Source organism: Hemitrygon akajei, chromosome 2 (genome assembly GCF_048418815.1).
Source record: "Hemitrygon akajei chromosome 2, sHemAka1.3, whole genome shotgun sequence".
Taxonomy (NCBI): domain Eukaryota; kingdom Metazoa; phylum Chordata; class Chondrichthyes; order Myliobatiformes; family Dasyatidae; genus Hemitrygon; species Hemitrygon akajei.
Genome location: NC_133125.1, coordinates 87,056,350 through 87,128,438, shown reverse-complemented (window position 1 = coordinate 87,128,438; position 72,089 = coordinate 87,056,350).

Genomic DNA, 72,089 nt, shown 5'->3' with positions numbered 1-72,089 from the left:
CTTAGAACTGCAATAAACTTTGTTTTTTGGTGCTAATGATGTTCTTTCTTGTACAATTTCTGTATATTTTATGCATAATTCATGATTAATTTAAATTTTTCACGTAAATGCTGCTTACATGAACCGATGGGCTGTAAGTCAGTTTCTCATTGAACTACTATATATGACAGCTAGCTTAATCTGATTTGTCTTGACTTGCCCCTGGATGTCCAATGTGTTTGCAAATATACAGGTAGAAAAGTAGAAAATATGTTACTGAATGCAAGAACTTTCAAAATCATGCTATGTATTGCAGTCAGTTTTTAAAGGTACATAGAATTGATCCTCAGTGTGGAGTGATAGTTGGAGGTGTTAAAGAGTCAGTCATTACAGATTAGCAGAGATCTGAGAGATTTGTTGTTTCAGGGGGATTGCCGTGGGTTCAAGATCAACCAGAATATCATTTTATCTATTTAATATGCTTTGCAGAAAGACTAACATTGAAAATGAGTTGCTAGTGGCTCCATTATGGTGATCTGACCCGCTGTCTGATATCAGAGGACACTGCAGGCCCTTTGGCCTATGATGTGCCGACCTTACAATCTACGACTGGATCAAGTTGACCTTTCCCTCCCACATAACTCTTCATTTTTCTATCATTCATTTGTCAATCTAAGAGTTTCTTAAATGCCCCTAAAGCATCTGCCTCTACCACCACCCCTGACAGTGTTCATTGAATGGTGTAATTGAATTGCCACAGAGTTAATATCATCAAACACAGGTAAACTACTGGACTAGTATGTGAAAGCCAAGTTCATTGATCCAGATACTTAAGACTTGAATCCCACCATACCAGCAAGAATACTTCCATTCAAGTAATTAAATGAAATCGCAAATTAAAATGCTAAAATTCTAAAATGGTTAAGTGTTAAGATTTAATTCCTGGTAAGATAGCGACGCACTCAAATGCAGCGGCTTCTGGTGGGCAACCAAAGGTGCACTTCTCTTATTAAAATGTGCATTTTTATGATCGTAAGACTATACTGTACAACAAGAATAATGGGTACGGCAGGTCTACTGCATCAGTGATCTGTTCGTGGTTTGGAGCTGCTGGCTGAGGTGCCAAAGGAGCTGACAGGTGAGTCAGTAAAGGAGAAAGTAGGGCTCGACCAGGAGAAGGAGAAGTCAGCTGCCGGTTGAAAGGAGAAACCGGCAGGTCGCTGGGAGAAGGAGAAGCCAGTGCTGAGCCAGGAGAAGAAGCCGGTGGATGGGCATGAGAAGAAGAAGCTAGATGTCAGATCGGAGAAGGAAAAGCTGCCGCTCAGGTCAGAGAAGGTGAAGTGGAGCCAGCAGTTCGCCAGGAGATGGAGAAGCTGGCCCTTGGCCGGAAGATGAAGCTGGAGGTTGGGTCGGGAGAAGGTGAAGCCTGTGAACAGGCCGGAGAAAGAGAATCTGGTGAACAGGCTGGAGAATGAGAATCTGGTGAACAGGCCGGAGAAAGAGAATCTGGTGAACAGGCCAGAGAATGAGAATCTGGTGAACAGGACGGAGAAGCAGAATCTGGTGAACAGGCCGGAGAATGAGAATCTGGTGAACAGGCCGGAGAAAGAGAATCTGGTGAACAGGCCGGAGAAAGAGAATCTGGTGAACAGGCCTAGAATGAGAATCTGGTGAACAGGCCAGAGAATGAGAATCTGGTGAACAGGATGGAGAAGGAGAATCTGGTGAACAGGCCAGAGAATGAGAATCTGGTGAACAGGCCGGAGAAGGAGAATCTGGTGAACAGGCCAGAGAATGAGAATCTGGTGAACAGGACGGAGAAGCAGAATCTGGTGAACAGGCCGGAGAATGAGAATCTGGTGAACAGGCCGGAGAAAGAGAATCTGGTGAACAGGCTGGAGAATGAGAATCCGGTGAACAGGACGGAGAAGGAGAATCTGGTGAACAGGCCAGAGAATGAGAATCTGGTGAAGAGGACGGAAAATGAGAATCTGGTGAACAGGACGGAGAAGGAGAATCTGATAAACAGGCCGGAGAATGAGAATCTGGTGAACAGGCCGGAGAAGGAGAATCTGGTGAACAGGCCAGAGAATGAGAATCTGGTGAACAGGTCGGAGAAGGAGGAGAATCTGGTGAACAGGCAGGAGAAAGAGAATCTGGTGAACAGGACGGAGAAGGAGAATCTGGTGAACAGGCTGGAGAATGAGAATCTGGTGAACAGGCCGGAGAAAGAGAATCTGGTGAACAGGACGGAGAAGGAGAATCTGGTGAACAGGCCGGAGAATGAGAATCTGGTGGACAGGCCGGAAAATGAGAATCTGGTGAACAGGCCGGAGAAGGAGAATCTGGTAAACAGGCCGGAGAAGGAGAATCTGGTGAACAGGCCAGAGAATGAGAATCTGGAGAACAGGACGGAGAAGGAGGAGAATCTGGTGAACAGGCCGGAGAATGAGAATCTGGTGGACAGGCTGGAGAATGAGAATCTGGTGAACAGGCCAGAGAAGGAGAATCTGGTGGACAGGCCGGAGAAAGAGAATCTGGTGAACAGGCAGCAGAAGGAGAATCTGGTGAACAGGCTGGAGAAGGAAGAGAATCTGGTGAACAGGCTGGAGAAGGAGAATCTGGTGAACAGGCCGAAGAAGGAGGGGAATCTGGTGAACAGGCCAGAGAAGGAGAATCTGGTGGACAGGCTGGAGAAGGAGAATCTGGTGGACAGGCTGGAGAAGGAGAATCTGGTGAACAGGCCGGAGAAGGAGGAGAATCTGGTGGACAGGCTGGAGAAGGAGAATCTAGTGGACAGGCCGGAGAAGGAGGAGAATCTGGTGGACAGGCTGGAGAAGGAGAATCTGGTGGACAGGCCGGAGAATTTGAATCTGGTGAACAGGCCGGAGAAGGAGAATCTGTTGGACAGGCTGGAGAAGGAGAATCTGGTGAACAGGCCGGAGAAGGAGAATCTGGTGGACAGGCTGGAGAAGGAGAATCTGGTGAACAGGCCGGAGAAGGAGAATCTGGTGAACAGGTGAGAGAAAGAGAATCTGGTGGACAGGCCGGAGAAGGAGAATCTGGTGAACAGGCCGGAGAATGAGAATCTGGTGGACAGGATGGAGAATGAGAATCTGGTGGACAGGCTGGAGAAGGAGAATCTGGTGAACAGGCCGGAGAATGAGAATCTGGTGAACAGGCCGGAGAATGAGAATCTGGTGGACAGGCTGGAGAATGAGAATCTGGTGAACAGGCCGGAGAAGGAGAATCTGGTGAACAGGCCGGAGAATGAGAATCTGGTGGACAGGCTGGAGAATGAGAATCTGGTGAACAGGCTGGAGAAGGAGAATCTGGTGGACAGGCCGGAGAAAGAGAATCTGGTGAACAGGACGGAGAAGGAGAATCTGGTGAACAGGCCGGAGAATGAGAATCTGGCGAACAGGCTGGAGAAGGAGAATCTGGTGAACAGGCTGGAGAAGAAGAATCTGGTGAACAGGCCGGAGAATGAGAATCTGGTGAACAGGACGGAGAAGGAGGAGAATCTGGTGAACAGGCCAGAGAATGAGAATCTGGTGGACAGACTGGAGAATGAGAATCTGGTGGACAGGCTTGAGAAGGAGAATCTGGTGAACAGGCTGGAGAATGAGAATCTGGTGAACAGGCTGGAGAAGGAGAATCTGGTGAACAGGCCGGAGAATGAGAATCTGGTGAACCGGCCGGAGAATGAGAATCTGGTGGACAGGCTGGAGAATGAGAATCTGGTGGACAGGCCGGAAAATGAGAATATGGTGAACAGGCCGGAGAAGGAGAATCTGGTAAACAGGCCGGAGAAGGAGAATCTGGTGAACAGGCCAGAGAATGAGAATCTGGAGAACAGGACGGAGAAGGAGGAGAATCTGGTGAACAGGCCGGAGAATGAGAATCTGGTGGACAGGCTGGAGAATGAGAATCTGGTGAACAGGCCAGAGAAGGAGAATCTGGTGGACAGGCCGGAGAAAGAGAATCTGGTGAACAGGCCGCAGAAGGAGAATCTGGTGAACAGGCTGGAGAAGGAAGAGAATCTGGTGAACAGGCTGGAGAAGGAGAATCTGGTGAACAGGCCGAAGAAGGAGGGGAATCTGGTGAACAGGCCAGAGAATGAGAATCTGGTGAACAGGCCAGAGAATGAGAATCTGGTGAACAGGACGGAGAAGGAGAATCTGGTGAACAGGCCGGAGAATGAGATTCTGGTGAACAGGCCGGAGAAGGAGAATCTGGTGAACAGGCCAGAGAATGAGAATCTGGTGAACAGGACGGAGAAGGAGAATCTGGTGAACAGGCCGGAGAATGAGAATCTGGTGAACAGGCCGGAGAAAGAGAATCTGGTGAACAGGCTGGAGAATGAAAATCCGGTGAACAGGACGGAGAAGGAGAATCTGGTGAACAGGCCAGAGAATGAGAATCTGGTGAAGAGGACGGAGAATGAGAATCTGGTGAACAGGACGGAGAAGGAGAATCTTGTAAACAGGCCGGAGAATGAGAATCTGGTGAACAGGCCGGAGAAGGAGAATCTGGTGAACAGGCCAGAGAATGAGAATCTGGTGAACAGGTCGGAGAAGGAGGAGAATCTGGTGAACAGGCTGGAGAAGGAGAATTTGGTGAACAGGCCGGAGAAGGAGAATCTGGTGAACAGGCCAGAGAGTGAGAATCTGGTGGACAGGCTGGAGAATGAGAATTTGGTGGACAGGCTGGAGAAGGAGAATCTGTTGAACAGGCCGGAGAATGAGAATCTGGTGAACAGGCTGGAGAAGGAGAATCTGGTGAACAGGCCGGAGAATGAGAATCTGGTGGACAGGCTGGAGAATGAGAATCTGTTGAACAGGCGGGAGAAGGAGAATCTGGTGAACAGACCGGAGAATGAGAATCTGGTGGACAGGCTGGAGAATGAGAATCTGGTGAACAGGCCGGAGAAGGAGAATCTGGTGGACAGGCCGGAGAAAGAGAATCTGGTGAACAGGCCGCAGAAGGAGAATCTGGTGAACAGGCTGGAGAAGGAGGAGAATCTGGTGAACAGGCTGGAGAAGGAGAATCTGGTGAACAGGCCGAAGAAGGAGGGGAATCTGGTGAACAGGCCGGAGAAGGAGAATCTATTGTGCAGGCCGGAGAAGGAGAATCTGGTGAACAGGCCGGAGAAGGAGAATCTGGTGGACAGGCCGGAGAAGGAGAATCTGGTGAACAGGCCGGAGAAGGAGAATCTGGTGAACAGTTGAGAGAAGGAGAATCTGGTGAACAGGCCGGAGAAGGAGAATCTGGTGGACAAGCCGGAGAAGGTGAATCTGGTGAACAGGCCGGAGAATGAGAATCTAGTGAACAGGCCGGAGAAGGAGAAGCTGGTGAAAATTCCGGAGAAGGAGAATCTGGTGGACAGGCTGGAGAAGGAGAATCTGGTGGACAGGCTGGAAAAGGAGAATCTGGTGAACAGGCCGGAGAAGGAGGAGAATCTGGTGGACAGGCTGGAGAAGGAGAATCTGGTGGACAGGCCGGAGAATGAGAATCTGGTGAACAGGCCGGAGAAGGAGAATCTGGTGGACAGGCTGGAGAAGGAGAATCTAGTGGACAGGCCGGAGAAGGAGAATCTGGTGGACAGGCTGGAGAAGGAGAATCTGGTGGACAGGCTGGAGAAGGAGAATCTGGTGGACAGGCTGGAGAAGGAGAATCTGGTGAACAGGCCGGAGAAGGAGAATCTGGTGGACAGGCCGGAGAAAGAGAATCTGGTGAACAGGCCGCAGAAGGAGAATCTGGTGAACAGGCTGAAGAAGGAGAATCTGGTGAACAGGCCGAAGAAGGAGGGGAATCTGGTGAACAGGCCGGAGAAGGAGAATCTAGTGGACAGGCCGGAGAAGGAGAATCTGGTGAACAGGTGAGAGAAGGAGAATCTGGTGAACAGGCCGGAGAAGGAGAATCTGGCGGACAGGCCGGAGAAGGAGAATCTGGGGAACAGGTCGGAGAAGGAGGAGAATCTGGTGAACAGGCTGGAGAAGGAGAATTTGGTGAACAGGCCGGAGAAGGAGAATCTGGTGAACAGGCCGGAGAGTGAGAATCTGGTGGACAGGCTGGAGAATGAGAATTTGGTGGACAGGCTGGAGAAGGAGAATCTGGTGAACAGGCCGGAGAATGAGAATCTGGTGAACAGGCCGGAGAATGAGAATCTGGTGGACAGGCTGGAGAATGAGAATCTGGTGAACAGGCCGGAGAAGGAGAATCTGGTGAACAGGCTGGAGAATGAGAATCTGGTGGACAGGCTGGAGAATGAGAATCTGGTGAACAGGCCGGAGAAGGAGAATCTGGTGGACAGGCCGGAGAAAGAAAATCCGGTGAACAGGACGGAGAAGGAGAATCTGGTGAACAGGCCGGAGAATGAGAATCTGGTAAACAGGCCGGAGAAGGAGAATCTGGTGAACAGGCCAGAGAATGAGAATCTGGTGAACAGGACGGAGAAGGAGGAGAATCTGGTGAACAGGCCGGAGAATGAGAATCTGGTGAACAGGCTGGAGAAGGAGAATCTGGTGAACAGGCCGGAGAAGGAGAATCTGGTGGACAGGCTGGAGAATGAGAATCTGGTGGACAGGCTTGAGAAGGAGAATCTGTTGAACAGGCCGGAGAATGAGAATCTGGTGAACAGGCTGGAGAAGGAGAATCTGGTGAACAGGCCGGAGAATGAGAATCTGGTGGACAGGCTGGAGAATGAGAATCTGTTGAACAGGCCGGAGAAGGAGAATCTGGTGAACAGACCGGAGAATGAGAATCTGGTGGACAGGCTGGAGAATGAGAATCTGGTGAACAGGCCGGAGAAGGAGAATCTGGTGGACAGGCCGGAGAAAGAGAATCTGGTGAACAGGCCGCAGAAGGAGAATCTGGTGAACAGGCTGGAGAAGGAGGAGAATCTGGTGAACAGGCTGGAGAAGGAGAATCTGGTGAACAGGCCGAAGAAGGAGGGGAATCTGGTGAACAGGCCGGAGAAGGAGAATCTATTGTGCAGGCCGGAGAAGGAGAATCTGGTGAACAGGCCGGAGAAGGAGAATCTGGTGGACAGGCCGGAGAAGGAGAATCTGGTGAACAGGCCGGAGAAGGAGAATCTGGTGAACAGTTGAGAGAAGGAGAATCTGGTGAACAGGCCGGAGAAGGAGAATCTGGTGGACAGGCCGGAGAAGGTGAATCTGGTGAACAGGCCGGAGAATGAGAATCTAGTGAACAGGCCGGAGAAGGAGAAGCTGGTGAACATTCCGGAGAAGGAGAATCTGGTGGACAGGCTGGAGAAGGAGAATCTGGTGGACAGGCTGGAAAAGGAGAATCTGGTGAACAGGCCGGAGAAGGAGGAGAATCTGGTGGACAGGCTGGAGAAGGAGAATCTGGTGGACAGGCCGGAGAATGAGAATCTGGTGAACAGGCCGGAGAAGGAGAATCTGGTGGACAGGCTGGAGAAGGAGAATCTGGTGGACAGGCCGGAGAAGGAGAATCTGGTGGACAGGCTGGAGAAGGAGAATCTGGTGGACAGGCTGGAGAAGGAGAATCTGGTGAACAGGCCGGAGAAGGAGAATCTGGTGGACAGGCCGGAGAAAGAGAATCTGGTGAACAGGCCGCAGAAGGAGAATCTGGTGAACAGGCTGGAGAAGGAGAATCTGGTGAACAGGCCGAAGAAGGAGGGGAATCTGGTGAACAGGCCGGAGAAGGAGAATCTAGTGGACAGGCCGGAGAAGGAGAATCTGGTGAACAGGTGAGAGAAGGAGAATCTGGTGAACAGGCCGGAGAAGGAGAATCTGGCGGACAGGCCGGAGAAGGAGAATCTGGTGAACAGGCCGGAGAATGAGAATCTAGTGAACAGGCCGGAGAAGGAGAAGTTGGTGTACAGGCCGGAGAAGGAGAATCTGGTGGACAGGCTGGAGAAGGAGAATCTGGAGGACAGGCTGGAGAAGGAGAATCTGGTGAACAGGCCGGAGAAGGAGGAGAATCTGGTGGACAGGCTGGAGAAGGAGAATCTAGTGGACAGGCCGGAGAAGGAGGAGAATCTGGTGGACAGGCTGGAGAAGGAGAATCTGGTGGACAGGCCGGAGAATTTGAATCTGGTGAACAGGCCGGAGAAGGAGAATCTGTTGGACAGGCCGGAGAAGGAGAATCTGGTGAACAGGCCGGAGAAGGAGAATCTGGTGGACAGGCTGGAGAAGGAGAATCTGGTGAACAGGCCGGAGAAGGAGAATCTGGTGAACAGGCTGGAGAATGAGAATCTGGTGAACAGGCCGGAGAAGGAGAATCTGGTGAACAGGCCGGAGAATGAGAATCTGGTGGACAGGCTGGAGAATGAGAATCTGGTGAACAGGCTGGAGAAGGAGAATCTGGTGGACAGGCCGGAGAAAGAGAATCTGGTGAACAGGACGGAGAAGGAGAATCTGGTGAACAGGCCGGAGAATGAGAATCTGGCGAACAGGCTGGAGAAGGAGAATCTGGTGAACAGGCTGGAGAAGAAGAATCTGGAGAACAGGCCGGAGAATGAGAATCTGGTGAACAGGACGGAGAAGGAGGAGAATCTGGTGAACAGGCCAGAGAATGAGAATCTGGTGGACAGGCTGGAGAATGAGAATCTGGTGGACAGGCTTGAGAAGGAGAATCTGGTGAACAGGCCGGAGAATGAGAATCTGGTGAACAGGCTGGAGAAGGAGAATCTGGTGAACAGGCTGGAGAAGGAGAATCTGGTGAACAGGCCGGAGAATGAGAATCTGGTGAACAGGCCGGAGAATGAGAATCTGGTGGACAGGCTGGAGAATGAGAATCTGGTGAACAGGCCGGAGAAAGTGAATCTGGTGAACAGGCCGGAGAAGGAGAATCTGGTGAACAGGCCAGAGAATGAGAATCTGGAGAACAGGACGGAGAAGGAGGAGAATCTGGTGAACAGGCCGGAGAATGAGAATCTGGTGGACAGGCTGGAGAATGAGAATCTGGGGAACAGGCCAGAGAAGGAGAATCTGGTGGACAGGCCGGAGAAAGAGAATCTGGTGAACAGGCCGCAGAAGGAGAATCTGGAGAACAGGCTGGAGAAGGAAGAGAATCTGGTGAACAGGCTGGAGAAGGAGAATCTGGTTAACAGGCCGAAGAAGGAGGGGAATCTGGTGAACAGGCCAGAGAAAGAGAATCTGGTGAACAGGCCAGAGAATGAGAATCTGGTGAACAGGACGGAGAAGGAGAATCTGGTGAACAGGCCGGAGAATGAGATTCTGGTGAACAGGCCGGAGAAGGAGATTCTGGTGAACAGGCCAGAGAATGAGAATCTGGTGGACAGGCCGGAGAAAGAGAATCTGGTGAACAGGCTGCAGAAGGAGAATCTGGAGAACAGGCTGGAGAAGGAAGAGAATCTGGTGAACAGGCTGGAGAAGGAGAATCTGGTTAACAGGCCGAAGAAGGAGGGGAATCTGGTGAACAGGCCAGAGAATGAGAATCTGGTGAACAGGACGGAGAAGGAGAATCTGGTGAACAGGCCGGAGAATGAGATTCTGGTGAACAGGCCGGAGAAGGAGAATCTGGTGAACAGGCCAGAGAATGAGAATCTGGTGAACAGGACGGAGAAGGAGAATCTGGTGAACAGGCCGGAGAATGAGAATCTGGTGAACAGGCCGGAGAAAGAGAATCTGGTGAACAGTCTGGAGAATGAAAATCCGGTGAACAGGACGGAGAAGGAGAATCTGGTGAACAGGCTAGAGAATGAGAATCTGGTGAAGAGGACGGAGAATGAGAATCTGGTGAACAGGACGGAGAAGGAGAATCTTGTAAACAGGCCGGAGAATGAGAATCTTGTGAACAGGCCGGAGAAGGAGAATCTGGTGAACAGGCCAGAGAATGAGAATCTGGTGAACAGGTCGGAGAAGGAGGAGAATCTGGTGAACAGGCTGGAGAAGGAGAATTTGGTGAACAGGCCGGAGAAGGAGAATCTGGTGAACAGGCCGGAGAGTGAGAATCTGGTGGACAGGCTGGAGAATGAGAATTTGGTGGACAGGCAGGAGAAGGAGAATCTGGTGAACAGGCCGGAGAATGAGAATCTGGTGAACAGGCCGGAGAATGAGAATCTGGTGGACAGGCTGGAGAATGAGAATCTGGTTAACAGGACGGAGAAGGAGAATCTGGTGAACAGGCTGGAGAATGAGAATCTGGTGGACAGGCTGGAGAATGAGAATCTGGTGAACAGGCCGGAGAAGGAGAATCTGGTGGACAGGCCGGAGAAAGAGAATCCGGTGAACAGGACGGAGAAGGAGAATCTGGTGAACAGGCCGGAGAATGAGAATCTGGTAAACAGGCCGGAGAAGGAGAATCTGGTGAACAGGCCAGAGAATGAGAATCTGGTGAACAGGACGGAGAAGGAGGAGAATCTGGTGAACAGGCCGGAGAATGAGAATCTGGTGAACAGGCTGGAGAAGGAGAATCTGGTGAACAGGCCGGAGAAGGAGAATCTGGTGGACAGGCTGGAGAATGAGAATCTGGTGGACAGGCATGAGAAGAAGAATCTGTTGAACAGGCCGGAGAATGAGAATCTGGTGAACAGGCTGGAGAAGGAGAATCTGGTGAACAGGCCGGAGAATGAGAATCTGGTGGACAGGCTGGAGAATGAGAATCTGGTGAAGAGGACGGAGAATGAGAATCTGGTGAACAGGACGGAGAAGGAGAATCTTGTAAACAGGCCGGAGAATGAGAATCTGGTGAACAGGCCGGAGAATGAGAATCTGGTGAACAGGCTGGAGAAGGAGAATCTGGTGAACAGGCCGGAGAAGGAGAATCTGGTGGACAGGCTGGAGAATGAGAATCTGGTGGACAGGCTTGAGAAGGAGAATCTGTTGAACAGGCCGGAGAATGAGAATCTGGTGAACAGGCTGGAGAAGGAGAATCTGGTGAACAGGCCGGAGAATGAGAATCTGGTGGACAGGCTGGAGAATGAGAATCTGTTGAACAGGCCGGAGAAGGAGAATCTGGTGAACAGACCGGAGAATGAGAATCTGGTGGACAGGCTGGAGAATGAGAATCTGGTGAACAGGCCGGAGAAGGAGAATCTGGTGGACAGGCCGGAGAAAGAGAATCTGGTGAACAGGCCGCAGAAGGAGGGGAATCTGGTGAACAGGCCGGAGGAGGAGAATCTATTGTGCAGGCCGGAGAAGGAGAATCTGGTGAACAGGCCGGAGAAGGAGAATCTGGTGGACAGGCCGGAGAATGAGAATCTGGTGAACAGGCCGGAGAAGGAGAATCTGGTGAACAGTTGAGAGAAGGAGAATCTGGTGAACAGGCCGGAGAAGGAGAATCTGGTGGACAAGCCGGAGAAGGTGAATCTGGTGAACAGGCCGGAGAATGAGAATCTAGTGAACAGGCCGGAGAAGGAGAAGCTGGTGAACATTCCGGAGAAGGAGAATCTGGTGGACAGGCTGGAGAAGGAGAATCTGGTGGACAGGCTGGAAAAGGAGAATCTGGTGAACAGGCCGGAGAAGGAGGAGAATCTGGTGGACAGGCTGGAGAAGGAGAATCTGGTGGACAGGCCGGAGAATGAGAATCTGGTGAACAGGCCGGAGAAGGAGAATCTGGTGGACAGGCTGGAGAAGGAGAATCTGGTGGACAGGCCGGAGAAGGAGAATCTGGTGGACAGGCTGGAGAAGGAGAATCTGGTGGACAGGCTGGAGAAGGAGAATCTGGTGGACAGGCTGGAGAAGGAGAATCTGGTGAACAGGCCGGAGAAGGAGAATCTGGTGGACAGGCCGGAGAAAGAGAATCTGGTGAACAGGCCGCAGAAGGAGAATCTGGTGAACAGGCTGGAGAAGGAGAATCTGGTGAACAGGCCGAAGAAGGAGGGGAATCTGGTGAACAGGCCGGAGAAGGAGAATCTAGTGGACAGGCCGGAGAAGGAGAATCTGGTGAACAGGTGAGAGAAGGAGAATCTGGTGAACAGGCCGGAGAAGGAGAATCTGGCGGACAGGCCGGAGAAGGAGAATCTGGTGAACAGGTCGGAGAAGGAGGAGAATCTGGTGAACAGGCTGGAGAAGGAGAATTTGGTGAACAGGCCGGAGAAGGAGAATCTGGTGAACAGGCCGGAGAGTGAGAATCTGGTGGACAGGCTGGAGAATGAGAATTTGGTGGACAGGCTGGAGAAGGAGAATCTGGTGAACAGGCCGGAGAATGAGAATCTGGTGAACAGGCCGGAGAATGAGAATCTGGTGGACAGGCTGGAGAATGAGAATCTGGTGAACAGGCCGGAGAAGGAGAATCTGGTGAACAGGCTGGAGAATGAGAATCTGGTGGACAGGCTGGAGAATGAGAATCTGGTGAACAGGCCGGAGAAGGAGAATCTGGTGGACAGGCCGGAGAAAGAGAATCCGGTGAACAGGACGGAGAAGGAGAATCTGGTGAACAGGCCGGAGAATGAGAATCTGGTAAACAGGCCGGAGAAGGAGAATCTGGTGAACAGGCCAGAGAATGAGAATCTGGTGAACAGGACGGAGAAGGAGGAGAATCTGGTGAACAGGCCGGAGAATGAGAATCTGGTGAACAGGCTGGAGAAGGAGAATCTGGTGAACAGGCCGGAGAAGGAGAATCTGGTGGACAGGCTGGAGAATGAGAATCTGGTGGACAGGCTTGAGAAGGATAATCTGTTGAACAGGCCGGAGAATGAGAATCTGGTGAACAGGCTGGAGAAGGAGAATCTGGTGAACAGGCCGGAGAATGAGAATCTGGTGGACAGGCTGGAGAATGAGAATCTGTTGAACAGGCCGGAGAAGGAGAATCTGGTGAACAGACCGGAGAATGAGAATCTGGTGGACAGGCTGGAGAATGAGAATCTGGTGAACAGGCCGGAGAAGGAGAATCTGGTGGACAGGCCGGAGAAAGAGAATCTGGTGAACAGGCCGCAGAAGGAGAATCTGGTGAACAGGCTGGAGAAGGAGGAGAATCTTGTGAACAGGCTGGAGAAGGAGAATCTGGTGAACAGGCCGAAGAAGGAGGGGAATCTGGTGAACAGGCCGGAGAAGGAGAATCTATTGTGCAGGCCGGAGAAGGAGAATCTGGTGAACAGGCCGGAGAAGGAGAATCTGGTGGACAGGCCGGAGAAGGAGAATCTGGTGAACAGGCCGGAGAAGGAGAATCTGGTGAACAGTTGAGAGAAGGAGAATCTGGTGAACAGGCCGGAGAAGGAGAATCTGGTGGACAGGCCGGAGAAGGTGAATCTGGTGAACAGGCCGGAGAATGAGAATCTAGTGAACAGGCCGGAGAAGGAGAAGCTGGTGAACATTCCGGAGAAGGAGAATCTGGTGGACAGGCTGGAGAAGGAGAATCTGGTGGACAGGCTGGAAAAGGAGAATCTGGTGAACAGGCCGGAGAAGGAGGAGAATCTGGTGGACAGGCTGGAGAAGGAGAATCTGGTGGACAGGCCGGAGAATGAGAATCTGGTGAACAGGCCGGAGAAGGAGAATCTGGTGGACAGGCTGGAGAAGGAGAATCTGGTGGACAGGCCGGAGAAGGAGAATCTGGTGAACAGGCCGGAGAATGAGAATCTGGTGGACAGGCTGGAGAATGAGAATCTGGTTAACAGGACGGAGAAGGAGAATCTGGTGAACAGGCCGGAGAATGAGAATCTGGTGGACAGGCTGGAGAATGAGAATCTGGTTAACAGGACGGAGAAGGAGAATCTGGTGAACAGGCTGGAGAAGGAGAATCTGGTGAACAGGCCGGAGAAGGAGAATCTGGTGGACAGGCTGGAGAATGAGAATCTGGTGGACAGGCATGAGAAGAAGAATCTGTTGAACAGGCCGGAGAATGAGAATCTGGTGAACAGGCTGGAGAAGGAGAATCTGGTGAACAGGCCGGAGAATGAGAATCTGGTGGACAGGCTGGAGAATGAGAATCTGGTGAAGAGGACGGAGAATGAGAATCTGGTGAACAGGACGGAGAAGGAGAATCTTGTAAACAGGCCGGAGAATGAGAATCTGGTGAACAGGCCGGAGAAGGAGAATCTGGTGAACAGGCCAGAGAATGAGAATCTGGTGAACAGGTCGGAGAAGGAGGAGAATCTGGTGAACAGGCTGGAGAAGGAGAATTTGGTGAACAGGCCGGAGAAGGAGAATCTGGTGAACAGGCCGGAGAGTGAGAATCTGGTGGACAGGCTGGAGAATGAGAATTTGGTGGACAGGCAGGAGAAGGAGAATCTGGTGAACAGGCCGGAGAATGAGAATCTGGTGAACAGGCCGGAGAATGAGAATCTGGTGGACAGGCTGGAGAATGAGAATCTGGTTAACAGGACGGAGAAGGAGAATCTGGTGAACAGGCTGGAGAATGAGAATCTGGTGGACAGGCTGGAGAATGAGAATCTGGTGAACAGGCTGGAGAAGGAGAATCTGGTGGACAGGCCGGAGAAAGAGAATCCGGTGAACAGGACGGAGAAGGAGAATCTGGTGAACAGGCCGGAGAATGAGAATCTGGTAAACAGGCCGGAGAAGTAGAATCTGGTGAACAGGCCAGAGAATGAGAATCTGGTGAACAGGACGGAGAAGGAGGAGAATCTGGTGAACAGGCCGGAGAATGAGAATCTGGTGAACAGGCTGGAGAAGGAGAATCTGGTGAACAGGCCGGAGAAGGAGAATCTGGTGGACAGGCTGGAGAATGAGAATCTGGTGGACAGGCATGAGAAGGAGAATCTGTTGAACAGGCCGGAGAAAGAGAATCTGGTGAACAGGCTGGAGAAGGAGAATCTGGTGAACAGGCCGGAGAATGAGAATCTGGTGGACAGGCTGGAGAATGAGAATCTGTTGAACAGGCCGGAGGAGGAGAATCTGGTGAACAGACCGGAGAATGAGAATCTGGTGGACAGGCTGGAGAATGAGAATCTGGTGAACAGGCCGGAGAAGGAGAATCTGGTGGACAGGCCGGAGAAAGAGAATCTGGTGAACAGGCCGCAGAAGGAGAATCTGGTGAACAGGCTGGAGAAGGAGGAGAATCTGGTGAACAGGCTGGAGAAGGAGAATCTGGTGAACAGGCCGAAGAAGGAGGGGAATCTGGTGAACAGGCCGGAGAAGGAGAATCTATTGTGCAGGCCGGAGAAGGAGAATCTGGTGAACAGGCCGGAGAAGGAGAATCTGTTGGACAGGCCGGAGAAAGAGAATCTGGTGAACAGGCCGGAGAAGGAGAATCTGTTGAACAGTTGAGAGAAGGAGAATCTGGTGAACAGGCCGGAGAAGGAGAATCTGGTGGACAGGCCGGAGAAGGTGAATCTGGTGAACAGGCCGGAGAATGAGAATCTAGTGAACAGGCCGGAGAAGGAGAAGCTGGTGAAAATTCCGGAGAAGGAGAATCTGGTGGACAGGCTGGAGAAGGAGAATCTGGTGGACAGGCTGGAAAAGGAGAATCTGGTGAACAGGCCGGAGAAGGAGGAGAATCTGGTGGACAGGCTGGAGAAGGAGAATCTGGTGGACAGGCCGGAGAAGGAGGAGAATCTGGTGGACAGGCTGGAGAAGGAGAATCTGGTGGACAGGCCGGAGAATGAGAATCTGGTGAACAGGCCGGAGAAGGAGAATCTGGTGGACAGGCTGGAGAAGGAGAATCTGGTGGACAGGCCGGAGAAGGAGAATCTGGTGGACAGGCTGGAGAAGGAGAATCTGGTGGACAGGCTGGAGAAGGAGAATCTGGTGAACAGGCCGGAGAAGGAGAATCTGGTGGACAGGCCGGAGAAAGAGAATCTGGTGAACAGGCCGCAGAAGGAGAATCTGGTGAACAGGCTGGAGAAGGAGAATCTGGTGAACAGGCCGAAGAAGGAGGGGAATCTGGTGAACAGGCCGGAGAAGGAGAATCTAGTGGACAGGCCGGAGAAGGAGAATCTGGTGAACAGGTGAGAGAAGGAGAATCTGGTGAACAGGCCGGAGAAGGAGAATCTGGCGGACAGGCCGGAGAAGGAGAATCTGGTGAACAGGCCGGAGAATGAGAATCTAGTGAACAGGCCGGAGAAGGAGAAGTTGGTGTACAGGCCGGAGAAGGAGAATCTGGTGGACAGGCTGGAGAAGGAGAATCTGGTGGACAGGCTGGAGAAGGAGAATCTGGTGAACAGGCTGGAGAAGGAGGAGAATCTGGTGGACAGGCTGGAGAAGGAGAATCTAGTGGACAGGCCGGAGAAGGAGGAGAATCTGGTGGACAGGCTGGAGAAGGAGAATCTGGTGGACAGGCCGGAGAATTTGAATCTGGTGAACAGGCCGGAGAAGGAGAATCTGTTGGACAGGCTGGAGAAGGAGAATCTGGTGAACAGGCCGGAGAAGGAGAATCTGGTGGACAGGCTGGAGAAGGAGAATCTGGTGAACAGGCCGGAGAAGGAGAATCTGGTGAACAGGCTGGAGAATGAGAATCTGGTGAACAGGCCGGAGAAGGAGAATCTGGTGAACAGGCCGGAGAATGAGAATCTGGTGGACAGGCTGGAGAATGAGAATCTGGTGAACAGGCCGGAGAATGAGAATCTGGCGAACAGGCTGGAGAAGGAGAATCTGGTGAACAGGCTGGAGAAGAAGAATCTGGTGAACAGGCCGGAGAATGAGAATCTGGTGAACAGGACGGAGAAGGAGGAGAATCTGGTGAACAGGCCAGAGAATGAGAATCTGGTGGACAGGCTGTAGAATGAGAATCTGGTGGACAGGCTTGAGAAGGAGAATCTTGTGAACAGGCCGGAGAATGAGAATCTGGTGAACAGGCTGGAGAAGGAGAATCTGGTGAACAGGCTGGAGAAGGAGAATCTGGTGAACAGGCCGGAGAATGAGAATCTGGTGGACAGGCTGGAGAATGAAAATCTGGTGAACAGGCCGGAGAAAGAGAATCTGGTTAACAGGCCGGAGAAGGAGAATCTGGTGAACAGGCCAGAGAATGAGAATCTGGAGAACAGGACGGAGAAGGAGGAGAATCTGGTGAACAGGCCGGAGAATGAGAATCTGGTGGACAGGCTGGAGAATGAGAATCTGGTGAACAGGCCAGAGAAGGAGAATCTGGTGGACAGGCCGGAGAAAGAGAATCTGGTGAACAGGCCGCAGAAGGAGAATCTGGAGAACAGGCTGGAGAAGGAAGAGAATCTGGTGAACAGGCTGGAGAAGGAGAATCTGGTTAACAGGCCGAAGAAGGAGGGGAATCTGGTGAACAGGCCAGAGAATGAGAATCTGGTGAACAGGCCAGAGAATGAGAATCTGGTGAACAGGACGGAGAAGGAGAATCTGGTGAACAGGCCGGAGAATGAGATTCTGGTGAACAGGCCGGAGAAGGAGAATCTGGTGAACAGGCCAGAGAATGAGAATCTGGTGGACAGGCCGGAGAAAGAGAATCTGGTGAACAGGCCGCAGAAGGAGAATCTGGAGAACAGGCTGGAGAAGGAAGAGAATCTGGTGAACAGGCTGGAGAAGGAGAATCTGGTTAACAGGCCGAAGAAGGAGGGGAATCTGGTGAACAGGCCAGAGAATGAGAATCTGGTGAACAGGACGGAGAAGGAGAATCTGGTGAACAGGCCGGAGAATGAGATTCTGGTGAACAGGCCGGAGAAGGAGAATCTGGTGAACAGGCCGGAGAAGGAGAATCTGGTGAACAGGCCAGAGAATGAGAATCTGGTGAACAGGACGGAGAAGGAGTATCTGGTGAACAGGCCGGAGAATGAGAATCTGGTGAACAGGCCGGAGAAAGAGAATCTGGTGAACAGGCCGGAGAAAGAGAATCTGGTGAACAGGCCGGAGAAAGAGAATCTGGTGAACAGGCTGGAGAAGGAGAATCTGGTGAACAGGCTGGAGAATGAGAATCTGGTGAACAGGCCGGAGAAGGAGAATCTGGTGAACAGGCCAGAGAATGAGAATCTGGTGAACAGGACGGAGAAGGAGTATCTGGTGAACAGGCCGGAGAATGAGAATCTGGTGAACAGGCCGGAGAAAGAGAATCTGGTGAACAGTCTGGAGAATGAAAATCCGGTGAACAGGACGGAGAAGGAGAATCTGGTGAACAGGCCAGAGAATGAGAATCTGGTGAAGAGGACGGAGAATGAGAATCTGGTGAACAGGACGGAGAAGGAGAATCTTGTAAACAGGCCGGAGAATGAGAATCTGGTGAACAGGCCGGAGAAGGAGAATCTGGTGAACAGGCCAGAGAATGAGAATCTGGTGAACAGGTCGGAGAAGGAGGAGAATCTGGTGAACAGGCTGGAGAAGGAGAATTTGGTGAACAGGCCGGAGAAGGAGAATCTGGTGAACAGGCCGGAGAGTGAGAATCTGGTGGACAGGCTGGAGAATGAGAATTTGGTGGACAGGCAGGAGAAGGAGAATCTGGTGAACAGGCCGGAGAATGAGAATCTGGTAAACAGGCCGGAGAATGAGAATCTGGTGGACAGGCCGGAGAAAGAGAATCCGGTGAACAGGACGGAGAAGGAGAATCTGGTGAACAGGCCGGAGAATGAGAATCTGGTAAACAGGCCGGAGAAGGAGAATCTGGTGAACAGGCCAGAGAATGAGAATCTGGTGAACAGGACGGAGAAGGAGGAGAATCTGGTGAACAGGCCGGAGAATGAGAATCTGGTGAACAGGCTGGAGAAGGAGAATCTGGTGAACAGGCCGGAGAAGGAGAATCTGGTGGACAGGCTGGAGAATGAGAATCTGGTGGACAGGCATGAGAAGGAGAATCTGTTGAACAGGCCGGAGAATGAGAATCTGGTGAACAGGCCGGAGAATGAGAATCTGGTGGACAGGCTGAAGAATGAGAATCTGTTGAACAGGCCGGAGAAGGAGAATCTGGTGAACAGACCGGAGAATGAGAATCTGGTGGACAGGCTGGAGAATGAGAATCTGGTGAACAGGCCGGAGAAGGAGAATCTGGTGGACAGGCCGGAGAAAGAGAATCTGGTGAACAGGCCGCAGAAGGAGAATCTGGTGAACAGGCTGGAGAAGGAGGAGAATCTGGTGAACAGGCCGAAGAAGGAGGGGAATCTGGTGAACAGGCCGGAGAAGGAGAATCTATTGTGCAGGCCGGAGAAGGAGAATCTGGTGAACAGGCCGGAGAAGGAGAATCTGGTGGACAGGCCGGAGAAGGAGAATCTGGTGAACAGGCCGGAGAAGGAGAATCTGGTGAACAGTTGAGAGAAGGAGAATCTGGTGAACAGGCCGGAGAAGGAGAATCTGGTGGACAGGCCGGAGAAGGTGAATCTGGTGAACAGGCCGGAGAATGAGAATCTAGTGAACAGGCCGGAGAAGGAGAAGCTGGTGAACATTCCGGAGAAGGAGAATCTGGTGGACAGGCTGGAGAAGGAGAATCTGGTGGATAGGCTGGAAAAGGAGAATCTGGTGAACAGGCCGGAGAAGGAGGAGAATCTGGTGGACAGGCTGGAGAAGGAGAATCTGGTGGACAGGCCGGAGAAGGAGGAGAATCTGGTGGACAGGCTGGAGAAGGAGAATCTGGTGGACAGGCCGGAGAATGAGAATCTGGTGAACAGGCCGGAGAAGGAGAATCTGGTGGACAGGCTGGAGAAGGAGAATCTGGTGGACAGGCCGGAGAAGGAGAATCTGGTGGACAGGCTGGAGAAGGAGAATCTGGTGGACAGGCTGGAGAAGGAGAATCTGGTGAACAGGCCGGAGAAGGAGAATCTGTTGGACAGGCCGGAGAAAGAGAATCTGGTGAACAGGCCGCAGAAGGAGAATCTGGTGAACAGGCTGGAGAAGGAGAATCTGGTGAACAGGCCGAAGAAGGAGGGGAATCTGGTGAACAGGCCGGAGAAGGAGAATGTAGTGGACAGGCCGGAGAAGGAGAATCTGGTGAACAGGTGAGAGAAGGAGAATCTGGTGAACAGGCCGGAGAAGGAGAATCTGGTGGACAGGCCGGAGAAGGAGAATCTGGTGAACAGGCCGGAGAATGAGAATCTAGTGAGCAGGCCGGAGAAGGAGAAGTTGGTGTACAGGCCGGAGAAGGAGAATCTGGTGGACAGGCTGGAGAAGGAGAATCTGGTGGACAGGCTGGAGAAGGAGAATCTGGTGAACAGGCCGGAGAAGGAGGAGAATCTGGTGAACAGGCCGGAGAAGGAGAATCTGTTGGACAGGCTGGAGAAGGAGAATCTGGTGAACAGGCCGGAGAAGGAGAATCTGGTGGACAGGCTGGAGAAAGAGAATCTGGTGAACAGGCCGGAGAAGGAGAATCTGGTGAACAGGCCGGAGAAGGAGAATCTATTGTGCAGGCCGGAGAAGGAGAATCTGGTGAACAGGCCGGAGAAGGAGGAGAATCTGGTGGACAGGCTGGAGAAGGAGAATCTGGTGGACAGGCTGGAGAAGGAGAATCTGGTGAACAGGCCGGAGAAGGAGGAGAATCTGGTGAACAGGCCGGAGAAGGAGAATCTGGTGGACAGGCTGGAGAAGGAGAATCTGGTGGACAGGCTGGAGAAGGAGAATCTGGTGAACAGGCCGGAGAAGGAGGAGAATCTGGTGAACAGGCCGGAGAAGGAGAATCTGTTGGACAGGCTGGAGAAGGAGAATCTGGTGAACAGGCCGGAGAAGGAGAATCTGGTGGACAGGCTGGAGAAGGAGAATCTGGTGAACAGGCCGAAGAAGGAGGGGAATCTGGTGAACAGGCCGGAGAAGGAGAATCTATTGTGCAGGCCGGAGAAGGAGAATCTGGTGAACAGGCCGGAGAAGGAGAATCTGGTGGACAGGCCGGAGAAGGAGAATCTGGTGAACAGGCCGGAGAAGGAGAATCTGGTGAACAGTTGAGAGAAGGAGAATCTGGTGAACAGGCGGGAGAAGGAGAATCTGGTGGACAGGCCGGAGAAGGAGAATCTGGTGAACAGGCCGGAGAATGAGAATCTAGTGAACATGCCGGAGAAGGAGAAGCTGGTGAACATTCCGGAGAGTGAGAATCTGGTGGACAAGCTGGAGAAGGAGAATCTGGTGGACAGGCTGGAAAAGGAGAATCTGGTGAACAGGCCGGAGAAGGAGGAGAATCTGGTGGACAGGCTGGAGAAGGAGAATCTGGTGGACAGGCCGGAGAAGGAGGAGAATCTGGTGGACAGGCTGGAGAAGGAGAATCTGGTGGACAGGCCGGAGAATGAGAATCTGGTGAACAGGCCGGAGAAGGAGAATCTGGTGGACAGGCTGGAGAAGGAGAATCTGGTGGACAGGCCGGAGAAGGAGAATCTGGTGGACAGGCTGGAGAAGGAGAATCTGGTGGACAGGCTGGAGAAGGAGAATCTGGTGAACAGGCCGGAGAAGGAGAATCTGGTGGACAGGCCGGAGAAAGAGAATCTGGTGAACAGGCCACAGAAGGAGAATCTTGTGAACAGGCTGGAGAAGGAGAATCTGGTGAACAGGCCGAAGAAGGAGGGGAATCTGGTGAACAGGCCGGAGAAGGAGAATCTAGTGGACAGGCCGGAGAAGGAGAATCTGGTGAACAGGTGAGAGAAGGAGAATCTGGTGAACAGGCCGGAGAAGGAGAATCTGGTGGACAGGCCGGAGAAGGAGAATCTGGTGAACAGGCCGGAGAATGAGAATCTAGTGAGCAGGCCGGAGAAGGAGAATCTGGTGGACAGGCTGGAGAAGGAGAATCTGGCGAACAGGCCGGAGAAGGAGGAGAATCTGGTGAACAGGCCGGAGAAGGAGAATCTGTTGGACAGGCTGGAGAAGGAGAATCTGGTGAACAGGCCGGAGAAGGAGAATGTGGTGGACAGGCTGGAGAAGGAGAATCTGGTGAACAGGCCGGAGAAGGAGAATCTGGTGAACAGGTGAGAGAAGGAGAATCTGGTGGACAGGCTGGAGAAGGAGAATCTGGTGAACAGGCCGGAGAAGGAGGAGAATCTGGTGGACAGGCTGGAGAAGGAGAATCTGGTGGACAGGCCGGAGAAGGAGGAGAATCTGGTGGACAGGCTGGAGAAGGAGAATCTGGTGGACAGGCCGGTGAATGAGAATCTGGTGAACAGGCCGGAGAAGGAGAATCTGGTGGACAGGCTGGAGAAGGAGAATCTGGAGGACAGGCCAGAGAAGGAGAATCTGGTGAACAGGCCGGAGAAGGAGGAGAATCTGGTGAACAGGCCGGAGAATGAGAATCTTGTGAACAGGCCGGAGAAGGAGAATCTGGTGGACAGGCCGGAGAAGGAGGAGAATCTGGTGAACAGGTGAGAGAAGGAGAATCTGGTGAACAGGCCGGAGAAGGAGAATCTGGTGGACAGGCCGGAGAAGGAGAATCTGGCGAACAGGCCGGAGAAGGAGAATCTGGTGAACAGGTGAGAGAAGGAGAATCAGGTGAACAGGCCGGAGAAGGAGAATCTGGTGAACAGGTGAGAGAAGGAGAATCTGGTGAACAGGCCGGAGAAGGAGAATCTGGTGAACAGGACGGAGAAGGAGAATCTGGTGGACAGGCCGGAGAAGGAGAATCTGGTGAACAGGCCGGAGAAGGAGAATCTGGTGAACAGGTGAGAGAAGGAGCATCTGGTGAACAGGCCGGAGAAAGAGAATCTGGTGGACAGGCTGGAGAAGGAGAATCTGGTGAACAGGCCGGAGAAGGAGGAGAATCTGGTGGACAGGCTGGAGAAGGAGAAACTAGTGGACAGGCCGGAGAAGGAGGAGAATCTGGTGGACAGGCTGGAGAAGGAGAATCTGGTGGACAGGCCGGAGAATGAGAATCTGGTGAACAGGCCGGAGAAGGAGAATCTGTTGGACAGGCTGGAGAAGGAGAATCTGGTGAACAGGCCGGAGAAGGAGAATCTGGTGGACAGGCTGGAGAAGGGGAATCTGGTGAACAGGCCGGAGAAGGAGAATCTGGTGAACAGGTGAGAGAAGGAGAATCTGGTGTACAGGCCGGAGAAGGAGAATCTTGTGAACAGGCCGGAGAAGGAGGAGAATCTGGTGGACAGGCTGGAGAAGGAGAATCTGGTGGACAGGCTATAGAAGGAGGAGAATCTGGTGGACAGGCTGGAGATGGAGAATCTGGTGGACAGGCTGGTGAATGAGAATCTGGTGAACAGGCCGGAGAAGGAGAAGTTGGTGTACAGGCCGGAGAAGGAGAATCTGGTGGACAGGCTTGAGAAGGAGAATCTGTTGGACAGGCTGGAGAAAGAGAATCTGGTGAACAGTCCGGAGAAGGAGGAGAATCTGGTGGACAGGCTGGAGAAGGAGAATCTAGTGGACAGGCCGGAGAAGGAGGAGAATCTGGTGGACAGGCTGGAGAAGGAGAATCTGGTGGACAGGCCGGAGAATTTGAAACTGGTGAACAGGCCCGAGAAGGAGAATCTGTTGGACAGGCTGGAGAAGGAGAATCTGGTGAACAGGCCGGAGAAGGAGAATCTGGTGGACAGGCTGGAGAAGGACAATCTGGTGAACAGGTCGGAGAAGGAGAATCTGGTGAACAGGCTGGAGAATGAGAATCTGGTGAACAGGGCGGAGAAGGAGAATCTGGTGAACAGGCCGGAGAAGGAGGAGAATCTGGTGGACAGGCTGGAGAAGGAGAATCTGGTGGACAGGCCGGAGAAGGAGGAGAATCTGGTGGACAGGCTGGAGAAGGAGAATCTGGTGGACAGGCCGGTGAATGAGAATCTGGTGAACAGGCCGGAGAAGGAGAATCTGGTGGACAGGCTGGAGAAGGAGAATCTGGTGGACAGGCTGGTGAATGAGAATCTGGTGAACAGGCCGGAGAAGGAGAAGTTGGTGTACAGGCCGGAGAAGGAGAATCTGGTGGACAGGCTGGAGAAGGAGAATCTGGTGGACAGGCTGGAGAAGGAGAATCTGGTGAACAGGCCGGAGAAGGAGGAGAATCTGGTGGACAGGCTGGAGAAGGAGAATCTATTGGACAGGCCGGAGAAGGAGGAGAATCTGGTGGACAGGCTGGAGAAGGAGAATCTGGTGGACAGGCCAGAGAATTTGAATCTGGTGAACAGGCCGGAGAAGGAGAATCTGTTGGACAGGCTGGAGAAGGAGAATCTGGTGAACAGGCCGGAGAAGGAGAATCTGGTGGACAGGCTGGAGAAGGAGAATCTGGTGAACAGGCCGGAGAAGGAGAATCTGGTGAACAGGTGAGAGAAGGAGAATCTGGTGGACAGGCCGGAGAAGGAGAATCTGGTGAACAGGCCGGAGAAGGAGGAGAATCTGGTGGACAGGCTGGAGAAGGAGAATCTGGTGGACAGGCCGGAGAAGGAGGAAAATCTGGTGGACAGGCTGGAGAAGGAGAATCTGGTGGACAGGCCGGTGAATGAGAATCTGGTGAACAGGCCGGAGAAGGAGAATCTGGTGGACAGGCTGGAGAAGGAGAATCTGTTGGACAGGCCGGAGAAGGAGAATCTTGTGAACAGGCCGGAGAAGGAGGAGAATCTGGTGAACAGGCCGGAGAATGAGAATCTTGTGAACAGGCCGGAGAAGGAGAATCTGGTGGACAGGCCGGAGAAGGAGAATCTGGTGAACAGGCCGGAGAAGGAGAATCTGGTGAACAGTTGAGAGAAGGAGAATCTGGTGAACAGGCGGGAGAAGGAGAATCTGGTGGACAGGCCGGAGAAGGAGAATCTGGTGAACAGGCCGGAGAATGAGAATCTAGTGAACATGCCGGAGAAGGAGAAGCTGGTGAACATTCCGGAGAAGGAGAATCTGGTGGACAGGCTGGAGAAGGAGAATCTGGTGGACAGGCTGGAAAAGGAGAATCTGGTGAACAGGCCGGAGAAGGAGGAGAATCTGGTGGACAGGCTGGAGAAGGAGAATCTGGTGGACAGGCCGGAGAAGGAGGAGAATCTGGTGGACAGGCTGGAGAAGGAGAATCTGGTGGACAGGCCGGAGAATGAGAATCTGGTGAACAGGCCGGAGAAGGAGAATCTGGTGGACAGGCTGGAGAAGGAGAATCTGGTGGACAGGCCGGAGAAGGAGAATCTGGTGGACAGGCTGGAGAAGGAGAATCTGGTGAACAGGCCGGAGAAGGAGAATCTGGTGGACAGGCCGGAGAAAGAGAATCTGGTGAACAGGCCGCAGAAGGAGAATCTTGTGAACAGGCTGGAGAAGGAGAATCTGGTGAACAGGCCGAAGAAGGAGGGGAATCTGGTGAACAGGCCGGAGAAGTAGAATCTAGTGGACAGGCCGGAGAAGGTGAATCTGGTGAACAGGTGAGAGAAGGAGAATCTGGTGAACAGGCCGGAGAAGGAGAATCTGGTGGACAGGCCGGAGAAGGAGAATCTGGTGAACAGGCCGGAGAATGAGAATCTAGTGAGCAGGCCGGAGAAGGAGAATCTGGTGGACAGGCTGGAGAAGGAGAATCTGGCGAACAGGCCGGAGAAGGAGGAGAATCTGGTGAACAGGCCGGAGAAGGAGAATCTGTTGGACAGGCTGGAGAAGGAGAATCTGGTGAACAGGCCGGAGAAGGAGAATGTGGTGGACAGGCTGGAGAAGGAGAATCTGGTGGACAGGCCGGAGAATTTGAATCTGGTGAACAGGCCCGAGAAGGAGAATCTGTTGGACAGGCTGGAGAAGGAGAATCTGGTGAACAGGCCGGAGAAGGAGAATCTGGTGGACAGGCTGGAGAAGGACAATCTGGTGAACAGGTCGGAGAAGGAGAATCTGGTGAACAGGCTGGAGAATGAGAATCTGGTGAACAGGGCGGAGAAGGAGAATCTGGTGAACAGGCCGGAGAAGGAGGAGAATCTGGTGGACAGGCTGGAGAAGGAGAATCTGGTGGACAGGCCGGAGAAGGAGGAGAATCTGGTGGACAGGCTGGAGAAGGAGAATCTGGTGGACAGGCCGGTGAATGAGAATCTGGTGAACAGGCCGGAGAAGGAGAATCTGGTGGACAGGCTGGAGAAGGAGAATCTGGTGGACAGGCTGGTGAATGAGAATCTGGTGAACAGGCCGGAGAAGGAGAAGTTGGTGTACAGGCCGGAGAAGGAGAATCTGGTGGACAGGCTGGAGAAGGAGAATCTGGTGGACAGGCTGGAGAAGGAGAATCTGGTGAACAGGCCGGAGAAGGAGGAGAATCTGGTGGACAGGCTGGAGAAGGAGAATCTATTGGACAGGCCGGAGAAGGAGGAGAATCTGGTGGACAGGCTGGAGAAGGAGAATCTGGTGGACAGGCCAGAGAATTTGAATCTGGTGAACAGGCCGGAGAAGGAGAATCTGTTGGACAGGCTGGAGAAGGAGAATCTGGTGAACAGGCCGGAGAAGGAGAATCTGGTGGACAGGCTGGAGAAGGAGAATCTGGTGAACAGGCCGGAGAAGGAGAATCTGGTGAACAGGTGAGAGAAGGAGAATCTGGTGGACAGGCCGGAGAAGGAGAATCTGGTGAACAGGCCGGAGAAGGAGGAGAATCTGGTGGACAGGCTGGAGAAGGAGAATCTGGTGGACAGGCCGGAGAAGGAGGAAAATCTGGTGGACAGGCTGGAGAAGGAGAATCTGGTGGACAGGCCGGTGAATGAGAATCTGGTGAACAGGCCGGAGAAGGAGAATCTGGTGGACAGGCTGGAGAAGGAGAATCTGTTGGACAGGCCGGAGAAGGAGAATCTTGTGAACAGGCCGGAGAAGGAGGAGAATCTGGTGAACAGGCCGGAGAATGAGAATCTTGTGAACAGGCCGGAGAAGGAGAATCTGGTGGACAGGCCGGAGAAGGAGAATCTGGTGAACAGGCCGGAGAAGGAGAATCTGGTGAACAGTTGAGAGAAGGAGAATCTGGTGAACAGGCGGGAGAAGGAGAATCTGGTGGACAGGCCGGAGAAGGAGAATCTGGTGAACAGGCCGGAGAATGAGAATCTAGTGAACATGCCGGAGAAGGAGAAGCTGGTGAACATTCCGGAGAAGGAGAATCTGGTGGACAGGCTGGAGAAGGAGAATCTGGTGAACAGGCCGGAGAAGGAGGAGAATCTGGTGGACAGGCAGGAGAAGGAGAATCTGGTGGACAGGCCGGAGAAGGAGGAGAATCTGGTGGACAGGCTGGAGAAGGAGAATCTGGTGGACAGGCCGGAGAATGAGAATCTGGTGAACAGGCCGGAGAAGGAGAATCTGGTGGACAGGCTGGAGAAGGAGAATCTGGTGGACAGGCCGGAGAAGGAGAATCTGGTGGACAGGCTGGAGAAGGAGAATCTGGTGGACAGGCTGGAGAAGGAGAATCTGGTGAACAGGCCGGAGAAGGAGAATCTGGTGGACAGGCCGGAGAAAGAGAATCTGGTGAACAGGCCGCAGAAGGAGAATCTTGTGAACAGGCTGGAGAAGGAGAATCTGGTGAACAGGCCGAAGAAGGAGGGGAATCTGGTGAACAGGCCGGAGAAGGAGAATCTAGTGGACAGGCCGGAGAAGGAGAATCTGGTGAACAGGTGAGAGAAGGAGAATCTGGTGAACAGGCCGGAGAAGGAGAATCTGGTGGACAGGCCGGAGAAGGAGAATCTGGTGAACAGGCCGGAGAATGAGAATCTAGTGAGCAGGCCGGAGAAGGAGAATCTGGTGGACAGGCTGGAGAAGGAGAATCTGGCGAACAGGCCGGAGAAGGAGGAGAATCTGGTGAACAGGCCGGAGAAGGAGAATCTGTTGGACAGGCTGGAGAAGGAGAATCTGGTGAACAGGCCGGAGAAGGAGAATGTGGTGGACAGGCTGGAGAAGGAGAATCTGGTGAACAGGCCGGAGAAGGAGAATCTGGTGAACAGGTGAGAGAAGGAGAATCTGGTGGACAGGCTGGAGAAGGAGAATCTGGTGAACAGGCCGGAGAAGGAGGAGAATCTGGTGGACAGGCTGGAGAAGGAGAATCTGGTGGACAGGCCGGAGAAGGAGGAGAATCTGGTGGACAGGCTGGAGAAGGAGAATCTGGTGGACAGGCCGGTGAATGAGAATCTGGTGAACAGGCCGGAGAAGGAGAATCTGGTGGACAGGCTGGAGAAGGAGAATCTGGAGGACAGGCCAGAGAAGGAGAATCTGGTGAACAGGCCGGAGAAGGAGGAGAATCTGGTGAACAGGCCGGAGAATGAGAATCTTGTGAACAGGCCGGAGAAGGAGAATCTGGTGGACAGGCCGGAGAAGGAGGAGAATCTGGTGAACAGGTGAGAGAAGGAGAATCTGGTGAACAGGCCGGAGAAGGAGAATCTGGTGGACAGGCCGGAGAAGGAGAATCTGGCGAACAGGCCGGAGAAGGAGAATCTGGTGAACAGGTGAGAGAAGGAGAATCAGGTGAACAGGCCGGAGAAGGAGAATCTGGAGAACAGGTGAGAGAAGGAGAATCTGGTGAACAGGCCGGAGAAGGAGAATCTGGTGAACAGGACGGAGAAGGAGAATCTGGTGGACAGGCCGGAGAAGGAGAATCTGGTGAACAGGCCGGAGAAGGAGAATCTGGTGAACAGGTGAGAGAAGGAGCATCTGGTGAACAGGCCGGAGAAAGAGAATCTGGTGGACAGGCTGGAGAAGGAGAATCTGGTGAACAGGCCGGAGAAGGAGGAGAATCTGGTGGACAGGCTGGAGAAGGAGAAACTAGTGGACAGGCCGGAGAAGGAGGAGAATCTGGTGGACAGGCTGGAGAAGGAGAATCTGGTGGACAGGCCGGAGAATGAGAATCTGGTGAACAGGCCGGAGAAGGAGAATCTGTTAGACAGGCTGGAGAAGGAGAATCTGGTGAACAGGCCGGAGAAGGAGAATCTGGTGGTCAGGCTGGAGAAGGGGAATCTGGTGAACAGGCCGGAGAAGGAGAATCTGGTGAACAGGTGAGAGAAGGAGAATCTGGTGTACAGGCCGGAGAAGGAGAATCTGGTGAACAGGCCGGAGAAGGAGGAGAATCTGGTGGACAGGCTGGAGAAGGAGAATCTGGTGGACAGGCTATAGAAGGAGGAGAATCTGGTGGACAGGCTGGAGATGGAGAATCTGGTGGACAGGCTGGTGAATGAGAATCTGGTGAACAGGCCGGAGAAGGAGAAGTTGGTGTACAGGCCGGAGAAGGAGAATCTGGTGGACAGGCTGGAGAAGGAGAATCTGGTGGACAGGCTGGAGAAAGAGAATCTGGTGAACAGGCCGGAGAAGGAGGAGAATCTGGTGGACAGGCTGGAGAAGGAGAATCTAGTGGACAGGCCGGAGAAGGAGGAGAATCTGGTGAACAGGCTGGAGAAGGAGAATCTGGTGGACAGGCCGGAGAATTTGAATCTGGTGAACAGGCCCGAGAAGGAGAATCTGTTGGACAGGCTGGAGAAGGAGAATCTGGTGAACAGGCCGGAGAAGGAGAATCTGGTGGACAGGCTGGAGAAGGACAATCTGGTGAACAGGGCGGAGAAGGAGAATCTGGTGAACAGGCCGGAGAAGGAGGAGAATCTGGTGGACAGGCTGGAGAAGGAGAATCTGGTGGACAGGCCGGAGAAGGAGGAGAATCTGGTGGACAGGCTGGAGAAGGAGAATCTGGTGGACAGGCCGGTGAATGAGAATCTGGTGAACAGGCCGGAGAAGGAGAATCTGGTGGACAGGCTGGAGAAGGAGAATCTGGTGGACAGGCTGGTGAATGAGAATCTGGTGAACAGGCCGGAGAAGGAGAAGTTGGTGTACAGGCCGGAGAAGGAGAATCTGGTGGACAGGCTGGAGAAGGAGAATCTGGTGGACAGGCTGGAGAAGGAGAATCTGGTGAACAGGCCGGAGAAGGAGGAGAATCTGGTGGACAGGCTGGAGAAGGAGAATCTATTGGACAGGCCGGAGAAGGAGGAGAATCTGGTGGACAGGCTGGAGAAGGAGAATCTGGTGGACAGGCCAGAGAATTTGAATCTGGTGAACAGGCCGGAGAAGGAGAATCTGTTGGACAGGCTGGAGAAGGAGAATCTGGTGAACAGGCCGGAGAAGGAGAATCTGGTGGACAGGCTGGAGAAGGAGAATCTGGTGAACAGGCCGGAGAAGGAGAATCTGGTGAACAGGTGAGAGAAGGAGAATCTGGTGGACAGGCCGGAGAAGGAGAATCTGGTGAACAGGCCGGAGAAGGAGGAGAATCTGGTGGACAGGCTGGAGAAGGAGAATCTGGTGGACAGGCCGGAGAAGGAGGAAAATCTGGTGGACAGGCTGGAGAAGGAGAATCTGGTGGACAGGCCGGTGAATGAGAATCTGGTGAACAGGCCGGAGAAGGAGAATCTGGTGGACAGGCTGGAGAAGGAGAATCTGTTGGACAGGCCGGAGAAGGAGAATCTTGTGAACAGGCCGGAGAAGGAGGAGAATCTGGTGAACAGGCCGGAGAATGAGAATCTTGTGAACAGGCCGGAGAAGGAGAATCTGGTGGACAGGCCGGAGAAGGAGGAGAATCTGGTGAACAGGTGAGAGAAGGAGAATCTGGTGAACAGGCCGGAGAAGGAGAATCTGGTGGACAGGCCGGAGAAGGAGAATCTGGCGAACAGGCCGGAGAAGGAGAATCTGGTGAACAGGTGAGAGAAGGAGAATCTGGTGAACAGGCCGGAGAAGGAGAATCTGGTGAACAGGTGAGAGAAGGAGAATCTGGTGAACAGGCCGGAGAAGGAGAATCTGGTGAACAGGACGGAGAAGGAGAATCTGGTGGACAGGCCGGAGAAGGAGAATCTGGTGAACAGGCCGGAGAAGGAGAATCTGGTGAACAGGTGAGAGAAGGAGCATCTGGTGAACAGGCCGGAGAAAGAGAATCTGGTGGACAGGCTGGAGAAGGAGAATCTGGTGAACAGGCCGGAGAAGGAGGAGAATCTGGTGGACAGTCTGGAGAAGGAGAAACTAGTGGAAAGGCCGGAGAAGGAGGAGAATCTGGTGGACAGGCTGGAGAAGGAGAATCTGGTGGACAGGCCGGAGAATGAGAATCTGGTGAACAGGCCGGAGAAGGAGAATCTGTTGGACAGGCTGGAGAAGGAGAATCTGGTGAACAGGCCGGAGAAGGAGAATCTGGTGGACAGGCTGGAGAAGGAGAATCTGGTGAACAGGCCGGAGAAGGAGAATCTGGTGAACAGGTGAGAGAAGGAGAATCTGGTGTACAGGCCGGAGAAGGAGAATCTGGTGAACAGGCCGGAGAAGGAGGAGAATCTGGTGGACAGGCTGGAGAAGGAGAATCTGGTGGACAGGCCGGAGAAGGAGGAGAATCTGGTGGACAGGCTGGAGAAGGAGAATCTGGTGGACAGGCTGGTGAATGAGAATCTGGTGAACAGGCCGGAGAAGGAGAATCTGGTGGACAGGCTGGAGAAGGAGAATCTGGTGGACAGGCCGGAGAAGGAGGAGAATCTGGTGAACAGGCTGGAGAAGGAGAATCTGGTGAACAGGCCAGAGAAGGAGGAGAATCTGGTGAACAGGCCGGAGAATGAGAATCTTGTGAACAGGCCGGAGAAGGAGAATCTGGTGGACAGGCCGGAGAAGGAGGAGAATCTGGTGAACAGGTGAGAGAAGGAGAATCTGGTGAACAGGCCGGAGAAGGAGAATCTGGTGGACAGGCCGGAGAAGGAGAATCTGGCGAACAGGCCGGAGAAGGAGAATCTGGTGAACAGGTGAGAGAAGGAGAATCTGGTGAACAGGCCGGAGAAGGAGAATCTGGTGAACAGGTGAGAGAAGGAGAATCTGGTGAACAGGCCGGAGAAGGAGAATCTGGTGAACAGGACGGAGAAGGAGAATCTGGTGGACAGGCCGGAGAAGGAGAATCTGGTGAACAGGTGAGAGAAGGAGCATCTGGTGAACAGGCCGGAGAAAGGGAATCTGGTGAACAGGCCGGAGAAGGAGAAGCTGGTGAACAGGCCGGAGAAGGAGGAGAATCTGGTGAACAGGCCGGAGAAGGAGAATCTGGTGAACAGGCCGCAGAAGGAGAATCTGGTGAACAGGCTGCAGAAGGAGAATCAGGTGAACAGGCCGGAGAAGGAGAAGCTGGTGAACAGGCTGGAGAAGGAGGAGAATCTGGTGAACAGGCCGGAGAAGGAGTATCTGCTGAACAGGCTGGAGAAGGAGAAGCTGGTGAACAGGCCGGAGAAGGAGGAGAATCTGGTGAACATGCTGGAGAAGTAGAATCTGGTGAACAGGCCGGAGAAGTAGAATCTGGTGGACAGGCTGGAGAAGGAGAATCTGGTGAACAGGCCGGAGAAGGAGAATCTGGTGAACAGGCTGGAGAAGGAGGAGAGTCTGGTGGACCGGCCGGAGAAGGAGGAGAATCTGGTGAACCGGCCGGAGAAGGAGAATCTGGTGAACAGGCTGGAGATGTAGAATCTGGTGAACAGGCCGCAGAAGGAGAAGCTGGTGAACAGGCCGGAGAAGGAGGAGAATCTGGTGAACAGGCTGGAGAAGGAGAATCTGGTGATCAGGCTGGAGAAAGAGAATCTGGTGAACAGGCCGGAGAAGGAGGAAAATCTGGTGAACAGGCCCGAGAAGGAGGAGAATCTGGTGAACAGGCTGGAGAAGGAGAATCTGGTGAACAGGCTGGAGAAAGAGAATCTGGTGAACAGGCCGGAGAAGGAGAATCTGGTGGACAGGCCTTGAGTCGGAGAAGGAGAAGCCAACAGATGGGTCAGAGAAGGAGAGGCCGGCCTTGAGTCAGAGAAGGAGAAGCCAACAGATGGGTCAGAGAAGGAGAGGCCGGCCTTGAGTCGGAGAAGGAGAAGCCAACAGATGGGTCAGAGAAGGAGAAGCCAGCCTTGAGTCGGAGAAGGAGAAGCTAACAGATGGGTCAGAGAAGGAGAAGCCGGCCTTGAGTCGGAGAAGGAGAAGCTAACAGATGGGTCAGAGAAGGAGAAGCCAACAGATGGGTCAGAGAAGGAGAAGCCGGCCTTGTGTCGGAGAAGGAGAAGCCAACAGATGGGTCAGAGAAGGAGAAGCTGGCACTCGAGTTGCAGAAGGTTCGGAGGGGCTGAAATGGGCGCAGCCCGTGCTGCTGCCGGCTACTTGAAGACATCGGAGTTGGTGCAGGAAAGCAGCGCGCAGTTTAACTGTGAGTGATTGTCTTGGACATTTCTCTTGCGATCACAAGACTCTGTTGGACATTGGTAATATGAGATGCTGCGGGCCTGTTCCCCTTGTTTGGTGGTGAGACGGGCAACGAGGCAGCAGCGTGGCCTCGGATGTAATGAGGACTAGGCCAGCAGGCTTGCCTACTGCCGCAGTCCAGGTGAGACAACACGGGAGGTGCTGTTGTGTGGAGCCTGTGCTCAGTTGGGAGCTGGCCTCTCCTGTCAGTGCTGCCCTCTAGTGTTTGATAGGCTGGATTACCAGGAGCTGTACCATCAACTTGCTTGTTGCTCAGGGACTTGGACTACACAGGTGTTTTCCTGCGTAATGATGTGTCTTCTTTTTCTCCCTTTCACTATTTTGAATGCATGTTATACACCTGGACTCCAGAGGAATGCTGTCTCGTTTAACTGTATCCATGTATGATCTGATTAACTTGATTTGATTTGAAAATAATAACCATGAATTTATTGGGATGTTGCAACAAAAATACCATCTGATTCATAAATATCCTATATGGTGAAAAATCGGCCTTCCTTGCTTGGTTTGGTCAATATGTGGCTTCAAGATCTCAAATGACTTCTGACCTCCAGCGTAGCTGTTAGCATACCTGCTTTACAGTGTGAGTGATTGGAAGATTGGGGTTCGATTCCCGCCACTGTCTATAAGGAGTTTGTATATTCTTCTCGTGACTGTCTGAGTTTCCTCCAGGTGCTCCAGTTTCCTCTCACGTTCCAAAGATGCACAGGTTAGAGTTAGTGAGTTGTACCAGAAGCCCGGCACAATCCTCACTGATTTGATTTCATATGAATGACACATTTCACTGCATGTCTTGATGGACATGTGACAAATAAACGACCCAATCAGTCACCCAGTTAACAAGCAATTTGGCATGGACCTTAACAGTCACACTCACATTTTGTGAATGAACAAATGTAAAAAAAAAAGCCCTCTGCCAACATCAGTTTGCTACCACTTTGCCATCAAAATGACAGGCCTCCATCTCCAGAAGAGGCCAGCTGTCCGTGTGTGTGCGTGGATGGGAATGAGGCGTGTTCTGCAGTTGTTTTCTTGTTGTTGTTGATTGTGTTGTTCTACAGATCATTGTGGGCATGCCGAACACGTGACAACACTTGAGAGCTTCTTCCAGGACATCCTTGGGCGTATTGAATGTTAACACAATGGACCCATTCCACTGCATGTACAAATTAACTGCACTGTTTTGCAAACTGACAACTCTGTCTCCACTTCAGGAGATAAACCTTTGTCTGCACCGTACTTTGATAGAGCAGACACAACGATTCAGATGACATCTCCTCTGAAATACCGCCTCCGTAACAAAGCAACAGGACTTCCATACCACACAGCATTTATGCATAAATAATTCAATGATAATATTTAAAGTTGGGAAAGCAAAACAGCAAAATATCAAAGAATACAAAAATAAGAGGAAAAAATCCGATTTGAGTAAATATATCTAATTTCCAATTATCATCAGTACAAGGAGAATATAATAAAATAACATCTAAAATTATTCACATCCATTAAAACATAACATAATACTATCAACAACACCATTTAAAGATTAAAGATTAGTTTTACTTGTCACATGTACACTCAACCATACAGCGAACTGTGTCATTTACATCAACAACAAGAATAGTCCGAGGATTGCGCTGGGGGCAGCCTGCAAGTGTTGCCATGCTTCCAGCACCAAAATGCATGCCAATAGCACACTAACTCTAATCAGTATGCCTCTGAATTGTGGGAGGAAACTGGAGCTAATGGAGGAAACCTACATGGTCACAGGGAGAACGTACAAACAGTATAAACACCGTGGTGGGAGTTGATCTCCAGTCAGTGATCACTGACAGACAGACAGACATACTTTATTGATCCCGAGGGAAATTGGGTTTCGTTACAGTCGCACCAACCAAGAATAGTGTAGACAATATAGCAATATAAAACCATAAATAATTAAATAATAATAGGTAAATTATGCCAAGTGGAGATAAGTCCAGGACCAGCCTATTGGCTCAGGGTGTCTGACACTCCAAGGGAGGAGTTATAAATTTTGATGGCCTCAGGCAGGAATTAATTCCTATGACGCTCAGTGTTATATCTCAGTGGAATGAGTCTCTGGCTGAATGTACTCCTGTGCCTAACCAGTACATTATGGAGTGGATGGGAGACATTGTCCAAGATGGCATGCAACTTGGACAGCATCCTCTTTTCAGACACCACCATCAGAGAGTCCAGTTCCACCCCCACAACATCACTGGCCTTACGAATGAGTTTGTTGATTTTGTTGGTGTCTGCTACCCTCAGCTTCCTGCCCCAGCACACAACAGCAAACATGATAGCACTGGTCACCACAGACTCGTAGAACATCCTCAGCATCGTCCGGCAGATGTTAAGGGACCTCAGTCTCCTCAGGAAGTAGAGACGGCTCTGACCCTTCTTGTAGACAGCCTCAGTGTTCTTTGACCAGTCCAGTTTATTGTCAATTCTTATCCCCAGGTATTTGTAATCCTCCACCATGTCCACACTGATCCCTTGGATGGAAACAGAGGTCACCGGTGCCTTAGCCCTCCTCAGGTCCACCACCAGCTCCTTAGTCTTTTTCACATTAAGCTGCAGATGATTCTGCTCACACCATGTTACCAAGTTTTCCACCGTCGCCCTGTACTCGGCCTCATCTCCCTTGCTGATGCATCCAACTATGGCAGAGTCATCAGAAAACTTCTGAAGATGGCAAGACTCTGCGCAGTAGTTGAAGTCTGAGGTATAGATGGTGAAGAGAAAGGGAGACAGGACAGTCCCCTGTGGAGCCCCAGTGCTGCTGACCACTCTGTCTGACACACAGTGTTGCAAGCGCACGTACTGTGGTCTGCCAGTCAGGTAATCAATAATCCATGACACCAGGGAAGCATCCACCTGCATCACTGTCAGCTTCTCACCCAGCAGAGCAGGGCGGATGGTGTTGAATGCACCGGAGAAGTCAGAAAACATGACCCTCACAGTGCTCGCTGGCTTGTCCAGGTGGGCATAGACACGGTTCAGCAGGTAGATGACGGCATCCTCAACTCTGAGTCGGGGCTGATAGATGAACTGGAGGGGGTCTAAGTGTGGCCTAACCATAGGCTGGAGCTGCTTTAGAACAAGTCTCTCCAGGGTCTTCATGATGTGGGAGGTCAGTGCCACCGGTCTGTAGTCATTGGAGCCACTGGGGCGTGGTGTCTTCGGTACAGGGACGAGACAAGATGTCTTCCACAGCACAGGAACCCTCAGGAGACTCAGGCTCAGGTTGAAGACATGGTGAAGTACTCCACATAGCTGGGGGGGCACAGGCTTTGAGCACCCTGGGGCTGACACCATCCGGGCCTGCAGCCTTGCTTGGGTGGAGACGTTTCAGCTGTCTTCTCACCTGTTCATCTGTGAAGCCCACTATGGTGGTTCCAGGTGTGGGAGGGGTGTAGTCACGAGAGCAGGGTGGGGGGCTGTGAGGAGGGGTAGGAGGGGAGAGTGGAGTATGTGTTGGTTGGGGGCCGACAACAGATGAATCATGTGGGGGATGGGCAGGCACTGCAATATAGTTATGCTTACTGCTACACTTCTGTGCGGCCGCTGCAAATCTACATAATGGCTTTAAAACATCAAAATGGTCTAAGGTACGCTATGGGAACATTATCAATATAATTTGTTGCCACATCATTAGAGAGGAAAGGTTTAGAGCGGGGTTTCTCACCTGGGTTCCGCGGAAGATCGTTCGGTGAGCGATCGCTAGGAAGATCATGATTTTAAAAAATAAACATCTTCTTGTTTGAACTTGGCACAATGTGCAGTGCTAGCGCTCATAGTGGTGGGCATAGACATGGTTCAGCAGGTAGACGACGACATCCTCAACTCTGAGTCAGGGCTGATAGATGAACTGGAGGGGGTCTAAGTGTGGCCTAGCAGTCGCATTAGCAAACTCATTGCAGATCTCTCGGCCCAGTATGGCAGTTCGCAGTAGGAAGGTATTTACGTGGTTGAGTCCATTCTTATTTTTTAATGCGAGATAGGGTAGGGTGTTGATAATTGATCAGTGCTGTGTTGCATGGAATGGAGGACAGTAAGCTGATAATTGGTGATTGCTGTATTGCACGGAGGGGAGGATGGTAGGCTGATTAATTGGTGAGGGGGGGAAGAGGACAGAAGGCTGTTGAGGAGTGTGAAGTGCATTTTCCGAGCACTGAATGTATTGCTCCACTTGGGCTATGATGTCAGCTTCTCCCATCCGAATTACCTCCTCCGTCATCTCCTAATGTGCCACTGATTGTCTTATGGAGGTGAACAAACTACTAGTGTAGGAGAAAATTGGAGGGAAATTTTCATTCTAAAGACAGTCCAGCGTGGCTTGAAAAGGAGGTGTGAGGTGGAAGAGGAGAAAGAGAAGGATTCTAGGCTAGGCCTTTGGACAATTTAAGACATTTCACTGCACTAGTGCAACAACAGACACAAAAAGTCCATCTTTACAATGAAAGCCACTTTTCAATGGGTTTTACATGGACTGGGGATCCAAGTTGTCCTATTCCATTGTGCCTAGTCTGTGGCAAAAAACTTACCAATGTAGCAATGGCTCCAACAAAACTGTAAAGACACTTAACTACAAATCACAGCCATATGACATCTAAATGTGTTGATTATTTTAAATGACTATTGGAATCTCAAAATGAAGATTAAAGCTTTTGAAAATAAAGTCACAGTCAGTAAAAAGATTCAGGAAGCAAGTTATTAAGTAGCTTAAACACCAGTTCACTCAAGAATGTTTAAAAAACTGTGTGAAAACCTGAACAAAGAGCACACCAATCTCCTGCTACATACAGAAACCCGATGGCTTAGCTGAGGAAGTGTTCTCAACAAGCTGGTTGAAATGAAAGGTGAGTTGCAGGAGTACATTCAAGAAAATAGTAGGCCAGAATTTGGTGAGTACTTTGAAGATGAAGATTGGCTGCAGAAAATAGCCTATTTAACAGAGATTTTTTGTCATACAAACCAGTTGAACAAGTCTCTGCAAGACCCTGGAGAAAATGTTTTGACTTCAAGTGATAAGATTCTTGGATTTAAAAGGAAACTGAATCTTTGTGTAATGCCTGGATCACATCTTTACTGTTATGCTGTTGGTATTTCATTTAGCAGCTTTGTAAGAGCTGTTTGTTCTCCTTTCAGCCTGTTTGGGTTACTGTTGAAGACAAGGGATGGCATGGAATGTGTGCCATCCAATTAGTGGGAGGTTTTCTTAGTGAAGCACAATAAAATTGGTATTGTGCTTTTGTTCGTCGGGAGATGGAGAGAGAGAAGATGCTGGGGAGAACTGGTCATAGCACATGATCTGGTGGGAGACCCGTTTGTTCAAGATGGATTGTGAGCGATGTTCGGAAGGTGGTGTGTACTTTCACATTGACTGAGGGTCCAGCACGTGAGTGACAGAGAAGTTCAAGGTGAGCTCCAACTTGTGTACATTTGATGGTTTAATTAAAATGGGCCCTTTTCTTTTTGTTATCCTTTACTAACTCTTTAGTTAAGTTTCATAAATCTAATTCCTTTATTCATATGCAGTGTACTGTCTGTTATTTTGTGGCACTAATTTGTAATAGAGTAGCAAATTACACAGCATTCATATAAACCGGGGTTTGGGGTGGGACGTGCTGTCTCAATCTCACAAGTTTGGTGGGACTTGAGAGTGTCTTCCCTGGACTTACACAGCCACGGAAACTGGTGTGTTTCATTTGGAAAAATCATGTTGTAAAAGGAAATACTGAAATATTTCCACTGCTGCTTGGGCTTGAGAGTGAGAAAGATTATCAAACAGCTTCAAATCTTATTTGAAAACCACCTGGCAGAACTACAGAACAAAATTAAATGGTGTTTCTCCTCCCTTTCAACATAAGAGTATGACTGGGTGAGGGACCCATTGTCTGAATCTTCTGCTCAGCCTGAGAACTTGACTTTGCGAGAAGAGGAAGAACTTTGTGAGCTGCACTCTGATCGTACAATCAAGATGGGATTTACTGACCTTCCCCTGGACAAGTTCTGGATTACTGTGAAAGGAGAGTATCCTGCCATTCATAGTAAAACAATGAACATTTTGCTGCAGTTTTCAACTTCTTACATCTGTGAGCAAGCTTTTCCTTGTTTAACAGCACAAAGGGCGAGTATATAAATTGTCTCAATTCAGTTGAAGGTGAAATCCGTGTGTGCTTTTCTCAAGTTTGACCCAGAATTGAGAAATTTATTATGTTTACCTTATGAGTTTTTAAAATTTATGAAAGAGAAAGAAAGAGATTAATTTCTAGAAAGGTAAGCTAAGCTTAACTATCTGCTTTTTTTCAACAACAGTTGGCTAAAAATTCAGTCTCTACTCAAAAGACCATTGACAATTATTTTATCTACAACCTACTGATCGTGCTAACGTACCGTGAGCTATAGATACAATAATTTTTATGCAGGGTTTCTCTGAGAGTTGAAAATTATTTCAAGGGTTCCTCCAGGGCAAAGAGGTTGAGAAAGGTTAGTTTGGAGGGATATAGGCCAAACACGGGCAAGTGGGACTAACTTAGATGGATATTTTAGCCAGCATGGACCTGTTGGGCCGAAGACCCTGTTTCTCTGCTGACTGACTCTCTGACTTCGTGTCATCTATGCGAACAATGTAAGACTACTTTCCAGAGAGGGGGGAGAGAGCCAGAGAAGCTAAAGAGAGATTCAAACTACATTTATTATTATCGAAGTATGTAGAGTATACAACCCTGAGACTCCTCCTCCCACGGACAGCCATGAAACAAAGAAACACCATGGAGCCCATTCAAAGAAAACATCAAACACCCAGAGCATGAAAAAAAGCTCAAATCACACAAACAGCAAAATGTGAGTGAGTAGCACCCAGGATATTAAACATCAAACCACAGATCCTCAAAGTGTTCTAGTAGTGTCCAGTTTAAAGGAGTTTGGAGTAGATATTGTAGTAATTAAGTTCAGAACAGACAAATGTCTGCCTTTGGAAGAGTAAATAGTATTTAGCATGGAAGAGGTTGTGGGGATCGAAAATAAATTAAGCCTTGGTGGAAGGATTTGTAAACTGAATGGGAATTTAAAGGTCAAAAGTTCAAAAAACTCAAAGCAAATTTATTATCAAATTATATATATATTACCACACACAATCTTGAGATTCATTTTTCTTGCCGGCATTCATTGTAAATAATTGAAACAGCAGAATCGTTGAAAGACCGGACCCAATAGGACAAACAACCAATGTGAAAAAGACAACAAACTATGTACGTACAAAAAGAAAAGAACAAATAATAACAACCATAATAATAAACAAACAATAAATATCAAGAACATGAGATGAAAAGTCTTTGAAAGTGAGTCTATTGATTGTGAGAATAGTGTAGTGTTGGGGTGAGTGAAGTTGAATGAAGCAATCCCCCCCTTTCAAGAACCCGATAGTTGGGGTGATAACAGTGATGGGGTGAGTGATATTATCCCCCCGGTTCAAGAGCCTGATGGTTGAGGTCTTGGTGTAGCTAATAAATCTTTGTAAATAAAGAGAATGGTGTGCGCAGGGATTCATTCAAACTATATAATACAATATGAAACTGGAGCAGTACACACAAAATGCTGGAAGTACTCAGCAGGTCAGGCAGCATCCATGGAGGGAAATAAACAGTCAACATTTCAGACTGAGACCTTTCTTTAGGACAGGAAAGGAAGGGGACAGAAGCCAGAATATAAAGGTAGGGGGAGGGGAAAGAGGACGGCTGGCAAGTGGGTGTGGGTGGGGGTGGGGGAAGGGAGCCTTGTTGTAAGACTATTGAATGGGTCCCTAGTACACTAAGATAGACTCTTGAACTCACAATCTACCTCATTGCAATCTTGCAGCATATTTTCTACCTGCACAGCACATTTTTGGTGCGTTTACACTTTACCTGCTTTGTTATTGTTTCGTCTCAATGCAGTATAATGATTCGATCAGTAGGAACAGTATGCAATCTTCTTTTTCCACTGCATCTGGTACATGTGACAATATTAAACAAATTCCAATTCCACGTATAGACAAAGAAGATGGCTTCCAAAGATGAATTGTGAGGTAGGAGCAGCTAAGGCAGCCATTGACTGGATGTGGGATCTAGGAAACTTGTCAGGACCGAAGTCAACATGCATAAGGTGGAAAACATTTCAGTGGTTGGACAGGGTTAGGAGGATGTTGTCCGGATGGAAAGCTTGAGTTATAAGAAGAGGTTGGACAGGTTGGGTCAGTTTTGGAGTGAAGAAGGCTGAGAGGTGATATGAAGGAGCTACAAAAAATTCTGAGAGACATCATGAGCTACATAACATTATGGATGAGAGGTGTATGGAGGGATATGGTCCAGGTGCAGGTCAGTGGGACTAGGCAAAAAAATGGTTTGGCACAGCCAAGAAGGGCCAAAAGGCCTGTTTCTGTTCTGCAATGTTCTATGGTTCTATGGTTCTATTTAAGAGTAGGCTAGAAAAATGCCATTGAATGGGAGAGAAATGGAGGGCTATGGTTTAGGTGTGAGTTGATGTGCTGGGCAGAATAGGAGTAATAATGGCATAGACTAGATGGGCCAAAAACCCATTTCTGTGCTGTAGTGTTCTACAACTCTATGACTCTACGATTCTAAGATATAGATTGGGTCTCCCCAATGTAGAGGAGGCACAGGTGACCCAAACAGATTCACAAGTTATTTATTTGCATGACTCTGACTGAGTTCGAGCTGCCAGACCAAATGGAAGTTGTCACTTAGCATATCACACACGGTCACAGGCATAGGCAAATAGTTGGGGTGTACTCAGGATATAGAACACAGAACATTGAAATCTACAGCACATGACAGGCCCTTTGGCCCACGATGTTGTACTGACGTAACCTACTCTAGAAACTGCCAAGAATTTCCCTACCATGTACCTATAGAAGTCTCTTAGAAGTCCCTATTGTATCTACTTCCACACTGTCACCAGCAGTGTAATCTAGGCATCTACCACTCTCTGTGTGAAAAACTTGCCCCGACATCTCCTCTGTACTTACTTCCAAGCAACTTAAAACTATGGACCCTCGTGTTAGCCATTTCATCCCTGGGAAAAAAGCCTCTGACTATCCACACAATCAATGCCTCTATCATCTTATACACCTCTCATTCTACATCACTCCAAGGAGAAAAGGCCAAGTTCACTCAACCTATTCTCATAAGGCATGCTCTCCAATCCAGGCAATATCCCCATAAATCCCTCTGCATTCTTTCTATAGTATCCATCCTTCCTGTAGTCGGTGAACAGAACTGAGCACAGCCCTCCAAGTGGGGTCTGACCAAGCTCTTATATAACTGTAACATTACCTCAGGCTCTTGAACTCAATCCCACATTTGATGAATACTAACACACCATACGCCTTCTTAACCACACTGTCAACCTGCGCAGTAGCTTTGAGTGTCCTATGGACATGAACCTCAAGAACCCTCTGATCCTCCACACTGTCAATAATCTTACCATTAATACTATATGCTGTCTTCAAATTTGACCCACCAAAATGAACCACATCACATTTATCTGGGTTGAACTCCATCTGCCACCTCACAGTAGAGGTCTGCATTCTACCAATGTTCCACTGTAACCTCTGACAAGCCTCCAGACTATCCACAACACTCTCAACCATTGTGTCATCAGCAAACTTATTAACCCATCCTTCTACTTCTTCTTCCAGGAAGGCCTCAGAGCTCTCCATTTCTTTCTGGACACCTGACCCAACCAGTTCCCCTCCACTACCACTCTCCTCCGTTCCTCCATCTACTGGAACTTGTTTTCACTCTAAATAATTTTTCCTTTGGCTCCTCCCACTTCGTTCTAACCGAAGTCGTGGGTACTCACATGGGTCTCAGCTTTGCCTGCCTGTTTGTCGGCTATGTGGCACAGTCTATGTTCCAAGCCTATACCGGTGACCGTCCTGCACTTCTCCTATACCGGTGACTGTCCCGCACATTTCCTACGCTGGTGACCGTCCCGCACTTTTCCCTCACTGGTCACCATCCCGCACTTTTCCTACACCGGTGACCGTCCTGCACTTTTCCTACGCTGGTGACCGTCCCGCACTTTTCCCTCACTGGTCACCATCCCGCACTTCTCCTACGCTGGTGACCGTCCCGCACTTTTCCCTCACTGGTCACCATCCCGCACTTCTCCTACGCTGGTGACCGTCCTGCACTTTTGCCTCACTGGTCACCATCCCGCACTTCTCCTACGCTGGTGACCGTCCCGCACTTTTCCCTCACTGGTCACCATCCCGCACTTCTCCTACGCTGGTGACCGTCCCGCACTTTTCCTACGCTGGTGACCGTCCTGCACTTTTCCTACGCTGGTGACCGTCCTGCACTTTTCCCTCACTGGTCACCATCCCGCACTTCTCCTACGCTGGTGACTGTCCCGCACTTTTCCTACGCTGGTGACCGTCCTGCACTTTTCCTACGCTGGTGACCGTCCTGCACTTTTCCCTCACTGGTCACCATCCCGCACTTCTCCTACGCTGGTGACCGTCCCGCACTTTTCCCTCACTGGTCACCATCCCGCACTTCTCCTACGCTGGTGACCGTCCTGCACTTTTCCTACGCTGGTGAACGTCCCGCACTTTTCCCTCACTGGTCACCATCCCGCACTTCTCCTACGCTGATGACCGTCCCACACTTTTCCCTCACTGGTCACCATCCCGCACTTCTCCTACGCTGGTGACCGTCCCGCACTTTTCCCTCACTGGTCACCATCCCGCACTTCTCCTACGCTGGTGACCGTCCCGCACTTTTCCCTCACTGGTCACCATCCCGCACTTCTCCTACGCTGGTGACCGTCCCGCACTTTTCCCTCACTGGTCACCATCCCGCACTTCTCCTACGCTGGTGACCGTCCCGCACTTTTCCCTCACTGGTCACCATCCCGCACTTCTCCTACGCTGGTGACCGTCCCGCACTTTTCCTACGCTGGTGACCGTCCCGCTCTTCTCCCTCACTGGTCACCATCCCGCACTTCTCCTACGCTGGTGACCGTCCCGCACTTTTCCCTCACTGGTCACCATCCCGCACTTCTCCTACGCTGGTGACCGTCCCGCACTTTTCCCTCACTGGTCACCATCCCGCACTTCTCCTACGCTGGTGACCGTCCCGCACTTTTCCCTCACTGGTCACCATCCCGCACTTCTCCTACGCTGGTGACCGTCCCGCTCTTCTCCCTCACTGGTCACCATCCCGCACTTCTCCTACGCTGGTGACCGTCCCGCACTTTTCCTACGCTGGTGACCGTCCCGCACTTTTCCCTCACTGGTCACCATCCCGCACTTCTCCTACGCTGGTGACCGTCCTGCACTTTTCCTACGCTGGTCACCGTCCCGCACTTTTCCTACACTGGTGACCGTCCCGCACTTCTCCCTCACTGGTCACCATCCCGCACTTCTCCTACGCTGGTGACCGTCCTGCACTTTTCCTACGCTGGTCACCGTCCCGCACTTTTCCTACACTGGTCACCGTCCCGCACTTCTCCCTCACTGGTCACCGTCCCGCACTTCTCCCTCACTGGTCACTGTCCCACGCTTGTCCTACACCGCTGACCGTCCCGCACTTCTCCTACACCGGTGACCGTCCTGCACTTTTCCTACGCTGGTGACCGTCCCGCACTTTTCCCTCACTGGTCACCGTCCCGCACTTCTCCTACACCGCTGACTGTCCCGCACTTTTCCTACACTGGTCACCGTCCCGCACTTTTCCTACGCTGGTGACCGTCCCGCACTTTTCCCTCACTGGTCACTGTCCCACGCTTGTCCTACACCGCTGACCGTCCCGCACTTTTCCTACACTGGTCACCGTCCCGCACTTCTCCCTCACTGGTCACTGTCCCACGCTTGTCCTACACCGCTGACCGTCCCGCACTTCTCCTACACCAGTGACCGTCCCGCTCTTCTCCCTCACTGGTCACCGTCCTGCACTTTTCCTACGCTGGTGACCGTCCCGCACTTTTCCCTCACTGGTCACCGTCCCACACTTGTCCTACACCGCTGACCGTCCCGCACTTCTCCCTCACTGGTCACCGTCCCGCACTTCTCCTACACTGCTGACTGTCCCGCACTTCTCCCTCACTGGTCACCGTCCCACACTTGTCCTACACCGCTGACCGTCCCGCACTTCTCCCTCACTGGTCACCGTCCCACACTTGTCCTACACCGCTGACCGTCCCGCACTTCTCCTACACCAGTGACCGTCCCGCTCTTCTCCCTCACTGGTCACCATCCCGCACTTTTCCTACACTGGTCACCGTCCTGCACTTTTCCTACGCTGGTGACCGTCCCGCACTTTTCCCTCACTGGTCACCGTCCCACACTTGTCCTACACCGCTGACCGTCCCGCACTTCTCCCTCACTGGTCACCGTCCCGCACTTCTCCTACACCGCTGACTGTCCCGCACTTTTCCTACACTGGTGACCATCCCACACTTCTCCCTCACTGGTCACCGTCCCGCACTTCTCCTACACCGCTGACTGTCCCGCACTTCTCCCTCACTGGTCACCGTCCCGCACTTTTCCTACACCGGTGACAGTCCCGCACTTCTCCCTCACTGGTCACCGTCCTGCACTTCTCCTACACCGGTGACCATCCTGCTCTTACCTTATCCTCCCATCACCCTACCAGGAATAGAGTTCCTCTTGTCCTCACCTACCACCCCACCAGCCAGCACATCCAGCACAATTCTCTGAAACTTCCGCTATCTCCAACGGGATCCCATCACTATGCACATATTTCCCTCTCCCCAACTTCCTGCTTTCCGCAGGGATCACTCCCTATGCGATCCCCTTGTCCATTCGTCTCTACCCACTGATCTCCCTCCTGGTACTTTTCCTTGCAAGTGGAACAAACCCCTACACCTCGTCCCTCACTACCATTCAGGGCCCTAAACAGTCCTTCCAGGTGAGGCAACACTCCACCTGTGAATCTGTTGGGGTCATTTACAGTGTTCAGTGCTCTCCGTGTGGCCCCCCTGTATATCGGTGAATCACAACATAGATTGGGAGACCGCTTCGCCGAGCACCAAAGTTCTGTCTGCCAGAAAAAGCGGGATCTCTCAGTGGTCATCCATTTTAATTCCACTTCCCATTCCCATTCTGATATGTCCATCCATGGCCTCCACTACTGTCAGGATGAGGCCATGATTAGGTTGGAAGAACAACACCTTGTATTCTGTTTGTGTAGCCTCTAAGCTGATGGCATGAACATCAATTTCTCAAACTTCTAGTAATGCCCCCCCTTCACCATCCCTTAACCCCTTTTTCCCTCTCTCACCTCATCTCCTGGCCTGCCCATCTCCTCCCTCTGGTGCTCCTCCGCCTTTTCTTTCTTCCATGGCCTTCTGTCTCTTTCACCAATTTACTTCATCCCCTCCCCCACATTTCACCTACCACCTGGTGTTTTTCTCTTTCTCCTCCCCCACGTTTTAACTCTACTCCTCAGCTTTTTCATTCTCCAGTCCTGCAGAAGGGTTTGGGCCCAAAATGTTGACTGTTTACTCTTTTCCTAGATGCTGCCTGGCCTGCTGAGTTCCTCCAGCATTTTGTGTGTGTTGCTCAGATTTCCAGCATCTGCATATTTTCTCTTGTCTGTGATTAATTTTGGATGTTGTAGGTTCTTTGTCTCCAGTAGCTTTTAGAACATCTGTGTGAATTACTTTGTCCATTAAAGGTGTTTGAACATTCAGGAGCTTCTGTCACTGTAGAGAAGCAATTCAAAGGAAGCATTGGCAACATAAAATATTGAGATAAACAATGTCATTATAGATATTGAAATTGCATTGACTCACTAAGTGTTATCTTTGATCCCAAGGGTATAAAAGTGATGTGAGTTTGTGAGACTCTACTGAGAGGCCCTCCAGAAGAAAACTTGCTTGTTGTGAGCAAGTAACACTTCTATAGTACCATGCAAAGTCTTAGTGCAGGTGCGAAGACCTTCGCACATTACTGTAGTAACTTTTTTGTATTCTACGTATGTTAGTGATGCTAAACCTGGTTCTGATCTGGGTCTCTGTTGTAGACTGAGTGGGAAGGGGGCAGAGTGAGGGGGATCATGATTGGGAAAAGGGGAAGGGAGAGGATAGGAGTGGGAAGCACCAGAGAGACATTCTGTACTGGTCAATAAACCAGTTGTTTGGAATCAAATGACCCTGCCTGGTGTCTCAGGGTTGGGTGTGTTTGCACAGATGCTGCACCCCACCTCTGGCACTCCTCTCCTCCTCTGCCAGCTATCCCACACCCCTCCTGTGGTGCCCCACCACATCGTTTGTTCCTGCCAGGTTTATAACCTCACGCTCCACTCCACGTTGACAATTGCAGACCATATGAAAGTCTTAAGCACGCCAGCTACATATATATATGTTCCTAAGTCTTTGGCACAGTACTGTATATCATCAGCTTCAGTGTGTCTCTGGTGACTTTACTCACAGCCACAACTGTAGGCTAGTCTTCAAGATCTAGTCCCCTGTTATCCAAGGTGAGGTAACTGACTAGATTTGTAATTGGTTTGATCACTAGAATCGAAGGGTGATGGTGGAAGATTGTTTTTCACAATGGTGACCTCACTACTGGTATGTGTCAAGGATCTTTGTTGTTGACTGTATATTATAAATTTGGGTGGTTCATAAGTTTGAGCATGATACTAAAATACGTGGATGGTGCAAACGTTATCAATGTAATGTAGGAGTTACAGTAACGATTTGCAGTGCCACTGAGCCAGGTTCAGTTCCTGCCATTGCTTATAAGGAGTTTCTACGTTGTCCCCACGGCCACAGGAGTTTCCTCCGGGTGCTCCGATTTCCTCCCAAATCCGAAAGAAGTACAGGGTAGATTGGTTATTTGGTCACGTGGATATTATTAGGTAGCATGGGCTCGTTGGGCCAGCAAGGCCTGCTACCCTGTTGTATACTATGCTAAAATAAAAGAATAAAATTAAACCAAGTATCAAAAGTGCCAGGGGCATGTTGATCAGCTAGGTTAGTGGGACGAGGATTGGCAAATAGTTTTCAGTCGAGTTTGCAGATACTGAATGTGCACGGTGAAGCGGTTTTCAATCGAGATTGCAGATACACTCTGTGTAAAGTGAAACAGCTTTCAATCGAGATTGCAGATACTCTCTGTGGAAAGTGAAACAGCTTTCAATCGAGATTGCAGATACACTCTGTGTAAAGTGAAACAGCTTTCAATCGAGATTGCAGATACTCTCTGTGGAAAGTGAAACAGCTTTCAATCGAGATTGCAGATACACTGTGTAAAGTGAAACAGCTTTCAATCGAGATTGCAGATACTCTCTGTGTAAGGTGAAACAGCTTTCAATCGAGATTGCAGATACACTCTGTGTAAAGTGAAACAGCTTTCAATCGAGATTGCAGATACTCTCTGTGGAAAGTGAAACAGTTTTCAATCGAGATTGCAGATACACTCTGTGTAAAGTGAAACAGCTTTCAATCGAGATTGCAGATACTCTGTGTAAAGTGAAACAGCTTTCAATCGAGATTGCAGATACTCTCTGTGTAAAGTGAAACAGCTTTCAATCGAGATTGCAGATACTCTGTGTAAAGTGAAACAGCTTTCAATCGAGATTGCAGATACTCTCTGTGTAAGGTGATGCAATTCGGAATGTCAAAGCGGAGTTGGACTTTTACTGTTTGTGGTCGGGTGCTGGGAAGAGTGTATCAGTTGGATCTGGGAGTGCGAGTAAGTGGTGTCACAGTAGATCAGAGTGGCCTTCATCAGCACATTACTGAGTATTGGAGTTGAGATGCTATTTCGCAAATGTACAAGATATTGGTGGATGGAATGTGGTGTACCGTTTTGGTCACCCTGTTATTGGATGGATATCATCGAACTGAAAAGGCTACAGGAGCCTGAGTTACGGGGAGAGATTGAGCAGGTTATGACTTTATACCTTGAATGGAGGAGATTGAGGATTGAGGTTAGGAGATCATGAAGGACATAGATAGATAAGTAAAAAATGACATTGCATTGGTTAAGGTGAGCATGGAAGAATTGAAAAGAGACCCAAGAAGCAATTCCTTCATGGTGGTGTGAATATTAAACAAGCTACCAGTGAAAATTGTTGAGGTAAGTAGAATAACAATATTTAAAAGATATTTTTATAGAGAGAGGGATAGGAAAGGTTTAATGGAATGTAAACCAATCAAAGGAAAGTGAAACTAGTGGATGTAGTCGTCTTAGTTGGCATGGACACATTGGCTGAAGGATCTGTGACTTTACTATGGCAATGACTATCATTTCCGACCAGACTGCATAAATTCACTACTGTTCTGAAGAATGAGATAAGATCTTATTGAAGCATATTGGTTCCCGAACCAGCATGGATAATTTCACTCACCTCAACTCTAAACGAATTCCACAACCTATGGACTTACTCTCAAAGACTCTGCAACTCATGTTCTCAGTATTATTTATTTATTTTTTAATATTTGCTCTGTCTTTGTTTATGTATAGTTTTTCATTGATTCTATTGTACTTATTTGTTTTCCTGTGAATGCCTGCAAGAAAATGAATCTTAATTTAGTACACAGTGAGATTTACAGTATGTACTTCGATAATAAATTTATTTGAACTTTAAGCTATTCTGACAGGGTCAACATAAAATCATAACATATAGGATCAGAGTTAGGTCATTCAGCTCATTGAGTCTGCTCTGCATTATATTATGGCTGATTTATTATCCCTCTCAACCCATTCTCCTGTCTTCATCCCACCATTGGGGCACCTTTGAAACCCTTACTAATCAAGAACCTATCAACCTCCACTTTAAATATACCCAATCATTTGGCCTCCACAGCTGAATATGGCAATGAATCCATAGATTTGCCACCTCTGGCTAAAAAAAACACGCCTCCTCATCTCTGTCCTAAAGGGACACCCTTCTATTTTGAGGCTGTGCCCTCTGGTCCTAGACTCCCTTCTATAGGAAATACCCTCTGGTCCTAGACTCCCTTCTATAGGAAATACCCTCTGGTCCTAGACTCCCTTCTATAGGAAATACCCTCTGGCTGAACATGCTGAATGCAGGCTGGTTCTGGAAAGACAAGATGTATTCTCGAGAACGTGTCGGTTTGCACAGTAAGACAATTGAATTGAGATAAGGAGAAATATCTTCACTCAGCAAATGGTGAACCTTTAGCACAGAAAGTTACTGAATATGATTAAGAAGGAGAAGGATAATTTCTGGAAACAAACCCTGTAAAGCATGGAGAAATAATAGATTAACAATTAATGTTCAAAGTCCAATGAAAATTTGTTATCAAAGTATGTACCTGTCATCATATCCCCCCCACCGAGATTCATTTTCTTGTGGGCATTCAGAGCAGAACAAAGGAATACAATGTGAAAATCTACACACAAAGACTGACAAACAACCAATGTTCAAAAGAAATCAAAGTGTGCAAATACAAAAAATAACAAATAAAAATAATAGTAAAGGAAGGAAATAAATAATACTGAAAGAATGAGTTGTAGAGTCCTTGTAGGTGGTGGAATCACTTCAGCATTGAAGTGAGTGATGTTATCCTGATTTTTGTTGAGCAATAATTGTTCCTGATCCTGGTGGTGTGGGACCTAGGGCTCCGGTATCTCCTTCCTGATGGTGGCAGTGAGAAGAGACCGTGGCCTGGGTGGTGGGTGTCCTTGATGATGGGTGCTGCTTTCCTGTGGCAGTGCTCCTCAAGAATCTGCCCAATGGTGGGGAGGCTCTGTCTTTGATGGGCTGTATCCACCACTTTTTTTGCAGACTTTACCATTCTTGGTATTCCTGTTCCTACTTTTCAATGTCTCTGCATTTCTTGGTCCATCAATAGGAAATTAAATATTCCTGCAGAATATCCAGCATGTCATTGACAAATTCCTCACTGCATGCACACGATTGGAAAGAGATATAGTGTGGGGGAGGACAAAAGATATTCAGCCTGCAGTTTAATTGGCTGCCTGACTTACAGTGGCAGAATCAGAGAGCAATTCTTTTCATAATAGCATGACATTCAGACTGACACTCTTAAAGGGCAGATGCGGAGGAAAGTGATTAAAACGAAAACCCTGGGTGCTTATCTGCAGGTTTTTAGCATAAATGGCTTTTGCTATTCAAGAGTATTTTTCACAATGAAACAGTCAGCAAACATCACAAAAGAATTCCAGTGCCCAAATTTAACAGCTGGCTTTCTCAACCTAATGGATTTTAACCAAAGTGGAATTGGAAATAGCATACAGCTAATCATGAGATTCTTGTGTTCAACATAGGCTGACAGCACATGCAATTATCCCTCTCAGCTGTAGCCTCCTTTATTTAAAGCACAACTTGAAAGAAAGGAAAATTTCATTAGAACCTATATGGAGATATATTAATTCATTTGGCTAAACAACAATATTTTCAGTTATAAGGAACCATATATCAAAGTTCAAAGTTCAAAAGTTCAAAGTAAATTTATGATCAACCTACATTCATCACAGTAGAAGTCACCCCTCAGGGAAATTCATTTAATACGCAGGCAGTGAATTTATCTGGGAGTCTACGTCCAAAGAGCACATTGTTTACAGTTTTTTTTTAATCATTATAATAAGATAACCTTCTAGTGTATTTTTCCATGTTATAATTCAAAATGTATTATTTTCACATTGCAGAGAACAAGTGCTTACATGTTTTGTGTTTTTGTTTTTTTCAATATGGAGAAATCTGTGTTAATTAAGATGAGGGTGAGATAAATCAGAACAGGTTAAATTATGCATAAAATAAAACTCACCATTCTTTGAATACTAATTTTTCCAACAGTTTCCCAGCTAATAGTTGTAATTACCTGCATAATGTTGCAATATAGCTGCAAACATACACCAATTGGCCACTTTATTATGTTCCACCTGTACCTAATAAATTGGCCACTGAGTGTATGTCTGTGGTCTTCTGCTGCTGTAGCCCATCCACTGCAAGGTTTGATGTGTTGTGCATGCAGAGATGCCTTTCTGCACACCACTGTTGTAACACATGGTTATTTGGGTTACTGTTGTCTTGCTGTCAGCTTGAAACAGTCTGGCCATTCTCCTCTAACCTCTCCTGTCAGCATGCCATTTTTCCCACAGAACTGCCACTCCCTGGGTGGTGTTTGTTTTCCGCACCATTCTCTGTAAATTCTAGAGATTGTTCTATGTGAAAATCCCTGGAGATCAGCAGTTCCTGGGATACTCAAAACACCCCATCTGGCATTTAAATGAAGTGCAGAACAAATTAAAACACTACCAATAATACTACAGTACTATAAAACTGTGTATTAGTTCCTAATAGTTATCAAAGGAGAACTTATCCAGTGTGTGCTGTGCACAAAATCAGTGCAGACACCTCCAGCAGACTATCGACCGCCTTCATACAATGCTATCGACGATTGCATCCTCAATCTTCATTTTCATTGTAAGGTTCAAGATGATTGCTGATACCTTCAAATTCTTTGTAGTTTCTAATTCGTTGAAGTAGTGAAATTGTTTCATTTTCACTCCCAGCCGTTTCTGGCATCTCCAAGACTGAATGTTCAAAACCACAGTGAACAAAACAGTTCTGAATTATTTTACAGTTTACTTCTTTCCCACTATCAGTGACAAAAATCACTGCTTTTTTAACACAAACACATACAACTGATGCTATTTAAAAACTGTTCTAAGAATAGTGTAGTGTCCAACTGCCACACAAGTACGCATGAGTGATGCTAGTTAGAAATTGTTCAGCAAAAGTATTCTGCCCAAATAAAGCTGCAGAGAGTCCTAGATAAATGAGGGAATCCCAACAATTTCCTTGTTTAGTTTTTGTACTTTAAGAGTTGTCCCAAGTAAGTGGATGTTCCAAATAACCAATGTCCTGTAAGTCAGCAATAGTGGGAAAGGTATCGGTCTGAGCTTGCTCCAGGGAGCAAAGTATGGTCTTTCATGACAATGCTGAACTAAGAATGTGCTGCTTTGTCAGGGTTGTCATTTTTAGATTAACATTGTATCCTCGTGTCCATCTTCAGAATGACATTAATTAAATAACTTATTTTTAGAACACTTTTCATGCAGATGATATGGTTCTAGGTGATTTACAATGGGATAAAGTGCAAACGTGAAAATAAAAAGACAAAAAGATGCTATTTAAAAATGAAGTTAAATAAATAGATTTTGAGCTGGTGTTTATAAGTGTCAACTGAGTCTATGTCCCTTATAACTTTAGGTATTAAATTCCACAGCTTAGGAACATACGTTCAAAAAAACTGTCCTGCCAATTATCTTTTGCGGGAGATTGTTTAAATGTAGTAAGTGACTGGCAGGAGAAATCCTAAGACCTCAAGCAGGATTATAAAACTAAAGCGATTCTGTGATGTACTCTGACCCAAGACCATTGAGAGTTTTAATAACATGTAAAATAACGTTAAAGTCAATTCTAAAAGGTACAGAAAGCCCTTGCAGAGTAGTTAGGACAGGAGTGATATGCTCCTGGTTTTATTTAAAAGTCTAGCAGTGGTGTTCTGAATGAGTTGAAGTCTGTCAATACATTGCTTTGGAAGGCTAGTAAAAAGTGCATTGCAGTGCTCTAGTCTATTTGATAGAAAGGTGTGAATTAGTTTTCCAGATAACCCTTTGCAATATTTCTAAAATGTAGAAATGCTTCCTTTGTGACTTTATGTAGGATTTAAAATTCAAATCTGAATCAAGGATAACACCAAGGTTTATTACTTCAAGGGGAGCCACGTTTCCAAGTTTATCAAGAAGTTGATCTCTTTTGGCTTTGATAACAACTAAAAGTATTCTGGTTTTATCTTCATTTAGTTGTAGAAAATTATTGTTCCTCCGTTTGTTTACTTTGGCCATTCCAAACATTAGAGAAGTTAGGGTGTTATCATCAGGTTCAGCCGAGATATACAGTTGTGTATCACCTACATAACTGGGGAGATCAAGTTTATACTCTTTAGTCATAACTCCGAATGGGTGGCTGTATAAGGAAAGAGTAGATGACCAAGACAACTTCCCTGAACACCACCAAAAGGTACATCACATCTCTTAGAAGAATGGTCTACAAGACCAACAAAAATGTTTCTCTCTGAGATTTACAGTATGAACTAAGCCAATTGAGGTTACTACTAGAGAGGCCAACCCAGTTTTCAAGGCGATCTAGGGGAATGTTGTGGTTGATTGTGTCTAATGCAGCATTTAAATCTAGAAGAATTAGAACTGAGACCCTGCTGGCATCAGTCCTGAACCTAAGGTCGCTGACAAATTTTGTAACAGTCTTCTCTGTGTTGTGCTTTGCTCTAAATCCTGACTGAGCCTTTTTTAGAATATTGTTTGCATTCAGGAATTTGTTGAGTTGGCTGAAAAGAAGTTTTCTCAAGAATCTTGCCCAGGAAGGGAAGATTTGATATAGGACTGTAGTTAGCTAAAGCCACACTATCAAGGCTTGGCTTTTTAAGTAAGGCACATTTTTGAAGGCATCTGGAAAATCCTTAGTTTCGAGGGATGTGTTAATTAATAATTTTCCTAACGGAATTGAAGCACAATTAAATAAGTCCCTAAAAAGTGTGGTAGGGCCAAGGTCAAGACAAATAAATAGTTTACTCTTTGTTACAATCTGGGAGTTCTGCATCGTAAATACTTGTAAATGTTAATGTGGTTGCCGTCCTGTTCAGGTCAACTGTTCAGATAATCAGTATCTGTAGCTATACTCTCCCTAATGGAATTGATTGTGTTGGTAAAAATTATTGCAAGCTCCTCACATTTTGTGGCAGATGCTTGACTGAGGACATTATAGGTTGGGACAGTTCAGCAGTTGGTTTACAATTGAGAACAATATTCTTGAATTGCAGCTATTCTCTATAATAATCTTGTAAAAACAGGCTCTTCTTGCAAAGTGTATAGCTGCGTCAAAATTGTTTATTTTTTTCCTTGAAAATACTACAAAGGACTTCTAGCCAAGTTTCCTGCATTTTCTCTCAGCTACTCGGCATAATTGCTGTAGTTCATGGACCTAATTGTATAACCATTGTGATGTTTTGCTAAATGGTTTATTTTTAACCCTGGGTGGGCCACTATGTTTAATATACTTGTCAAGTTATTGTTGAAAGATTCAACAATTTCAGTTACAGAGTCACATGGTCAAATAAACTAGCAAGGTCAGAAAATTTAAGTTACTTTGCAGCATCAGGAAACTGTCGTTTAACTGTACTTTCTTTCATGGTCTTGGGTAAAGACAGGAGACAGTGGTATCAGGCAGAGAGACAATAATATACCCAGTGACATGCTGGGTAAGATCTAGGCTGTCTAGGAGGTCAATGAATTCAGCTCCTGTAGAGTTTGCATTTGAGAGATCTTTAATATGAACATAATAGGCCATAAGATATAGAAGCAGAATTAGGCCATTTGGCCCATTGAGTCTGCCCTGTTATTTCATTACGGCTGATCCAATTTCCTGCTCAGCCCCAATCTCCTGCCTTCTCTCTGTATCCCTTCATGCCCTGATCAATCAAGAATCTATCAACCTCTGCCTTAATTTTACAAAAAAGCTTCACAGCTGCCTCTGGAAAAGAATTCCACAGATTCACCACTCTCTGGCTAAAGAAATTCCTTCTCGTCGCCATTCTAAAAGGACACCCCTCTATTCTGAGGCTGTGTCCTCTGGTCTTAGGCTCTCCCACCTTAGTAAACATCCTCTCCACATCCACTCTATCAAGGCCTTTCACCATTTGATAGGTTTCAAATAGGTCACATCTCATTTTTCTGAGTTCTAGTGAGTACAAGCCCAGAGCCATCAAATGCGCTTCATATGACAAGGAAGTCAAACCTGGAATCATTTTCATGAACCTCCTTTGAACCCTCTCCAGTTTCAGCATATCATTTCTAAGATAAGGGGCCCAAAACTGCAGACACTACTCCAAGTGAGGCCTCATCAGTACTTTATAAAGACTCAACATTACATCCTTGTTCTTTCTCCTTTATCAGCCCCACCTTCATTCTTGTCATCTTTCTGTTCTTCACATACCCACAGAATGCCTTGGGGTTCTCCTTAATCCTGCATGTCAAGGCCTTCTAATGCCCCCTTCGAGCTCTCCTAAGTCCTTTCTTAAGCTTCTTCCTGGCTACCCTATATTTATCATGAGCCCCTCCTGCTTCCTGCTTCTTATATCTACCATATGCTTCCTTTTTCCTCTTGACGAGTTTCCTCACATGTTTCGTCAGCCACGGTTACCTTTTCCTACCAATTTTTCTTTGCCTCAGTGGAACAAACCTATCCTGAACCTAGCACAAATGGTCCCTAAACTTCCTCCACATTACTTCTGTGCTTTCACCCTTGAACTTCTATTTCCAATTTACTCTCCCTGATTCCTGCCTCATCCCTTCATAGTTAGCCCTTCCCCAGTTAAGCACTTTCCCATTTTATCTGTTTTTATCCTTTTCCATAGCTATGCTGAAGCTAAGGGAGTTGTGGTCACTCTCACCAAAATGCTCCCCCACCAAGAGGTCTGTCACCTGACCAGGTTCATTACCCAGAACTAGATCCAGTATGGCCTCCTCTGGAAACTCCAGAAATTCCAGCCATTGCTGCTCTGCCATCTTCTCTGCCAGTGTGCTTTTTCAGTCAATTCTGGCCAACTCCTCTTTCATACCTTGGTGTTTCCCTTTACTCCACCTTAATACTGATACATCTGACGTTATCTTCTCCTTCACAAATTTCAGGGTGAATTCGATCATATTATGGTCACTTACCCTTCGTGGTTATTTTACCTTGAGCTCTCTGATTAATTCTGGTTTATTGCACAGTACCCAATCCACAATAGCTGATGCCCAACCACGAGCTACCCTAAAAGGCCATCTCATAGGCATTCTAGAAATCCCCCCTTCCACTTGGGATCCAGCACCAACCTGATTTTCCCAATCCACCTGCATATTGGAAACCCCATGGCAATTGTAATATTGCCCTTTTGGCATGCATTTTCTATCTCCCGCTGTAATTTGTGGATCACATCCTTACTACTGTTTGGGGGTCTATATACAACTCCCATCAGGGTATTTATACCCTTGCAGTTCCTTGGCTTTCTCCATGATGATTCAACACCTTCCAACCCTATGTCACCTCTTTCTAATGATTTGATTTCATTTTTTACCTACAGAGCAACACAACCATCTCTGCCTTTCTGCCTGTCCTTTCAATAAGCTCCCAGCTATAATCTTCTTTCAGCCATGATTCAGTGGTGCCTACAACATCATACCTGATCATCAATAACTGAGTTTATTGACCTTATTACATATACTTTGTGCATTTGAATATGACACCTTCAGTCCTGTATTTATCCTTTTCAATTTTGTCCATGTTTTACGTTGCAAATCATCCTCTTGACTGCAATTTTGCCTTATCAAGTCTCTCCGCACTACACACTGCCTCTGTTTGTAAACCAGCTACCTCTTCCTCAGCACTATCACTCCAGTTTCCATCTGCCTGCCAAATTAGTTTCAACCCTCCTGAACAAACTCAGCCAGCCTGCCCACAAGGATATTGGTCCCCCTTGGGTTCAGGCGTAACGCAATTCTTTTGTACAGGTCATACCTTCCCCAGAAAGGATCCCAATGATATATAAATCTGAACCCTTGCCTCCTGCACTAGTTCCTCAGTCACACATCATCCTATTCCTACCCTCACTGGCACGAGGCACAGGCAACAATCCAGAGATTACTAGCCTGGAGGTCCTGTTTCGTAGCTTTCTACCTAGCTCCCCAAAATCTCTTCTGTGAATTTCCTGACCTTTTCTACCTATGTTATTTGTGCCACCCTCACCCTTGAGGATGCATTTGACCTGATCTGAGACATCCCTGATGTAGGCACCAAGGAGGCAACATCCCATCCGGATGTCTCCATCGCACCCACAAAACGTCATCTCTGTTCCTCTGACGACGGAATCGCTGATCAGCACAGCAGACACCTTCACCTCCCTGCTCTCTCCCTGATGTTCCACATCCCACACACAGTACAGAACACTGTCCAATATCCCACACACGAAACAGAACACCGTCCCATATCCCACAGACAGTACAGAACACCATCCAATATCCCACACGCAGTACAGAACACTGTCCTACCGTGGTGAACTACATATACCTGTCTGGACTGCTCCTGTGGCTCCTCCCACAGACCCCTGTATAAAGGCGATTGAGGCCTGAGCCTGGCCTCATTCTCCAGGATGTAGTGTTGTTCATTCTTCCAGTCAATAAAAGCCGATATCTCGTTTCTTACATCTCAGAGTGAGTTATTGATGGTGCATCACCTACATCCCACACGCAGTACAGAACACCATCCAATATCCCACACGCAGTACAGGACACTGCCCTACATCCCACACACTGTACAGAACACTGCCCTACATCCCACACACTGTACAGAACACTGTCCCACAACCCACACACAGTAGAGAACACTGCCCTACATCCCACACGCAGTACAGAACACTGCCCCACAACCCACACACTGTACAGAACACTGCCCTACATCCCACACGCAGTACAGAACACTGTCCCACAACCCACACACAGTAGAGAACACTGCCCTACATCCCACACACTGTACAGAACACTGTCCCACAACCCACACGCAGTACAGAACACTGCCCCATATCCCACACACAGTACAGAACATTGCCCCACAACCCACACACAGTACAGAACACTGCCCCACAACCCACACATGGTAGAGAACACTGTCCCTCCTAACAGAGGATATGGGTTCTGAGAGTTCCAAGAGAAAACAGATCCTAGAGTTAGGGGCACAATAAATGACAATGCAGAGCACGGGGCCTGTACCACAAAGTTTTAATATATGTACATGAAATATTGTTGAGAAAAAGTTGATTGTATCTGAAATCCTGTTGAAACCTGGTGGCAAGCAGTTAGCCGTGGGTATGCTGAAGCTGTCATAGTCAGGGGGTCACATTTCAGAGAGCTGGCTCTATGCAGTTGGCTTTAACGAGATCCCAGTTAAGAATGTGAAATCAAGGTCTGTTGAGATATTAATGTCATTTAAGAGGAAGTCTTATTTGAAAGGGTTGTCACTTTTGTAGAAGAGCTCACTGAAACAGAGCAGCTTGGAATGGTGCAACAGGGGAGGGAGATTCAAAGTGTAGATGATTATCTCTGTTCAACACTTTTAATAGGACAACTGATAGTGAGGGCCCTTCCAGTGGCACTGTCTGAGTTGGACAGGTAGCAGTTACAGAACTGCTGGATGGTGAGGAGGATATAGTTTAGGAAGAATGACAAGTGCCACTTTATAAATAGTCATATACGTGGGTTTGCCAAAGGGCAGTGGAATACATTTGCAGACTGCATGCATGAGTTGAGATTGTTTGGATGAAGACCATCGCTTTTGAACAATGTGATGGATTTCCAATATAGATTAAAATTGTCAATGAAGCCAAGGATTAGTACTTCATATTTATCACTTCATGCACCCTAAGAGGAGCAGACTGAGAACCCTGCCAAAGTGCCCAGATCCATGACCCAGCATCGCAGTTGGTCCAGAGATAAAAATGTTCTTGCTGCTGATCTTTACAAATTCAAATACACAACCAGGATGCTGCCTGGATTAGGGAGCATGTCTTATAAGAATAGGCTGTGTGAGCTAGGGCTTTTCTCTTTGGAGTGAAGGTGGATGAGCAGTGACTTGATGGAGGTGTACAAGATGATAAGAGACATAGATCGAGTGGACAGCCTAAGACATTTTCCAGAGCAGAAATGGCTAATACAAGGGGGCTAATGTGTGGCTGAGGAACTGGTGCAGGGGGTTTAGATTTATCAATCATTGGGATCTCTTCTGGGGAAGGTATGACCTGTACAAAAGGGCCAGGTTAAACCAAACCTGAGGGGAACAAATATCCCAGTGGGCTAGTTGGCTAGAGTTGTTCAGGTGGGTTTAAACTAATTTGGCAAAGGGGTGGGAACTGGAGTGATAGGGCTGAAGATGAGATAGCTAGTTTACAAATGGAGGCAATGTGTAGTGAGACTCCTAGAAAAGAGAGGCCGATAGTGTAAAATTACAGTCATCGGGATGAGTTGCAACATAACAGGTGGACAAAATTGAAAAGAGTGGGAACAGGGCAGAAGGGGTTATATTATAATGCACGCAGTGTACGGAATAAGGTCGATGGACTTGTAGCAGAGTTTCATAAAAGCCAAAAAAATGGGCATATAATAGAGCAAAAATTAATGGGAAGATGGAGGATTGGGAAACTTTTAAAACCCAACAGAAGGCAACTAAAAACTTATTAAGAAGGTAAAGATGGAATATGAAAGTAAGCGAGCCAGTTATGTTAAAGAGAGTACCAGAGGTTTCTTCAGATACATCAAGTGTAAACAAGAGGTGAGACGGGATATTGAACCTTTGGAAAACGATGCTGGAGAGGTAGCAATGGGGTACAATGAAATGGCTGACAAATTGAATAAGGGTTTTGCATAAGTATTTTGCATTTGCCTTCACTGTGGAAGACACTAGCAGTTTGGTGGATTTCCAGGTGTCAGTTGTCTTGAGGTGTGAAGTTACCATTACTAGAGCGAAGGTTCTTGGGAAACTGAAAGGTTTGAAGGTAAATTAATCACTTGGACCAGATGGGCATGCACTTTGGTAGAAGAAATGAAAGGGTTGACTATTTGCTAAATGGAGAGAAAGTACAAAGAACAGAGGCACAAAGGGAATTGGGAGTCCTTAGGCAGGATTCCGGATTAGGCAGGATTTTATAGACTCTGTGACTGTTTCCAGAATAAATGCAGATGCAGAAAATCCATTCAAGATCTCATCCATCACATCTAGTTCCCACAATTAGTATATCACTCTGATCTTCTGAAGGCCCAATTTTTCCCTTGCTCTCCAGTTGCTCTTATATCTTTATAAGTCCTTAGGAGTCTCCTTCACCCTGTCTGTCAGAGCAACCTCGTCTTCTTTTAGCCCTCCTGATATCCTTCTTAAGTGTTCTCTTGCATTTTGTATCCTCCATAAGTACCTCATTTGTCCCTGCTTGATATGCACCTCCTTCTTTTTCTTAATCAGGGCCTCAATATCTCTTGAAAATGAAGGTTCCATAAGCATGTTAACCTTGCCTTTTATTCTGACAGGAACATACAAACTGTACTGTCAAATTTCACTTTTGAAGGCCTGCCATTTACCAAGCATGTCTTTGCCTGAAAACAACTAATCCCAATCCTTTCTGATGCCACCAAGTTGGCCCTTCTCCAATTTAGAATCTCCACCTGAGGACCAGACCTGTTTTTTCCATAATTGCCTTGAAGCTAATGACATTGTGATCACTAGCAGCAAGGCGTTCCCCTACACAAACTTCTGTCACCTTCCCTGTCTCTGTCTAATAGGAGATCTAGTCTCTCTAGTTGAGACTTCCATGTACTGATTAAGGAAACTTTTCTAAACACACTTTACAAACTCTATCTCATCCATCCGTTTTACAGTATAGGAGTCCCAGTCAATATGTGGAAAGTAAAAATCACTGACTATCATAACCTTATGTTTCTTGCAACAGTCTGTGACCTGTCTTCAAATTTGCTGCTCTAAACACCATGGACAGTTGGGTGGTCTATAATATCATCCCATTAATGTGGTCATACTGTGCCTTCCTTACTCCTCAGTTCTATCCCTAAAGCCTCGCTAATCGAGCTTTCCAGTCTGTCCAGACAGCTGACTGCCATGACATTTTCCCAGACTAGTAATGCCACTCATCCTTCTTTAATCCCTCCCGCTCCATCACATCTAGAACAATGGAACCCTGGAGCATTGAGCTGCCCCTCTATTGCAACCAAGTCTCACTAATGGATACAACGTCATAATTCCACATGTTGATCTTTGCCCTAAACTCATCCGCTGTTCCTATGTACTCCTTGCATTGAAATATACGCACCTCAGGACATTAGTCCCACCATACTCTACTTTTCGATTCTTGACCTTGTACTGTATATAGAATAAACCACATCTTTCTCCACAACCACTCCACTATCTGTTCTGGTGCTCTGACTCACATCCCTCTGCAACTCTAGTTTAAACCTCACTGTGCAGCACTAACAAACCTTCCCACTAGGATATTAGTCACCCTTCAGTTCGGGTACAAACCATCCCTTCTGTACAGGTTCTACCTTCTCTGGAAGAGAGCCCAGTGATCCAAAAATCTGAACCCCTCCTTCCTGCACCAACTCCTTAGCCATGTATTAATCTGTATGATCTAACTATCTCTGGCTTCACTGGCATGTGGCACAGGTAGCAATCCTGAGATCACAGCGCTGGGGGTCCTGTCCTTTAACTTGGCACCTATCTCCCTGACACAAACAATATAAAGTTTGCAGATGCTGGAAATCCGAGCAACACACACAAAATGATCAAGCATTTTGTGTGTGTTGGCCTAACTCCCTGAACTCATTTTGCAGGTCCACACTGCCCATGCAATCCTTCTCATTTGTACTGACATGGACCATGATCTCTGTCTTCTCAGCCTCCCACTTAAGGATGCTGTGGATTTGATCTGAGGTGTCTCTGACCCTGGCACCTGGGAGGCAAGAAGCCATCCAGGAATCTCATTCTTATCCACAGAACCTCCCTTCTGTTCCCAAATCAGTGAATCCCCAGTCACTACAGCTCACCTCTCCTCACAACCCCAACCCTTCTGAGTCATGGAACCAGACTCATTTCCAGAGACCTGCTCGCTGTGGCTTCTCCCTATTAGGTCATCCTTTCCAACAGTATCTGAAGCGGTGTACTTATTATTGAGGGGAATGGCCACACTTTATTGGCTGCCTATTCCCTTTCCCTCTCCCTCTCTTGACAGTCACCTAGGTACTTGCCTCCCAACTGAGGGGTGACCAGCTCCCTGTAGCTCCTTTCTATCACCTCCTCATTGCTCCTTGAATCCGATGGTCATCGAGCTGCAGCTCCAGTCCTTAGGTCAATCCCTAAGGAGGTGCAGCTTGATACACTTCATGCAAATGTAGTTACCTGAGATCTCCCAAAGCACTTACAGAAGAGACATATCACTAACTCTGAACCCATTCTCAGTGCACTAACTACATACTAATAGATAAAAAAGCTTTTATCTTAAGCTTAAGATAAAAAAGCATAGAAACACCGGCGCGTCTCTACTTGTCTAAGCTTGTTCTTACCCAAAACTCTAACACTGCCTCACTCCAACAATGGCCACTCCGCTTAAGCCTTGTTTCTTTTTACTGACTCACTCCTGACGAATCTTGCAGCTTTCAAAGGCTCTTAACCACTATGTATGGATCATTCCATCCATATTGTGCCCTAAATGAAACCACTTAGTTATGCCCAATTCCCAGCTGTCTGTGTTCCTGAAAATTATGACATTGATGGATGAACTGAATATGAATGTTTCAACCTCCACCATTATTTCAAACATAGAATTGCAGGCATCCTCCACACTTCTTGTCAAAAAGGTTTCTTGAAATTCTTTTTAATTCTTCAGCCTTTGTAACGTTGGTTGTGTTGGTACTTTGAATGAGCCATGCAGAGACAGAGCTGTAGTTGTGTATTCAACTCAAGCTCACAGACACAGAGGAGTCACCCTGAAGTCAAAATGCATCAAGCCTTTATACTCTTAAAGTACAGACAGTGAATAAATACATCTTCAGTGGTTATAGATGCATAATTTACATCAATGTTGACCAGCCAATAGGTCCATAGAATTACACATATAATTGAGAGAACATCTTAAATCACAAAGCAACACAAAACACAAATCACTTTTGCTGGGATATGATGGTTCACAATGATTGCTTAAAAGTTACTGAAGGTAATGTTCAAACATCCCAAGACAGACTTCTTTTGTCATAGTATTGTGAGAGGTGTCTCCATGGTAAACAGATTAACAGAATAAAGTTGATTAAGAGTCCCGATGTGGGGTCTTGACCAGAACTGTTAACAACCCTTTTGTCTACACGGCCTGCTGAGTTCTTCGACATTCAGTCTTTGTTATATTATCTTGAGTCTTCAGGATTAAGATCATGTTTGATGTGTTTGGTTATGTGACCGGTTTGGAACCTTACTCAAAATCAGAGTCAGATTTAATATCACAGGCATTTGCCATGAAATGTGTTGTTTTGTGGCAACAGAACATTGTAATACATAATAATAAAAACTATAAATTACAGTAAGAAATATATATATAAATAAATTAAATAAATAGTGCAAAAATAAACAGTGAGCCACTGTTGATGTGTTCATTGGCCATTCGGAATCTGATGGCAGAGAGAAAGAAGCTGCTCCTGAAATGTTGAGTGTATTTCTTTCTGGCTCCTGTACCTCTTCCTTGATGGTAGCAACGAGAAGAGGGCATATTCTGGGTGAAGGGGGTCCTTAATGATGGATGCCAACTTTTTGAGGTATTGCCTTTTGAAGGTGCCCTTGATGCCGGGGAGGCTAGTGCCCATGACGGAGCTGGCTGAGTTTAGAACTTTCTGCAGCTCTTTCTGATCTTGTGTGGTGGTCCATCCATGCCAGTTGGAATGCTTTCCACAATGCATCTGTAGAAAATAGCGAGAATCTTCAATGGGAAACCAAGTCTCCTCAAACTCCCAATGAAATATGGCAGCAGTTATGCCTTGATGGAACAGGCCGAGTCTACAAGTTCTGAAGCATCTCGCAACCCTGTGCCTTGGAGGATCCATACCAGGCAGTGACGCAGATGAAACCAGCCAGATTGCTCTCCATCCTATATCTATAGAAATCTGCAAGGATCTTTGGTGACGCATCAAATCTCCTCAAACTCCAAATGAAATGGAGCCAGTATGAATCCGGCCTTATCATTTCAACACTGAGCATTGTTTGTAGGTTACAATTTGGAAGCAGTTTGAAGCCTGGTTATTGTTTATATTAATGATGAACATGTTATTCCCTCTGGTTAAGGTAGCTAATGCCAAACATTATCATATTTCCCTCTGTTTTTTCAGAGTAATGTATCCAACATCCATCTTTGTCCGATATTCTGTTCACAAATTTGTTAACACAAGCATAGGGTTAATAGGGGAGAATTCAAGTGGAATCAAGTATAGTTGGCACCCAAATTTCAGGCAAAGCTATCGAGTGTCACAGGAAAGGAGAATCCACCAAGGAGGACCTCCATTTTCCAGTCCATGCTCTCTTCACACTGTTACTTTCGGGAAAGAGGTACAGGAGCCTTTCGTTCAGCATCATCAGGTTTAGGAACAGTTATTAATCTTCAGCTATCAAGCTCCTGAACCAGCATGGATCACTTCACTCACCTCAAATATGAACTGATTCCATAACCTCCAGACTCACTTTCAGTATCTCTACACCTTATGTTCTCAGTGTTATTTGTTTATTTAATTAATTTATTTTTAATTTGCATGATTTATTTTTCTCTTTGGCTGTTTGTTAGTTTTTCATTGATTGTTTTGTATTTCCCTTTTCTATGGTGAATAACTGCAGGAAAAAAGTCTCAAGGTAGTATATGCTGACATTACATGTTCTTTGATAATAAATTTACTTAAACTTTGAATAAATCTGAAATAAACAAGACCGAAATGCTGAGCAAAATCAGCAGACTGGGCAGGAATCACATGGCATAAACATCAGATTGCAAGAAAGATTGTACTGTGTGAACTTGGCAAATATTTTGGTTACAGAAAACAGAAGGGCTCTTAAGCATTAATGTCAGAACTAAGAATGATACAGAAATATTGGGAAAAAACTTGTGTTTTTCAACTGGTTACACAGCCTTGCAAATGTAACTTCATTGCTTCTTACATTAGGGATATTCAAGGAACTCTTATATAGGCTCATGGATGATAGAAAAATGCACGTTATGTAGGAGGGAAGGGTTAGAGAAGGATTAATCTTAGTGTATCTTAAGTGGTTGGCACAACATTGTGGGCCAAAAGGCCTGAAGAGTATTGTAGTCTAAGTTCTATGTTCTATGTTAAGTGAATCTAGAATTAGTGTCAGGCATCAGTAGTAGTGACAGTGAATCTATTGGTTTGACGATTACCTTCCATCTTGATCTGAATGGATTATACATGTGACCATAGCCCCCCATACCCCTCCCATCCATGGACCTATCCAAGTTTCTCTTAAATATTGAAATCGAACCTGCATCAACCACTTCCTTTGGCAGCTCGGTCCACACTCACACCACCCTCTGAGTAAAGAGGTTCCTCCTCAGGTTCCCCTTAAGTATTTCACCTTTCACCCTTAACCTATGACCTCTACTTCTAGTTTCATCCAATCTCAGTGGGAAAAAGCTGCTTGCACTTACCCAATCTATACACCTTATAATTTTGTATAACTCTATTAAATCTCCCCTCATTCTCCTATGCTCCAGGGAGTAAAGACCAAATTTATTCAACCTTTCTGTATAAGTCAGGTCAATACCCAGCAATGTCCTTGTAAATTTTCCTGGTATTCTTTCAATCTTACAGATATCTTTCTTGTAGGTAGGTGACCAGAAATGGACACAATACTTTAAATTAGGTCTAACCAACATCTTATACAAGGTCAACATAACATCCTAGCTCCTGTACTCAATACTTTGATTTATAAAGGCCAATATGCCAAAAGCTCTCTTTAGAACCCTATCTACCTATGACACCACTTTCAAGGAATTATGGACCTGTATTCCCAGGTCACTTTGTTCTACCACACTCCTCACTGTGTAAGACCTACCTAGGTTTGTCCTCCCAAAGTGCTACACCTCATACTTGTCTGCATTACATTCTATCGGCCAATTTTTCAGTTGCTCCAGATCCTACTGCAAGCTTTGATAGCCTTCCTGACTGTCCCAGTTTCACTCATTTGCAAATTTGCTGATCCATTTTACCACATTACCATCCAGTTTATTGATATTTGATAAAAAAAAAACAACAGACCCAGAACCGATCACTGCGGACGCCACTAGTCACAGGCTACCAGTCAGAGAGGCAACCACCTACTACCATTCTCTAGCTTCTCCTGTGTAGCCATTGTCTAATCAAATCTACCACCACAGCCCGAATGCCAAGTAACTGAACCTTTTGACCAACCTCTCATGTGGGACTTCGTCGAAGGCCTTGCTAAAGTCTATGTAGACAACATCCACTGTCTTGCCTTCATCTACTTTCCTGATAACTTCCTCAAAAAACTCTACAAGGTTGGTTAGACATGACCTATCATGCTCAAAATTATATTGATTATTCCTAATCAGTCCCTGTCTATCCAAAATACTTATATTTTCAGTCCCTTAGAATACATTCCAATAACTTGCCCACTACTGATATCAGGCACAATTTCCTGGCATATTCTTCAGGGCTTTCCTTAAACAATGGAATGACATTAGCTATACTCAAATCATTTGGCATCTCACCCTCTACAATTGCTGCACTAGCCTCCCACAGGGTCCAGGGGAACATCTTGACAGGCCTGGGGATTTATCCACCCTAATTTGCCTCAAGACAGCAAACACCTCCTCCTCTGTAATCTGTACAGGGTTCATGAAGTTGATGTCACTTTGCCTCACATCTATAGACTCTGTGCCCATCTCCTGAGTAAATACAGATGCAAAAAAATCCATTTAAGATCTCCATCTCTTTCAGCTTCATGCACACATAACTACTCTGATCTCCAAGAAGAATGAATTTGGTTGCTATCTACTTGCTCCTAATATATTTGTAGAAACCTTTGGGATTCTCCTTTACCTTGTCTGCTACAGCAATCCCTTTCTTTCCTCTAGCCCTCCTGATTTCCTTTCTCAGTGTTCTTTTGCATTGCTTGTACTCCTCGTTTGTTTCTACCTGCCTATTCTGGCAATGCACCTTTCTGCTTATTTTTAACCAGGGCCTCAGTACCACCTACATTCTCTGAATAAATAAATAAAAGGACACCCTGAAACATTTAATAGCAAGCACAGGAGCAAGAAACATTTGTCTGGTAGCAAAATGATAAAAAGCTGAGGAACTGGTTCAGACCGGGTCAAAAGAAAGTAGAACATAGATAGAAAGTACGGCACAGCAAGGCATTTTTGCCCACCATGTTGTACCAACTTGGGTATATCAACATACTAAACAATTGATCAAATTCTTCCCTTCCCTATAGCTCTTAATTCACAATTTCTGTTTCATCCATCTAGGACTCTCTTAAATGCCCTTATTGTCTCGGCACCTGCCACTACTCCTAGCAATTCATTCCCGATGTCTCAGTATAAAATGCCTACCTCTGGTATCTCCTCTAAATTTTATTTTACTCACTTTAGGTAGATTCCTGAATGGATAGCTGGGATTTTGGTTTGCCTCACCCAAACAATGTGCAAAATATTATGGATGAAGATTAATTATTTATATATTTAGCGATATTTTGGCCCACCCCGCAATCCAGGGCAATTTACCTTGACCAACTACCCTAATAACCAGTATGTCTTTGCACTGTGGGAGGAAACCGGAGCACCCAGAGGAAACCCATGCGTACACGAGAAGGAACTTTCGAACTTACTTACAGAGGACACTGAGATTGGACTCTGAACTCTGACGCCCCGAGCTGTAATAGTGTCACGTTAACTGCTATGTTACCATGGACCCCCATGTTTAGTACAGGATACTGTTTAAAGTAGAGCTAGAGAGTATAGAATTGAAGAAGTTAATTGTGGGTTTGATATTGAGAGACTTGAGCATTAAACCAAAGGAGGTCGAACATGTGGAATCAACATGGAGTAATTGAGGGAAATGCACTGGACAGATTTAAAAATTATATGTTTAAAGGGAACCTAAGGGAGAACTTCTTCACTCAGAGGGTGGTGAGAGTGTGGAACAAGCTGCCAGCAGATGTGGTTGATGCAGGTTTGATTGGAACATTGAAGAGAAGGTTGAATAAGTACATGGATGGGACGGATATTGTGGGCACTGGTCCAGGTGTGGGTCAATGGGACCAGGCAGAATAATAACTAGGCACAGACTAGATAAGCCAAAAATATTTTTTCTGTGCCGTAGTGCTCTATGACTCCATGAAACTATATCAGACTAACTTCAGTATTTAACAATTGCATTCTGCAGTGCTGTGTCATGTGGGTTAGGATATGTCTGGGCAGATGAATGAAGGTGGAAAGAACTAGTTTTCCCCGAGTTGTAATTATTTTGTGATCTATGGTGCATTAACATTAACGATGAAACTCAATTCCCCCATGCCTGTGTATTTGAGACAAGCATTACCAACAGGATTAAAGGCAACAGTTTAAGCTTCATTATTGAGTGCTCTCTGAAACTAAACCTTCAAACATTTGGAAGATCAGATTGCGACTGCTCAGGGGATCGTGTGCATTATACTGAAATAGCGTGTATGTACAGGGAGCAGGAAGATACTGGTGCCAGTCCTGTGTGGTACCGACAGCGAGACTGACAACAATGATGATAATTCGGCGCCTACGACTGTAAACACAGAGGTTGCTATTGATGTGCGCTACACTGATTGATTTGCTGTGGATTTCAGTGAGGTGACAGCAACTATGCTCATTGTCCTACATCTGCTGTGCAAACTTGGCAAAGACATTCTGCCGACATATTATGGCAATAAACATTTTCTCATTGATTTTGAAGGAAAGCGCTCTCATGGAAGAATTTATAATTTAAAAGACTGTCAGAACAGCTTAAAAATACCTGTGTTTTTCAAAAAATAAATCCAATGGCTTGGTAATTTTCCATGGCATGCAAAACAAAGTCAATATGCACAGGTACATGGATGCACAGGTGCGATGAAAAACTCACTGGCAGCTGCATCACAGGCAAGTAGAATCATCTGAGCAGCACTCACAAGAAAACAAATTAATCATAAATTATACACAATTTTTACAAGAAAATGTGTGACAATAATAAACCAATTATAATTAAAAATACACCAGTTTACCAATTTTACTTCATTTTAAATCCTCATCATCTTTTAAAAAAGAATTTAAACTTGACACGTATTCTGAGTTTGTGAAGTTTTTATTTTTAACTTTTTAAAAAGAGATTCACTTTAAAGAGAGGTTAGCTATATTTGTCACATATACATCAAAATATGGAAAAATTCAGTTTAGTGCCTCACTGGTATTAAATCAAATCAGCAAGCATTGTGCCTCTGTCACTAACATAGCTTGCCTATAACTCACTAACCCTAATTGTATGTCTTTGGAATGCCGGAGGAAAGCAGACCAAACCCATATAGTCACAGGGAGAATGTACAAAATCTGTCTAGACAGCAGTGGGAATAGAACCCCGAATGATTATCATTGGTAACAATAATAGTGTTCTGCTACTTTATTAGCTTTTCTGAAATCCAAACTTCTGCAGAGAAAGTGTAAAGCTTCTTTAAAGTTTAAAATTTAAACATCCATAACATCTTAACATTTTGTTATCAGTTTACCAAATTCACCTTCTGAAATTAACCATTGAGTTTACTATATTACTGCAGCAGTAAGCAACAAGTTGTTCAACACCATCTTTACAGAATAGATACGGATCATTGGCTTTGCCTGTAATGCCCACGTGTTGAAAGATGAGAAAAGAAAAAGCTCACTTCCATGGCTTGATGTATAATCTTCCCTAGTCACCTGCAGAGAGCAGTGAACCAATTAGTTAGTCAATTGGCTTATTATTATTAAAACATACGTCAAGGTACAGTGAAAAACTTAGTTTTGAATGCTATTCATTCAGACTACTTCATCATATCAGTACACTGAGGTGAGTGAGTGGATCGTGGATATTGCAGCCTGTCTGTCTAGATATGCAAGCCTGGGCTGCACGATATGGAGAGCAAGCTGTTGCCCATGTAGCAAGCTCCCCCTCTCCACACAACTGATGAACCCATAGGAACAGCAGAGACCGATATTGTAGGAGTTGCCAATCAGCATTGAAGTCAATGTAGGACTGTCTTAGGGACTCAGCTCTGGATTTTTCCCTCAGGGTTTACTCCTGAAACCTTCCCCGTGAATGGGTACAGCCACAGGACAGCAGAAGCTTGAGATCAGAGCTTTCCTTCTCCTAGATGAGCTGCCAACCATGGCTGATGAACCCAATCTGCTTGAAGTGACTGGTTTTAAGGCACCAGTAACCCACCTTTGCCCCTTCTCCTGTCAGTAGAAATGGTTCTTCTGGGCTTAGTAGCTGAGCGTCACATGAAGGTTAGTATCCGGACTTGGTTGTCAGAGACTATTTGAGGCGCACACCATTAGGAGCATTTAATAGGTGGTGGGAGCTTGTTCCCACTACCACCCCTGGCTATAACAACCTTAAGGAACATTGAGGTACTTCAAGGATAAAACAGAAAGGATTACATATTGGTCATTTTGTTAAGTACAGGAGTGGAACCCAGTGTTGTCTTCTTCTGTTGTCGCTCATCCACTTCAACGTTTGACATGTTTTGCATTCAGAGGTGCTCTTCTGTACGGCCTTGTGGTTATTTGAGTTACTGTTGCTTTCCAGGTGGCCATTCTCATTAACAGGTGGCGTTGGGACACAGAACTTTGTTTTCCACATCATTCTCTGTAAACTCCAGAGACCACTGTGCATGAAAATTTTCGCAGTTTCTGAGATACTAAAACCTCCCCGTCTGACACCAACAATTATTCCACGAACAGTTACTTAGATCACATATTGTTCTGCTGTTGGAACATCTTGACCATGTCTGCATGTTTCTATGTGTTGTGTTGTTGCCACATGATTGTCTGATTAGATGTTTGTCTTAATGAGCAGGAGCACCTCGTAAAGTGCCACCGAGTGAAGTACAACAGATGCAGGAAGGGTGCAGTGTGGGCAGACAGTGAGGTCCAGGGTCATGTCAAGGTAGATTGTGAGAGCAAGAATCCATCTCATCATACATTTGATAGTGATATAACAGCTGGGTACAAGCTGTCCTTGAGCCTGATGGTTTGTGATTTCAGGTTTTTCTACCTTCTGCCTAATGGCAGTGGGGAGAAGAAGGAATGTTTAGGATGGGAGGAGAGTTTGATTATGATGGCTGCTTGCTTTGTACTATGATCAGGCATTTTGCATTGCCTTTTGCTGCCATCTCCTGCACTAAAGCCTCTCTTTGAACTAACATCTATTCTCCACTTTCTCCAGCTGGTGATCTCAATGTGACCTCCTGATCCACTCGTCCCACCCCACTGATCTCCCTCCTG